Source organism: Ascaphus truei, chromosome 2 (assembly GCF_040206685.1).
Source record: "Ascaphus truei isolate aAscTru1 chromosome 2, aAscTru1.hap1, whole genome shotgun sequence".
Classification (NCBI taxonomy): domain Eukaryota; kingdom Metazoa; phylum Chordata; class Amphibia; order Anura; family Ascaphidae; genus Ascaphus; species Ascaphus truei.
Genome location: NC_134484.1, coordinates 469438891 through 469496868, shown reverse-complemented (window position 1 = coordinate 469496868; position 57978 = coordinate 469438891). Strand labels below are relative to the sequence as shown.

The window sequence follows — 57978 nt, the reverse complement described above, 5'->3', positions numbered from 1 at the left end:
GGAGACCGTCTCAAAAAAATCAAATAATACTGGCTACCAAATTTTTGGTCTCTCCGTCGCGTTCACTATAAGCGCCTACATAAGCGACCATACATTTGTTTTGAGGCGACGTCGCGTCGCCGGCACTATAAGCGCAGCCTTAGTGGTAATAGACAGCTGAATAAACACAACGGTACTTAACATGCAATAACACAAACACAAGTAGAATATAATGGAGCTAGAATAGCTCCCAAGACAATTTAAATATGTTTAAGGAGACTTAGATTTGTCTATTAAAAAATACTAAATAAATCACCAATATTTGGCCTATTAAACATATTAAAGCAATTACACGGCTAGTTCACACTGGTCCCCCATGGGACCACATCTTTTACAGTACAAGTACCCCATTTATTATTAATGCCTACATTTTACAGTTTAAAAAAACCCACAGTTTTTCCATAAAAAAATGTTTTTTTATAGCGCCATGCCCACAAAGATGGGTCCCTTACCTTGCACTTACAGAGCGGGTATTCCTGTGGTGTGACTGGAGCAGGGTTATTGTGAATTTTAATATTGTAAAATAAGGAGACCCGTGCAATCATGCAATATACAGCAGATTAACAAATCATAGTTTGTGGGTGGGAACAACACAGAGGTAATGGTGTGAAGTCTAAGGATCAATAATTAGTTCTATATTTGTTAAGATGTCTTTAAAAAAAAAATGAGATGAATTCAATTGATATCATTTTGCCTTCCTCGGAAGAAAAACCCCAAAGGAAACTGCGTCACTGTGACATCCAGTGCTAGCCCTGTCATTTTATTCAGATAATAGCCTGTATGAGTCAGTGAAAACCTCTCTATCCCAAGCACTGCCGCTCTATTTGTTTTCCAAACCCAATAATTCCCCATGTGAGTTACTTTAGCAAGAAGACATATTTCCTGGGAAGCACAATGCCGCCATTGTACTGTCAATTGTCAGCGATGTGCATCACGTTGAAGGGCGTCCGGGCCTGTGAGACCCCATCACCAGGCGTTCCTAAATCTCATTTCATTGTGTACTGTATGTGTATAAAATATATTATGGCAGCCGTGACCAAACCTCCACCACCGCCCCCACACGTGTCGCTGCCGGAAGAACTCAATGCCTCGCCGCTCACGATGGCGACTACCCATCTTTAAATGTCCCCACTCCGAGGACATGTAACCATGTCAGGTCGCTATCCTCGGAGCAGCGTGTGACATTTAAAGATGGTTTCGTTGAGAACGCGAGTGGCGAAGTGTCCCGGGAGCGAGTTCTCCCGGCGGCGGGGCACCGGCGGAGGTTTGGTCACGGAACATCCCATTCCATTATTCAGTCTAGGACACTTGAGCCACCTGTGCTGAAGCAGGGATATCCTTAAAACCTGACCTGTTTGTGGCCCTTGAGAACTGGAGTTGGCCACCACTGGTTTAGATGCATTTCACACCGGTGCTAAGGCTGGTCCATCCAGCTCAGCATCATGTCTCCAACAGTGGACATCAAGCTTGAGCAATATGAGAGATCAATGTTTAAAGGAAACCAATATTCCTTTCACTGATTTCTGACAATCCTCCTCAGAGTTCATAGTATTTCTGCCCACAATATTTAAAAGATGAATAAGCCGGAGACAGGGCCTTTCCCCGGTTTAAAAAGGCAGCACACACAGAGCCTGTCTGTAGCTGATGAGTCCAGCAGGGAGCTGGTTAATTGTAGTTTATTAGCCAGTCTCCACCTGGCTCATCAAGCAGCTTTAGATGTGTGCTGCACACACTGCAGAGGGCCACTGAGCACAGAGGGGCTGTGCTGCCAGAAGAGATTCCCAGGGTACCAGCCCCTCTATTCTGTGGCGCAGCGGACCCTGGGGCCTGCCAGAGGGTGGGCCCCTAACACCAACAGGGACCCGGAGATGGACATAAAGAGCCCCCTGCTTACAGGTACCTCTGTGGACTTTGGGGGTCCGAGGTTTGCAAGAGGCCCATCCTCCCAGCCCTGCGGCCAGGGACTGGGAAAGTGTGTTAGCCCTTACAGGGGGATAGGCTGTTTGTTTATTTCTGTGCTTCCTTAAAGATGTATTGTATGAAGCCAAGGGCCGAATTAAAGCCATGGTTTATTTCCCCCAAACGTGTCTCTCTGGTTGTACCCCTGCGTTCGTCTCCTACAACGCCCTAGAGGCCTGCAATATACACATCATTTTTGTTTGTATCCTTGTGTTTGGTAGGACGCACGTGTCATAATAGGACCATCCCATTTATAAACTATACAGGTAAATGTAATCACAACAGAATGTGCTTTTTGGGTTTTTGGTCTCCTGCCCAGAACACAACTACAGCAAAGGCTTATTTTATTATACATACAGACTACAGATAGGTGGAACATCTCGACATGCTCTATAAGTACAATGCTTTTATATTACTGCTCATAGATAGATAGTAACAAAAAGCATCTATTGGTGGTTAGTAGCAGTGAAATAAACATCTTGTTACAACTATTCTAACTGTATAATGCAAGTGGCTCCTGCAAACGAGCTGTAAAGTGAATGTCATGTTGGCAAATGTCCTAACACTATACGGTATGGCAAATTCTTCTTCAAAATGCATAAGAGTTGGGGTCATTTCTAATGCTGAGAGCCCTCTCAGCCTGTGCAATGGTGTCATCTGCTCTCTTGCCCAGTTCTTTACACTCTTGCAGCACATCATTGAACTGCTTGTAGGCTTCCTCAATGATTATGCTTGGAGTTGGTTTTAGGTCCCAATATCTCTCTTCCACCCAGGGCTTGATGGCCCCTGACACCTCCACCGTCCCATTGCTGATGAACTTCTTCATCAAAGAGTTATCAATGTCCTTGCACAAGTGGTAGAGGTCACTCCCACAACCTGAGACCCTCTCTCCATCAACCACCTGGAGACTGGGGATGGTGTCCAGAACAGCATGCCTGTAAGTACCATTGCCGCAGAGAGGGTTGCTCAGGTTATAAACAGGATCCCGTAACCGTATGCTCTCCAGCCTACGCAGTCCCTTCAAGCACTGCAAGCTATCGACCCCACACAGGAGGTTGCCAGCCACGTTGAGGGTTTGCAAGCTGTCACAGGACCCCAAAGCTTCCAGAGAAGACACCCTGTTTGAAGATACATTTAGAGCCACCATCAACTTCAGAGAAGACAGGGCTCCCAAGTGGGTGATGTTATTGTTCGACAGATCTAGACGCTCAAGGTTCAAGCACTCTCCTACGCACCCCAGTTCATAAAGTCCCAGGCCCCTGAGCTTCAGGAAAAGGATGGACTCCAGGTCAAACTCTCCAGTCCTTGATTTGAGCATCTCGGATGTGATCACGCCATTCTGCGTGTCCTGTTCTTTGTTGTTCTTGCTCTCCATGTTTCTTCCTAACAAAAAGGGCTTTTGGGAGCAATGGCTTGAAAGAAAAATGCTGAAAAGGGAGCCGAGAGTCTGTGTCACGAGATGAATGTTTGGTAATGTACAGTAAGTTGAAAAGTAATTTAGTACTTGCCCTGTGAGATGTGTTTCCCCATCAATTCTGCAGGACATATAGAACAAAAGAAAACTGTAGTACACAGCAATGGAAATTGTGGGAAAGAAAGAACAGCTGAAGGTCATGCAGCCACAGGATAAAGATTGTCTTGTTAAAGTGTTGTTAATTGGTGTTGCAACATTCTATGGAGATATGGTTTAAGGTGACCACTCAAATACTCAATAGGCTGCCTTTTGTTCCTCCGTCCTCTTCCAAAAACACGTGGCACTTCCAGCTGAGCGATGTTCTTAGCTGCAAAGTCTCACACTGGGTATCCTCCACATGTCTCTATCAAGGTTCATAGAAGGGTCTTGTCCATGCAGACTTGTGTGCGTCAGACACCCGCGAGGAAGGTCATCCGATCCTTTTATAGGATTTCACACCAACGGTCTGTCCTGAAAAAAGAAAACAGGACACATGTAAGTGTCTCCGCAGCCATCTCTGCACATTTCTCTGTCTTTAGTGTGCTGCCATTTTTCCTGCCACTTTGCTGACATTCCATGTCCCGCGTGCAGCGGTAACCTGCCCCATTACTTAGATGGCGGTGGTGATTTCACACAGGCCTGGCCTCTGTGACATTGTTTCTCTCCTGCCTGCATGTTAGAGGAGACCTGCAGTGTGTGCCTGCTGGGGAGCAGCAACATGAAGCACAGACATGCATGCCAGGGGGAAACCTCCTTACTGCCCACTGGTACCACAGAGTATCAGCGCTGCTTACTGCCCATGGCAGGGGCGGCCAACTCTAGTCCTCAAGGGCCACCAACAGGTCACGGTTTCAGGCTATCCCTGCTTCAGCACAGGTGGTGCAGTCATTGACTTAGCCACCTGTGCTGCAGCAGGGATATCCTTAAAACCTGACTTGTTGGTGGACTGGAGTTGTCCACTGCTGGCGTATGACTGTCCCAGGAAAGCAATGCACTGTGAGACACAGGGGACAGAATGAGTGCAGAGAAGGTGCAGCAGCAGATCAACCTCTTCACCAGCAGAGAGTTGCTGCAACCACCAACTCAGCTAATAGATGGGCCGGTGCTGGAGGAGGATGGCAGGTAATAGGAGCAACTTTTTAGGAATATGTGTTATTTACCCCCTTTGCAAGGACCTGCTGTTCCTTTAGAGGTGAAAGGCTGTCCCGGCGCCGCTCCGTGTCCGGTTGCCGGGCCCCAGATTTCCTCCCCCGCTGCAGCAGGCGCCACTCTCCGCTGTTACTGCGGCCTCCCGCGCAGGCGTCACTCTCCGCTGTGACTGCGGCCTCCCGCGCAGGCGCCACTCTCCGCTGTTACTGCGGCCTCCCGCGCAGGCGCCACTCTCCGCTGTTACTGCGGCCTCCCGCGCAGGCGCCACTCTCCGCTGTGATTTCGGCCTCCCGCGCAGGTGCCACTTTCCGCTGTTACTGCGGCCTCCCGCGCAGGCGCCACTTTCCGCTGTTACTGCGGCCTCCCGCGCAGGCGCCACTCTCCGCTGTTACTGCGGCCTCCCGCGCAAGCGCCACTCTCCGCTGTTACTGCGGCCTCCCGCGCAGGCGCCACTCTCCGCTGTTACTGCGGCCTCCCGCGCAGCCGCCACTCTCCGCTGTGATTTCGGCCTCCCGCGCAGGTGCCACTTTCCGCTGTTACTGCGGCCTCCCGCGCAGGCGCCACTTTCCGCTGTTACTGCGGCCTCCCGCGCAGGCGCCACTCTCCGCTGTTACTGCGGCCTCCCGCGCAAGCGCCACTCTCCGCTGTTACTGCGGCCTCCCGCGCAGGCGCCACTCTCCGCTGTTACTGCGGCCTCCCGCGCAGCCGCCACTCTCCGCTGTGATTGCGGCCTCCCGCGCAGCCGCCACTCTCCGCTGTGATTGCGGCCTCCCGCGCAGGCGCCACTCTCCGCTGTTTTTGCAGCCTCCCGCGCAGGCGCCACTCTCCGCTGTTACTGCGGCCTCCCGCGCAGGCGCCACTCTCCGCTGTTACTGCGGCCTCCCGCGCAGGCGTCACTCTCCGCTGTTACTGCGGCCTCCCGCGCAGGCGCCACTCCGCTGTTACTGCGGCCTCCCGCGCAGGCGCCACTCTCCGCTGTTACTACGGCCTCCCGCGCAGGCGTCACTCTCCGCTGTGACTGCGGCCTCCCGCGCAGGCGCCACTCTCCGCTGGGCCGCCGACACGTGGGGGGGGGGGGGGCGGTCTAAACCCTAGTCCTGAGCCCCATGAAACCTGTCAGCAGCCCTGTGTGCATTGTCCCATTGTATATATTAATATTGGGCGCGGGTGCAGTATTCATTTCCAAACCCCGTATCAGCACCCAGGCCGTGTTTTAGTGTCAGAGCATTATCATTGTGAGTTTAGAATTTAACTGAAGAACATACTCTATAATACCCAGGACACGCCAGCGTACCCCCCTACTAGTCAGTAGAGTACATACAATTCTTGCTTTCTTTCATACAGAGGCTGCCCGTGTGCTAAATGGATTCCACCCCAGAGGTGGCTGCATGTTTGCCACTGAAGCTCACTGCGAGATACACCCCCTGTCTTCTAACAATAAAACTGCAGGGTCCTCCAGCTGTGGATGGGTTAGGCAGATACAGAACAAAGGGGCTTATGCAGAGAGGAACGTAAAGTTACATTTCGCCAGGTTAGAGGCAAAACATTCCTCATGTAGGCAGTTAGTGGCGAGAACTTGGCGGGCCAATTCAAATTCGCCAGACGTGTGGCGAGAAGCGTGATTTCGCCAATGCGGAAACACGCACGATTCCAGTAGCTCCGATGCGCATGAACGCGCCAATCGGAGCTACCAAATGGCGCGTTCAGGGGAAATTTTGCCCGCCAACAAAAGTTGGCTGTATTGTGGCCAGATACCGCGCGCCTCAGAATGGCGAGTTTCACGCCAAGTGAAACTCGCCTAATTAGTAATTTCCTGCACACCGCGCTACCAGAGTACCCTGCATAGGACACAATTAAATGTCAAACCTGCGGCGAATTTAAACCTTTCTGCTCCGTACCTCTCTGCATAAGCCCCAAAGTGAGCAGGCCCCACAAGCTCCCTGTGTACCAATGTCAGCACAAAAGGCTCGCACAGGGGTGTGTGTGCCTCACAGCAGGAGATCATACAACATACTGACACAATGTGCCGAGTGTTCAAACCAAAACGGCTGGAATTACCAGGCAGCACATCCATGGAAACCCCAAGCTTTCAGATGCAAAAATATCGTGTTTTAACTATATACACCCTTATTATATACGTATGCGCAGCAAACACAGACACGACGGCAGCTTCCAGCCAGGATTTCTAGGCTGCCTGTATGCATAATATGATTGTACATCACGGCTGTATCACTACGTGTTTGCGTGTGTATGTTATTGGGCATTGTATGTATACATACGTGTCTGAGCCTACATGTATATTACTCTATATTTGGTAATGTGTATTCTCCTGTACATACAGTACAAGCCTCACTATGTATCTGCCGATATTTAAATAGGACCCTGTGCATATGATTGCATGTGTCAATATCTACAGTATTTTATATATATATATATACACACACATTATATATATACACACACACACACACACACACACACACACACGTATGAATTGTAAGGACCTGTATGTGTGATATATGTATCTGTCAGTATGGACCTGTATATGTGACATATATGTGTTTCTGTCAGTATGGACCTGTATGTGTTTGCATGCACCGCCGTGTATGAGCGTGTTATACATACATCCCCTCGTACATACTCACGCCTCCATAGATGCCTCAGCCGTGGGTTGCTGCAGGCAGCAGGGTGCTGTGGCTATTCCTGGCTCTTATTCCCTGGTATTATCCATGCATGTATTGCAGAGATTCCCCTCCCCTGATCTCCATCACAGGCTCAGCTGTCGGAGTGGCTGGCGCTGCTGCAGAAGCTGTTAACCCTTACAATGCTCTAGTGCCAACATCGATTTGCCTCCTCATAGTGTAACTAGGGACGGAGGGGGCGTTTGTGAAATGTGCATCCTGGCGGGGAATCAGCACAGTGTATTAAAGAAGCGATCCCTCCCAGAAGCCTCTCTGGGTTTAAATCATGAGGTTAGTATCTCGTCCCCTAAACGCGTCCTGCTCGTTTGTGTTTTTCTAATGTAAACAATCGTGATTTAGTCTCTAGCTCCTCACGTTACCATGGTTACCGCACTGGGCTCTAGGGAGCGCTCCATTTTAATCTTCCAGGCACTTAATATTTCAAACAAAATAACAAACAAAAAAATAATAAAACCAGCGCTGCAAAAGGCAAGGCGCGATCCCCTAATTCCCAAATCATTATTATTATTATTCAAATCAATTGGCGTTCAGTGTAGATATCTGCTTTAACCTCATCACTGCCAGACGATCACGTACACTGCACCCTCCGGCAGAAAGAGGGCGACACATTCTGACTGGAAGACGCTGCGTCTTGGTAATGTCTTGCAAGACTTTCTGGCAGTCAATGGGTTAAAGAAGCATGAGAAGTCCACCTTTAAAAAAAAAAAAAAAAAAGAGGTTTATAACGAAATAAAATAAAACGCCCCCCCCCCGTTTCTCGCTGCCTCGGTCGCGGCACCAGGAGGATTAACCCCGCGGTGGGCGCCAATCAGAAGCACGGCGCCCCCCCCCGTAGCGCAGTCGCGGCAGACGCTATACCCAGCACCGCAGACTTTTGCTTGGGCGCCGGCGGCCACGGGAACAGGAAGTCTTGTTACACCTGTGCCATGGGGTTGCCAACAGATTAAAGCGTATGAAAAATAGATAGCAACAAAATGGCGCACCGTCACTCACAAGTCTTTCGGTAAAGGGTGTTCCCTCGCTGGTGCTCACCCTCCGTTGATTCCGACGTCTCAATGCTGGATTCAAAGGTATGGTGTTATTTAGGCTTACCATACGTCCGTATTTTGCCGGGCATGACAGGCCTTTTTGTTCGGGATTTTGCCATTATTATTTTTCTCCCAAAGAGTTGAAGGACGGCAGCGGCGGAGAAGGCGGGGCATGGCGGCAGAGGAGGAGGACCATGGCGGTGCTGGCAGCAGAGAGCAGCGAGGGAGCCCGCCCCAGCGGTATATGACCAGAAGTCAATAACAACTTCTGGTGTCTGCTGGGGCGGGGTCCCTCATTACTTTCTAATGCCGCTGCCGCCATGGTCCTCCTCCTCTGCCGCCATGGTGCCCCTAAGCAGCTGTCACCCCTCCCCATTGCACCGCTGCCATCAGTGGTCCTCTCGTCGCTACCGGGCGGACCTTCGTCCCTGAATTGTCTACCACCAAGTAAGTGCTGCGCAGCGAGAGGGGGTCTGTGCGGGGGAAGTCTGAGACTGAGAGGAGGTCTATTTTGACCTGGTTTTGCTGATTGGCCGGCGAATTCTTGGGAACCAAGTAGAACAAAGAAAAACCAGCCAAACAAATATAAAATTAAACCAACAACAAGTGCGCTGTAAATAAAATAAAATGCACTAAAAATGAAGGGTTAGCACAAAATAATCCAGAGTGGGGGATATCGAGCAGCGCACCCCGCCTGACGCCCACTGGGAGCCAAACTCTGAAACCGTCCCAGTGGACTCGGTGTACGTGTACTCGGATACGGGAGCGCACCTGCGCCCGGAACATGGCCACGATGTTTGTTGGGACCTCCCTCTCCAGACACTGCTTCCTGGTCTTATAAATGGCTAGCTTAGCCAATGCCAGGAGCAGGTTGATGAGGAGATCCCTAGGCTTATTGTCCCGGGACACTGGGCACCCAAAAATAAAAAGGTGAGGGGAAAAGTGCAGCCATAACTGCAGGAGAAGGCCCCTCAAGGTGGATAAGAGGGGCTGCAGTCTGGCGCAGCTAAAATAAATATGGTACACGGACTCCCTCTCGCCACAGAAGGGGCAGGTGATGGGGGAGTCTGTGAAGTGGGCCAAGTACTCTACCGTGCTCAGTGCACCGTGGAGGACTCTCCAACTCAAATCCTCAGCAGGACGGGGAAACAACTCTGAATAGAGTTCCCTCCACCGGGGCCTCTCGCCCTCGTTTGCAAGAAGTACCTGTCTCCAGATGGCATCGGGGCAGGCGACAAGGGCGAGGTAGTACACTGTATGGAGCATGAAAGAGTATAGGCCTTTCCTCGGCATGCCGCGGAAACATGCCGGGGACATGTCCTCCAACCTGCTGAGGTTGGGGGCGAGAGGAGCCTGAGGGAGTTGCTGTGGCTTTGGTCCCACACAAAGATCCAGAGAGCTGGGGGTGATAGGTGGGCAGGGCTCTCCGGTCTGCAATACCCCCTCGATGAAGGTGCGAGAGTCGGGGTGGATGGCATCTTTAATCTCCTGGATCAGACGACAAGGAATGCGGGCAGTAGGCAGACCCATATGGTGCATGAGCACTTCTGCCCCTACCCAGTCCCATTGTTCGTAGTCCAGGAGATCCCCGACTCTGGTCACCCGCACCAGGATTAGTTGGTGGCAGATATAGGGTGAATCCAACATCCGAGCCCTCACTGATGGATTAAACAGCAGGGGATCAACGAGGAAACCAACCCCCACCGCCGCCTGTCCTTTCCTGGTCGCGGAAACCTGGCTCCAGGCCCTTAGTAAGTCCCGGTAGTATGCCGGCAGCACCGAGAAGTCTCTACCTAACCCCTCAGGCTTGATGATAAACAGTTGCCAGTCATATAGGCATTTGCGTAGCTGGCGAAAGAAACTGGTCGCCACCTGGCACCACTGCAGAGATGGACCTGCGAATAGGAGGCCGAGAGGAGGAGGCCGGGGCTGAGAGGAATAGGAGGGGTGGTCTGGGTGGAGGAGGGGAGTTGTGAGGAAGGGAGCTGTGAGAAGGAGAGCTGTGAGGTTGAGGGGAGCGGGGCTGAGAGATGGAGGAAAGAGTGGTCCTGGGGGAGGTGGGGGCTGAGAGATGGAGGGAGCTGGGGGAGGAAGGGGGCTGAGTGATGGAGGAAGGAGAGGGCCTGAGAGATGGAGGGAGGAGGGGGCTGGGGGAGGAAGGGGGCTGAGTGATGGAGGAAGGAGAGGGGTTGAGAGATGGAGGGGAGGAGGTGGCTGAGAGATGGAGGGAGGAGAGGGGCTGAGAGATGGAGGGAGGAGGGGCTGAGAGATGGAGGGAGGAGGGGATGAGGGAGGGAGGAGAGGGGATGAGAGATGGAGGGAGGAGGGGGTTGAGAGATGGAGGGAGGAGGGGGCTGATAGAGGGAGGGAGGAGGGGGCTGATAGAGGGAGGAGAGGGGCTGAGAGATGGAGGGAGGAGAGGGGCTGAGAGATGGAGGTAGGAGGGGCTGAGAGATGGAAGGAGGAGAGGGGCAGAGAGACGGAGGGAGGAGAGGGGCTGAGAGATGGAGGGAGGAGAGGGGATGAGAGGTGGAGGGGGTTGAGAGATGGAGGCAGGAGGGGGCTGAGGGATGGAGGGAGGAGAGGGCTGAGGGATGGAGGGAGGAGAGGGGCTGAAAGATGGAGGGAGGAGAGGGGGTGAGTCATGGAGGGAGGAGAGGGGATGAGTGATGGAGGGAGGAGAGGGGATGAGTGATGGAGGGAGGAGAGGGGATGAGAGATGGAGGGAGGAGAGGGGATGAGAGATGGAGGGAGGAGAGGGGATGAGAGATGGAGGGAGGAGAGGGGCTGAGAGATGGAGGAAGGAGAGGGGCTGAGAGATGGAGAGGGGCTGAGAGATGGAGGGAGGAGAGGGGCTGAGATGGAGGAAGGAGAGGGGCTGAGAGATGGAGAGGGGCTGAGAGATGGAGGGAGGAGAGGGGCTGAGAGATGGAGGGAGGAGAGGGGCTGAGAGATGGAGGGAGGAGAGGGGCTGAGAGATGGAGGGGAAGAGGGGGCTGAGAGATGGAGGGAGGAGGGGGCTGACAACATGTAGTGCACAGCATATATAACACATGAATACAATGTGAGTTGGAGATAGTGGTGTTACCATATTTTAATTGTGACAGGGCATTAACCCTTGTCTAAGTAGGGCTCCAAACAGAAAGACTGTATGTGGCTGATGAGTCTAGCAGGGATGGCGGCTGCGAAGGATGACCATGGCGGTAGAAGAGAGCAGTGATGTAGCCCTCCATCCATGGTCCTCCGCAGCTGCCAGCCCCCATCTTTTGCCGCAGCACCGCTGCCATCTTTCAAGTTGAAGTTCTAGTTCAGAGTTGAACTTCAACTCTTCTTTGGGGAAAAACAATCAATATAAAAAATCCCAGACGGTTTTAGATATTTAAAAATGTGCCCCTGAACGGTGATTTAAGAAACAAGCTAGACATGTCTGGGAAAATATGGACATACCATGATAACCCTAGTGTTATTGTGTTGACAAGTCTAAGGCACCTTATGAGGAAAGGTGTATGGTGTCAGACCCAACAAGATCAGAAGTTGAACCCACACAACTTCTGTTATTCAGGCCAACAGTTCTAGCAGTGTGAGCTAAACCAGCTGATTCCACACATTTAGTTGTACTGTAGGTAAAGTTTTGAAAGAAGCACACAGGAATCACTCTTAACGGGTGCTAGGTCTGAGGAAAGCGTTTGGCACCCTGAAACGTCACCATGATTGTACCTCCTCTGAAAATGGATTCAATATAGAGTAAGCTTTTCTTACACATCTGATTTCTGAGTGCTCCCTTCAAAACTATACCTACTATTAAACAGATTAAACAGAAAGTATAAATAAAAAAGCAATTTGTGCAAAATATGCAACTAAAACATCATGTTTACCTAATTATTATATGGGAGGTATATTCACACTTGGGCCCAGATCCACAGAAGGGTGCTAAGCTTCAGCATTAGGGTGACCATCAGGGTTGCCACCACTCCGGGTTTGACTCGGAGACAACCGGTTTACCCGAAAAATCTCTGGGTAGCGACATCTCGTCATCTCCCCCTGCAAATCCCATCAACATGGGTGCGTAAATGCAATGGTGCCGCGTTGCCATGAGAACGGGACGCTACGTGACGCCACGGCACCACGTGGCGTTCCGTTGCTATGACAATGGGTGTCAGGTGATGCTTCAGCACCATACGGCACCCCGTTGTCATGGCAACTTGACGCCACATTTGACGTCGGGATGCCATGCTGACTGGACCTTGCAGGGGGGGGGGGGAGATGCCGCGGGTAAGAGAATTAAATATTTTAAAAAAAATATTGCAAAAAGTCTCCGGGTTAGCCTTCAGTAGAAGGCGGCATCCCTGGTGACCATATTTGTCCCGGGACAAATGTCGAGTGCCGACTGTGCAGATCAACGGGACTAAAGGCGCGCTAAGGCTTCTCACCGTTTGTAGCTCTGGGCCTTCAGGGCTTATTATCCCCTCACTCTTATGTATGAAACGACAGAAGGTTATTATCTTTATACGGCGAGGATAAATAGCCTGTCACAAAGTAAGCACTGAAGGTTATATCAGTATTATTCAGTACTACCCCCGAGCGTCGATCCCTTTAATAATATAGGTTCTATTTGTAAAGTTGATGAATTAAAAGTTTTTAAAAAATGTAATCCGGTGTATTTCCTTATGAGGCGGTCGGTGAGTGCAGAATAACTCGAGTCTTACGCTGCTTTGAGAACGGTGTTGTGTGTTTTTTGGACTTACCCCTTAATTAGGGTGACCAGATTTACAAAAGTAAAACCGGGACACATTAAAAAAAAATTTTTTTATAAAACAAATGATATCACCAACTGCGCCCCTTCTCCTTTATGTCTCTCTACCCCGCTCTGTCCCCCCTTCTCTCACACACACACCCCCCCCTTTCTCTCTCCCTCCCCCCATATCCCTCTATTCTCGTTCTCCCCACCCGAACATTCTCATTCCACCCTTCCCTGTCTCTTTCTCCCTCCCCTCATTCTCTCTCCCCCCATTCTCTCGCGCTCTCCCAATTCTCTCCCTCTCTCCCCTCTCTCTCTCCCTCTCATTCTGTGTCTCTCCTTCATTTTCTGTCTCTCCCCCCCCATTCTCTGTCTCTCTTCCTCATTCTATGTGCCTTTCGCCCCCATTCTCTGTCTCACTCTCTCCCCCATTCTCTGTCTCTCTCCCTCCCCCCATTCTCTGTCTCTCTCCCCATTCTTTGTCTCTCTCTCTCCCCCATTCTTTGTCTCTCTCCCCCCTCCCCCATTCTCTGTGTCTCACCTCCATTTTCTGTTTCCCTCCCCCCATTCCCTGTCTCTGTCCCCTCATTCTCATTCTCTCTCCCCCCCCCCATTCTCTCTCTCGCCCCCCATTCTCTCTCTCCCCCCCACATTCTCTCGCTCTCTCTCCCAATTCTCTCTCCCCCATTCTCTCCCTCTCCCCCATTCTCTCCCTCTCCCCATTCTCTCCCCCTCCCCTCCCTCTCTCCCTGTGTCTCTCTTCCATTTTCTGTCTCTCTCCCCCCCATTCTCTGTGTCTCTCTCTCCCCCCCATTCCCTATCTTTCTCTCTCTCCCCCATTCTCTCCCTCTCCCCATTCTCTCCCTCCCCTTCCTCTCATTCTGTGTCTCTCCTCCATTTTCTTTCTCTCTCCCCCCATTCTCTGTCTCTCCCCCCCCCCCCCCCCATTCTCTGTGCCCTTGTTCCACTCACCACTTCAGTCCTCCCTGATCCTGTTCCCAGCACATTGTCCCCATATCACCAGCTCATGCACACTGACACACTCACAGCTGGGGGGGGCGTGTCCCATGGAGCAGCAACACAGCCACGGTCGCTACGGCAACATAATGCTAGTCACATTTAAAGGGCCAGCTCGCACCATGCCTTTAACCCCCTCACTGCCAGAGCAGCCCCGCAACACATTGCAGGGTTAAAAGTCATTTTTTTTTGTCATCGGACAGGGATTATTTAGCTTGTTTATTGGTGTTATTGTTATGGTTGGGCATCGGGACTTTATTGCATTACTTTTTGTGGGTTCCCCACAGGAGGTGGAGAAGGATGTCCTTCATCCCAGCAGGGCTACAGCAATAACACTTTTATTCACTGTTGATGGCTTAGCTAGCCACAGTGCCACCCAATGTATTTAATGGTTTAGTAGTTATGATGTATTGTAAAAAAAAAAATTAAAAAGTATGTATACTTTTATGCTTTTCAATGGCCAAAATATGGGGGGTTGTGGTGGGAGGGGTTAAACACTTTAATACCTTAGTGGTTAGCCACTAAGGTAAAAAAGATGAGAGGGCCTAGTAATCATCAGCGAAAATCTATGTTTAAAATTCATTTTTTATGGTGTGTGTCTGTGTGTGTATATATATATATATATATATATATATATATATATATATATATAGATATATATATATATATATATATATATATATATACACATATATATATATATACACATATATATATATATATATACACAGACACACACACACATATATATATACCCCCACCCCTAAGTGAGATTGGGGGGGGTATGCTCTCTCCAGCTACCTCTAGGTGTTGGGCTGCGTACCTGTCGGCAACAGGAGGGGTGAGCGCTCCGCGGTGGTGTGGGGAGAAGCAGGACAGGAAAGACAGGTACCTTGATCTCACTTGGTGCAACGCCTCCAGCCAGCAAGGATCCCCTGTAGATGTTCAGGGGATGAGCCCCTACTGACATTCCTCCATTCACAGAGACAGGAACACACAGCATTGTCTTTTCTGATATTTATTGGCAGTCAGCTCCAGGACAGAGAATAGCAGGTTTCACATATTCCTCAGCATCATTTGCTTATTTCTCTCCCTATCTGTCTAAATCAGAGCCCTGCCCTAAGCAGCATAATTCCCTTCCCTCCCAGCCCCTCCTGGGTGGGAGGGAGAGACTGTTCTCTCTCTATTCAATCAGACTTCTTCTTAAACTGTCTTCCAGAACTCAACTGACTAATTTGGGAGGATGTCACACTTTTTATCATCTTTGGGGAGTGTCTCTAACTCTGACTCATAGCAAGCCAGAGCCGGATACAGATTGGCCCACACACAGCAGGGGGTGTTCCAACCAATATCCACCCCTCAGATTGACATCCTCAGAAGTTGCTAGGCCCGCCCTTGAATACTGATACATTATTCAAGGCTGTAATACACATACAGGCCTAAGGAAGTAATTAACCTTTCCACTGCCTGCCTCGATGACATGCGCGGGATCCTATCTATGTGGGATAGCCCCGTGCAGGACCAAATATGAATAATACACACTGATGCAGTAAAACAATAACAATTTACTATAGACATAGAACAATCATAACATAAGCACCAACATCGCAATATTAGGCCTCGCAGGGCCACAACCCCTTACCGTGCCTTTCCCAACACCGTGTCCATAACCCTGCGGGTACTGAGGTGCTCCGGGCACCAGACCGTTTCCTGTGTCCCCAGAATCAACCACCCACGCAAGTGTGTGCGACAGCGCTGCCCCACTAATGTGAAGGTGAGTTGGTGCACTTAGTTGGGTACCTGCCGGGTGTGTCCACACCCGGGCGCGCAGATGCTGTACTTATGATGGGTTCCACGGATCCGTTGCAGTAACCCACGAAGCCTCCGCCTCTACGGTGGGTGGAACCCGCAGGGATTGTACCACCGTTGATATAGTCTCTGCAGTAGATGGATGTCTGGTCCCAGAGCACCTGAGGCCAGAATGCAGCTGTGTCCTTAACTATTATGCTACAGGGCAGTGTCCCTATCTATGGGCCTGTCCCTGCAGCAACCACAAGCTGAGGGGAGTCGGGGACTAGCTTGGGCCTAATGGGGTATCTGGCCTAGTGCAGGTGCCACAGACACCTACACCCCACCCTGATGGCGTCCCAGCTCCAACTGACTCGCAGTCCCAGTGCGCGAAAAGTATCAATCTCCCCTTGCAGGGGAAGCTGCAGCCCTATTGGCTCTCGCACGACATGTGACCTTGTCCCTGAGGCCCATGGAACATGTAGTCCCTGCTGGAGGCCTTATCCTATAGGCCACCACTCTGGCGCATACACTGCGCATGCGCAATTCTGCCCAAGATGGCGGCGCCCTGCTGAGGGAGCCGCCGGTAGTCTCCGGCTATGTGTTTGCCTGCCTGCACTCTGCGCGTTCACCGCAAGCGCGCTCATCCTTCCACCAGCGCCCCCGCTCCCCCCGGAGGTAAGGGGAATGAACTGGGGACCCAGTGAGGCAAAAAGGGGTCCAGGGGGATCCATGCTATATAATATAATCATAAGCGACAGGGCGACACGATTGTTGGTAGCCATAATTATTTGATTTTTCAGGGGCTATCGCCTCATGTGACAGCCCCTGAACCAATCAGGAGCCTGGTCGCCCACGACGCCGCCAGAAAGCGAAATACAACTTTCGCTTGCGGCGACGGCAACATCACGCGTCGCCGGCACTATAGGCGCGGCCTTAGACAGGTCTGCAACCCTGCCTTTCAACCATTATCACCTAGCATACAGTGCTCCCACTTCAGCAAGGGATTCTGGGAAATGACATGCAAATGAGCACACAATGTGTTGCCTTTTGCCTGGAATATCCATTCACAGAGCCCATTTAAGCTGATGCATCGCCGTTCACACAGCTTTTAAGCACAGCATGGGACTTGCAATGCAACCCAAACCACTCACAGACATGTTTCAACCTTGATGGGTATCATCAGTGTGAACTTGGTTTATACTTGCTTTGAAATATTTCTAGGCTGGGTAGGTTTACCATTACATTTTAAGTTATGGTGGGTGAAAAAGGCAACAAAAAACCTCCACCGTTAGCATGTAGCCAATAAAGAATATCACTTGTGAGCACATTCACATGTCTTAGACAGGTCTGCAGCCCTGCCTTTCAACCATTATCACCTAGCATACAGTGCTCCCACTGCAGCAAGGGATTCTGGGAAATAACATGCAAATGAGCACATGTGTCAGCTTTTGCCTCGAAAATCCATTCACATGGAACGGCAATGCATTTGCTTAAATGGGCTCCATGTGAATAGATTTTCCAGGCAAAACATTTCCCAGAATCCCTTGCTGCAGTGGGAGCACTGTATGCTAGGTGATAATGGTTGAAAGGCAGGGTTGCAGATCTGTCTAAGGCCCAGGACATAGTGCACTCAGCGTCGCTGAGCCGCGCTGAACAGATGCACAAAGCCCCTGCATCTGTTATCAGCGCGGCTATAGTTCCTCCTTCCGCATGCGCGGTGATGCGTGCGGAGGAGGAGAAACATCCCCGAGAGCGGCTCGGGGAAGCGGAGGAGCGGTCATGGGGCTGCAGCCGGTCCAGCACAAGACAGAGGCAGCATAGAGGCGCGTGTGTGTGTGTGTAGGGGGGGGGAGCGGGTGATGTGCCCCCTTCTGCCCGATCCCTGTGGCTGTCAGCCTGCGGGAGATGGAAGGGGGCTTGTGCCGCTGGGGGTGGGGGGGAGAGCGGGTGATGTGTCCCCCTTCTGCCCCGATCACCGTGGCTGCCTCCCTGCCCGCGTGGGAGATGCAGGGGTGTTGCGCGGCCGCTGGGGGGGGGGGGGGTTGTGTCCCGGAGCAGTGGTGGCAGCAAGGTGGTGTGTGTGTGTGTGTGTGTGATATATGTATGTGTGTATGTATATATATATGTGTGTGTGTGTGTGTGTGTGTGTGTGTGTGTGTGTGTGTATATATGTGTGTGTGTGTGTTTGTATATGTGTGGTGTGTAATTATATATATGTATATGTGTGGTGTATATATATATATATATATATATATATATATATATATATATATATGTGTGTGGTGTGTATATATATATGTGTGTGGTGTGTATATATATATATATATGTGTGGTGTATGTATATATTTATCAAAGTTGCACAATGTTAATAAATAATTTATTCTCACATGTACACACACATATACATACACACACACACACACACACACACACACACACACACACACACACACACACAGGTTCCCCAGTGACACACAAACACACAGACCACTTCAAAGTGACACACACAGTTACCCAATCACACACACTGACAGCTACCAAGTGACACACACACAGTGATACCCGCCTCCCAAGCGCGCTTGCCGTCTCCTCTGCCAGGACAGCAAAAAGCTCCTGGTAGAGCGAGCGGCAGCAAGCGAGAGCGAGCAGCAGCACCTAAGCGCTTACTATGTCCCAGGCCTAAGACATGTGAATGTGCTCACAAGTTATATTCTTTATTGGCTATATGCCAACGGTGGAGGTTTTTTGTTGCCTTTTTCACCCACCATTACTTAAAGTGTTTGTGTTAATGCCCAAAAAACACTATTAACCACATTCGGCTAATAGTAATCATAGCCATTAGTCGAGAGGTGGCGGGTGAAGGGAGTAGTTACCCCAGGAAGGGTGGTGGGATAGGTTAACCTCCTCTTTACCTTAGTGGTCAGTAAAGCATTGCATGTATTTTATGTTTATATTAACCCTGTTGTAGCAAGCCATGGAAGGCCATTTCTAGGTGACCCGTGGGCTAAGGGGTTAATATGTAATGTAGTTTAATAATTATTTTATCATCTATTTCAGGTTAGTTTAACTGTTATCTATATATGAACTATTTATCCCACGGGTAGTACAAAAGGATTCGGGGGCATCCCTTTAGGTTGGAGGAAAGGAGATTTCACCAGCAACAAAGGAAAGGGATCTTTACAGTAAGGGCAGTTACCCATGGAGGTTGGACATCTTTTTATTAAGGAAAGGTATACAGGGATATACCAAATAAGTATACATGGGAAGGATGTTGATCCAGGGATTAATCCGATTGCCAATTCTTGGAGTCAGGAAGGAATTTATTTTTCCCCTTATGAGATATCATTGGATGATGTGACTCTGGGTTTTCTGTTTGCCTTCCTCTGGATCAATAAGTAAGTACAGATATAGGATAAAGTATCTGTTGTCTGAATTTAGCATAGGTTGAACTTGATGGACGTACGTCTTTTTTCAACCTCATCTACTATGTAACTATATATGTGTGTGTGTTTGTGTATATATATATATATATATATATATATATATATATTTATTAGCTAGCGAAATGGTGCACTCACATATTCAATGAGATTCTGCCACGGGTGCACGGGGACCACAGCAAAGTGACACATAGCATGCAGGAAGAGGCCGTGGCACTCCCGTGGAAAAGGTTTATATATCTCACGTGCCGCTGTCTCGTTTCCTGCATGCTATGTACAGTATACGGTTGGGTTTTTTATAAATCGGATCCGGTACTTGTAAAGGATCCGATAAAAAGTGCGTTATTTTTGGCGGTACAAGGTTGATGTATTGCACGATAAAAATAAGGCACTTTTTTGGGGGCGCTAATACCGCATTTTAACGTTACCGCAACTTGATGTATCCGGGCCTGTGATTGGGAGAGGGGTTTTGGAGAGCGCAGCTCCACTTTGGACATAAAGTGGACTAATAGAGGTCCAATGGGTAACATTTTAATGGTTAATGCATATAGATAAAATACAATTATATACATGCTATCTATTAATGCTGCTGGTATATTGTGAGCATATTTGCATGGAATATAGTTACTGGAGCTAACAGAAGTTTGCATCAACATGTAACACCAAGTTGTTTAAAGCTGCAGTTCAAGCAATATCCTGCATGTGTGGGTTTTTTTAATAAATCAGTTCTGTAGTAAGAAAAAATTCTTTTAGAATTTTCTGTTTTAATAAAAACAACTTTGAAAGACCAATTTTCTTGTATTCTATTTTTAAAAGCATGCTTGTTGCTATAGCAACCATTTACATTCCCCATATTTAAAGATGTCGCCAAACTTTGCCGATCAATAGACGGAGAACGAATTGACCGGCAGCTATGCAGTTCTTTCGGTAATTAGAGATTGCCCACATGAAACTATTGACGTAAAAACAAAAACTAAAAAAAACAAAAACAAAACGGGAGCTTGAACTGCAGCTTTAATGAAATGGATCACATCATATTCTACCGCAGCCACTCGGTAACCAAAATCAACTAATCCACTCGGACGAAGATAGGATCTCTAAATCGTATATATATCTGTGGATCTAATTTTCAAGATGGATCCTCCTTGCCTCCGGTCGAGCTCCACTGGGTTACAAACGTGTTCTGGATGCTTAAAAAAAGGCAAGAAACCAGGTAATGGGGAGATGAGAAATCAAGGAACGCAGAGAGACAGTGAGATATTAGATAACAGATTACTCTCTAATCTGGGTTATTACTTAAAATCAAACTTAAAAAGGGTAAAAAGAACTCAACACCATGGATATGATGGAAAAGTTACAAACATCCCAAGACTTTTGTCACATTGAGGACAACGGTTAAGGGTTTTACCAGGGATCCTCAACTCCAGTCTTCAAGCTCCCCCAACAGGTCAGGTTTTGAGGATATCCCAGCTTCAAAACAGGTGGCTCAATCGATTGAGCCACCTGTGCTGAAGCAGGGACTGATTGAGCCACCTTCGCTGAAGCAGGGATATCCCGAAAACCTGACCAGTTGAGTGGGGGGAGGGGGGGGGAGGATTGGAGTTGAGCACCCGTGGGTTATAGTACTCCTTATAACACTTACGTATAATATAAAACATTCAGAGAAATGTACATAATATTACAAAGTGTCAATATATTCGTAAAGCTTTTTTTGTGTGTCTTACTGTATGACAAAATGATGTTTTCTTTTAAAAAACATTGAAGCAGCAGTTAGGCTTTATGCATGGAAATGACTGTTTCTTTTTGGTTGCTTAAGTGATGGTTAGTGCCAGTCCCTTATGTCTGGGTCTTTCTCTGATTAATACATTTGAACATGCTTTCATAGAACACGTAGAACTTTCTAAAAGCCCTCCTCGCTATCACTGTGCTCGGTCTCATTATCTGAAGAGAATATAAGAGGTGGTGGGGTGTAGTTGGGGAAGTTCTCCAGATTAGCCTTCAGAAAAACAATGTGCTCCATTCCTTCCATTATGTCCGGCAGTTTTTGCTTGTCCACAAATGCATGTGGGAACCTAAAGACGCGCTCTGCAAAAATACTCGAGGGTGGGCATGTCAGGTACATAATGGCAAGCTTTGTTAGGGCTGGCCACAGCCACTTTCTCATCTCCCAGTAGACCAGGGGGTCCTCTTTAGCTCCAATAGTTTTGTTATCATGTAGGTATTTTTCCACCATGACACATGCAGAGTGACTTTCTGTTGACAAGGATGCACCAGTACTCTTGGATGCCAAAAGCCCCACACTCTCCAAATGCTCAATCAAAGATTTCTCCTTCTGAATTAATGGTGGAGCCGCTGCACTTCTTCTCCATGGTGGGGTAGTGTTTAACACACCTTCTTCAAAGTCATACTGTTTGCTACCTAGAAGCTCTGATTCAGAGTCGGAATCTTTAATGAACTGTGCACCTGCAGCTGGCCTCTTTAATGAATGAGAGGGTGAATATAAGGAGGAAGACGTAGACATGACCTCTTTTACTTTCTTAACAAGGGCTTGCTTCCAGTGGTCAATGTCAGAGCCGGGTGGGAGTATTGCCTCAATCCTTCCTTTGAAACGGGGATCCAGCAAGGTGGATAAAACATATTCTTCCCTTTGGAACATTTCATTGACTCCATAGTCTGTGGAGAGTTTGAGCGCAAAACTGTCAGCCAATACGACTCCATTGGCATCCCCTTTACTTTCAAAATGTCCTCGGATTTGCTTAAGGAAGATGTGGAGATAACGTACCTCAGGCAGCACCTGGCTCAGAGAGGAATCGTTGGCATTTACCTCCCGTATAGCCATCTCGAATGGCTGAAGAAGATCCACCAAGGAGGCCATGAGATTCCAGTGACTAGAAGTGACCACAATATCAGCTGTTTCTGCTTTGTTTCTTCCTGTGTACTCTTGGACAGCTTTCTGCTGCTCCAGGAGTCTCTCCAGCATATAATACGTGGAAGTCCAGTGAGGCGTTGTCTCAAGTTTCAGAGGGTGTTTTGGCAAATTATTTTGGTACTGCAGCTCGTTCAGGATTCTCCTCGCCCTGGCAGAGTGAAAAAAATGACAGCAGGCTTTTCTGGCAACACCTAGCAGATTGGTTATGTGGCGATTGTTCTGCAGGAAGTCCATTACTAGTAAGTTCATGGAATGTGCAAAGCATGGTATATGAGCATATTCAGCCCCTTTAATAGCACGTACAAGATTGAAATCACCACTGGATATGAAGAAACCGGGGCTCAAGGCATTGGGAGAAAGCCACAAATTAATTTGCCGAATAAGTTCTTGCTGGAGGCTGCCATCAGTATAGTCTTTTGGAAAGCGTTTGATGCAGAGGACTGCATACTTCCTCTTACTAGACTGAGGGACATCTGAATTTAAAGCTGCCCAGTGTGCAGTTAATGCCAAATAATCCATGGTAAGATCACTACTCCACACATGGGTGGTTATGTGGACATGAGGACATTCAGATCGTTTGAGTTCATACACCACTTGTTCACACACTGCTTCATACAGCTGAGGGACAGCTTTGCCTGAGAAAAAGGACCTTGAAGGCACGTAATACTGTGGATCAGCTCTTGCCATAAACTTCTGAAAAACCTTGGAGTTAATAAATGAATATGGAAGTGCCATTCCACACATCAGTTCGGCTATATTCCTATTCCATGACTGGGCCTTTGGGTGGTTTGGAGCGTATTTCCCATTTGCAAGCAAGTCATTTCTCACTGGTACCATCTGCTTTCCTTTTAACGATGACAATGTAATAGTTGCACAGTCACTATTCTTATCCTTGATCGCTCCCTCGCTTTCGATGTTATCATATTCCTGGGGCACGGCATGAACTGGAGAGGTTACACTGTTGGTCAGCTCAGAATATGGAATGAAACATGATGATCTTAAATGACCAAAAGGAAACGGAGATTGAGGATACAGGTATTCCAGCTGCTCCTCCGGCTCATCCTCTTCCTCCTCCACCTCTACTACATTGATGCTTTTTGGTTTATTTATCTTCCCTCTTCCCCATTCTAAGGGGTGCTTACCCTCAAGGTGGCGCATCAGTGCTGAAGTACCAAAATGCCCCCCTTGCTTTCCTCGGCTTACACTTGTTTGGCACAGAGTACAAATAGCTCTGCAGTTGTTTGCGCTGTCAATATAGAAGAATTGCCAAACAGCAGAGGTAGACTTCCGTCTCTTGGTCCCTGGAGGTACCAGCGCATAATTGGGGAAACTGAAAGCCACTGAATTTGAGTGTTGTGCCGTCACCATGCTCAGGGAAGGGTTGGCAGAGTCTCTGGTATCTGTGTTATAACTGGGACATGGATTAATTGCCTGACTTTGGTCCTGAGCTAGCACTCTCATTTTCTTTCTGCTAATCCCCTTTCCAGACTCCCCAGCAACCGTCTCGCCTCTCTCTTTGTCTTCTTCCTCGCCGCCATCACTAGAATCGCTAATCTCATACGTTTTGGGAGAATCATGAGCTTGTGTGGATTTCATTGTGGTCACTTGAGCATGAGAAGAAAAGCAGGGGGTTCTTTGAGAGCCATATAATGCACCCTGCACTGTGAATACTTTGTCAAAATGTTCCTCCTCATCTTCAAACCCTTCCTCCTCCTCTTCTTCCCCACCATCTGCTCTCTGCTGTCTCATTGACTTCCTTTGTCCCCATTCCAGTGGGTGCTTGCTCTCTAAATGGCGCTTCAGAGCCGTGGTCCCAAAGTTCCCCCCTAGCTTCCCTCGGCTGACACTCATCCTGCAGAGACTACAAATTGCTCTGCAGATGTTGGTGGCATCACGGTAAAAGAACTGCCAGACCTCGGAGGTGGATTTTCTCTTCCTGGTTGGTCTAAGAGATGAAGGACTGAGACTGCGAGTATCAATTCGTCTCCTTGCGCGCTCTTCATCAGGCGGACCTTTTTCCAGATTAGCATCCGGAATTCTCCCTCTTCCCATTAAACTTGCATTGATCCCAGCCCTTTCAGCCCGCAAATTATTTTCAAACTTCTCCTCTTCCTCATCACTGGATTCCAGTTTGATTTCAATCTCGGGAATGTACTCACTCAGTGACATTGATGTCCGGTTAGTGTTGAGATCGGACGCATTGTGCAGGGGCATGGGGTACTGAACACCAATGCAAGCCAAGTCGGCCATGCCAGAAACCGGCCTTGGAAGAGCTGAACGGAGATTTGTATCACATCCCATGACTGTGTCTGCTCTTCTTTTCTGTGACATTATGTGTCCGAGTCTTTGAAGAATAGATCCACCGGGTGCATTCAGTTTTCTGGGGAAGTTTCTGTTGCTCAATTTTTACTAAAAAAAAAAATACTCAAACTCAATAAGAATGGTTGTTACTTCACTTAGGTGCAAGTTGTATTATATAAAATTATACATATTCCATCAATTATTTCACCCTACAATTATGAATTTCGATCAGTTCAATGGAGTAAGATGACTTCAAACTGGATTGGCTTCTTTTTTGAATCAGCTTGCCTCAATATTTGAGTTGTTTATCATATCTGATATCCCAACAGTTGCTAAAACTTGTTCAGTAACAATAGCTAGATGTTGGTTAGTTTGGTGAAGTCCAACATCAACTTCTTATCTGTGGTCCTGTTCTCCAGTATTCCATGCTGGCAGCATATATGATGGTAAAATTAAGGCCAGGTGAGCAATGAACATGTTTTGGAATTGTTGACTAGCACTTCAAAGGGAAGTCACAAGCATATGACATGAGCCGGAAGCATATGTACCGATTATATTTTGCCTTCAAAAATCACTTTCATTCATAGCCGCACGTTTTAGCAGATTCAACTTTAGAACATATTCATACAATGACGTTCTATATTCATGTAGGTATGAAGGGTTATTCCATCTAGATTGCTTTGGTTAGTCCAGTTTTGTTATTGAAGATTAGGTTTCACATGGAAGAAAACATCTGTAAAGAGAAGAGATAAATAATTAAATAATTATCTAAATGGCAAATCGCCTCGTCAAGTCTTAATGGGTAAAATGTGTTGTTTGCAATAAATAGCTCAGTTCTAGTGTTCAACAGATACAAATAAACCTGAAGCAGAAATTAGAAGTTGCATTGGACGTACAGAAAAAAAAAATCTTTAATAGTTTTCATCATTCACTGTTTAAATGAATCGATTTGTAAAAGCTCCTCAAATTCAGGACTTTTGGTTCCTATTAATAAAAACGTAAAAACTGGACATTCTGCTTTAAAGAGGCAGTTCGACTTACTTGCTTTTATAAATTAATTAATTAAAAGAAAAATATATACACATAAGTTTAAAAAAAAACAACAAAAACACTTAACCTGAACTTCTGTGTAGTTGATGATCATCCAGGTAAACAATGCTTCCTCTGGTCCGTCAGGAATACTGAAACCCGACATCTCGCCCCACCTTCCCCCCGCCGAACCTGCAGCCACTCCGACTGCAGCCCGGCCAGGAAGCTGCAATGTGATTGGCTATGAGGTCCCTGGGGGCGGGGGCGTCCCTGACTGGACTTGACGGAACAGACAAAGCATCGTTTCCCAGAACGATCAATAACTATGCAGAAGTTCAGGTGTGTGCTTTTCACCCTTCTGTTTATAGTCTTTTCATTTCTCTTCATCGGATACATTTAAACATACCCAAAAATGTATTTCCAGCGCATAGCAAACTCCTTGATAAAGTGCATATACGCACGAAACGCGTAGGAGTGTCGCACCCTCTGTTTTTTTAATGTTCTAGTAAATTGATTTTTTTTTGCTGTGCGCTGGAAATAGACATTTCGGACATCTCTGGATTCTACAACAGCTGTACGCCTGAGGAAACACTAACTGGGGAAGACACCGTGAGTAATTCATGAATGTGTCTTAAGGGCTATCCTACTGAGGAGGGGACGGGTATAGTCCATATGCCACTCACCACCTTCAGGGAGCGTTTGTCCTTTATTAGAAGCTTCAATTGATTACCAGTGATATCATCAAATTATGCATTCATTTGCCCCATAAGTTTTTGTTCTCCAGTTATCACAAGAATTATTACCTACGTGGGATCGAGTACTTGAGCACCAGGACCACTTATGCACATTTAAAAATACAACTCCTTTAATTAGAACGCTCCCTTACCCCCGTTCGGGTTTGGGTTCGTTTGGGCTCGTGCTCCACCCAAAAGCCCATTGAAGTTACAACTGAAGCTTTAGCCTAAATGCATCTTCTCTTCCACTACAACATCAGTGTTATGTCCTGTGAAGTCATCTCTCAGTGGTTTCCACTGGACCAGCTTGATGGCAAAAGCCACCTCTGTTCCTGGTGCAGCCTCTCTGGGTTTGGCCAAAGTTCTCACTGGAACCACTTAAGATGCCCATCCTCTCGCTCATACAATTTGTTTTAAACAGATTTTTCACCATACATTGATGTATCTGTTGCCACACCTCAAGTTTGTTTTATCCATGCCCACGCATCTTTCTGCATGGTTATAATGTGCCCAAATATCTTTAACATACATGTTAAATCAGTTTAGAAGCTCGGGACAAGCGAGACAACATATTGCCGGCGGCAGCAGGCAGTGGCCACGTCTGTTCTTGGTGGGGTGAAGGAAGTAAGAAAGAAGCCGCAGATTCTGCCATGTGCTCGCTCTTTTTTGCTTTGGGCCAGTTTTAAAAAAATGTACAAGAAAATTCAGAACAGCCAGGAATGGTTTTGTTTTTTTTACTTTGAAGGTATATCAGTGTAGGGTAAAAGTGCACCTTTTTAACCCTTAGTGTGTCCTTAAGGCATTACCTTAGTGTGCCCTTATGCAGTAGTGGGGGTCCCCCCATTTTGTAAATGTTTTATTGGGTGAAGAAGTTAATATGGTTAATATGGGTTTTAACTACCATCTAACAAAATCCTTTATAACTATTTGTGTTTCTGGGTGAACTCATTTTTCCTGCTCTCAGGCTGGAGGCGCTGCACCCGGTATAGTTATTGCGCGGGTACCCTAGGCTCTCCGTGGCAGAGACTTAGGCCGTGTAAGCCTACAGGTGATAAAGCACATAGTAGCGGCCTGCAAGTGATAGGAAGCAGGGCTACACAAGTAATCCCCTTTTACACAGCCTCTAGTCAGTTGCCCTGGCAACCTCCCAATACTCACAGTATGAGATTGGTTTAGTCCTCTCCCCTTGTTTTATCTGCACATTGTTATGCCAAAGTGAGTAGACACTTCTTCCACTGCTCCCTCAGAAAGGAAATCCTTTTTACCTTCCCCTCAGAGAATCACTTCCCCATAGCAGGACACCTTCCTCTCTCAGGTTATTCTCCACATATAGAACTTTTATATTTCTGTTAACTCCTCCCAATAAAATTGAAGAAAATAGAAGGACTTTATGTGCTTTAAAAAGGGGACGAGTTAAGCTACTGTACATGGACTTACTCGCATGCTACATATGAGCCTTGGTCCAGAATAGTAAAAAGGATACCTTGTGCATTAGGATTCAGCACAGAAAGCTTCAGCTTCTACAGCCATACAGCTGGGAAGTAAGCTGCAGTAATACTGCTTTTCTGGAAGATCAGATACTGCATTACAGCTACACAAAGCAAACAGCTTTAAGAGCTACACAGAGCAAATAGCTCTATACAGCTACATAGAAGCTGCATCACAGCCACACAGATCAGTGCATTATACACAGCACTATCACTCTACTATCCTGCCCGAGTCCACCTTCTGCACGGCTACACAGTGAGGAGCAACCATCACACCTACCCCTGTGCCATGTCCCCACGGCTAGGGCTACCAACGGCCACGCCACCGGACAAGCCAGGACACGGGTCAGAGCCACGGACACCTGTAAGTACAGCTATCGCTACAGGACACAACCGGCATCATCTGAGACAATCGTCCATCGCTGACGCAAGTAACAGACCGCACGCCACATGCACTGACTAAAGGCCTACACACACCTGCAACATGGCAGAACTCAGAACCTCACCAGACACCACGCAGGAGAGAGACAACTCAGACGCAGAGACCGCTGCGCAACTGCAACAGACGCAAGAAGGCGCCAGGCCTAAGCGGACAGTTCCATTTACACGAAAGGCCCGCGAGAAATATGAAGCTGACATTGATGCGCACTGCGACAAGTTAGAGAAGGCCTGGAAAAAAACTGGACTTGAAATGCGTAATATTGCAAGCATTGGTAATTATGAAAAGCAGCTCGAGCAGGCAATAGCTCTATTAAGGTCTAACCACTCGTGCTGCCAAGCGCTGTCAGAGACATACATCACCTACTTTACCAGGACTAATACCGGGGAAAGCCTGCAAGAGCGAGACTTACAGAATAACAGCGATCTGACACACGACAGCCATGTGCAGACCGCTATCACGGAAGCTGAGAGTAGTAGAAAGGACCTTGCACGGGAGACGGCATCACAGTGCTCCAGCGCATCGAGTCATTCATCAAAGTCAGCAAAATCAGCGCGGTCTAACGCGTCTAGCGCAAGCACAAGCGCTATCAAGGCGCGAGCTATGGCAGAGGCTGCTCGCGCAAGGGCCGCATATGCTCAGAAAGAGGCAGCCATGAAACTAGGAAGGGCCCGCATGGAAGAGGAGCAGAGAGATGTTATCGCTGCTGCTGCAGCCACTGCCACTGAAGCCAACACAATCGCTGCAGCAGTCGCTGCGCGTAAGAAGACTGATTTAGACGTGAACCTAGAGGCCCTAAATCAAGAGAGGGAAGCCGCTGCCGCCGTAGCCCAAGCCGAAGCCTTAGAAGCAGCCGCACGACAGGGTGGTGGGGAGCGATCGTACAGCTGGATAGCCTCAGAGGATCCAGTCTAATGCACTAACACCTATGTGAGGAGCCTTCCCAGTGTAAACCCCAGCGCATGATCTCTACACAACGAGGAGGACATCACAGTTGCCGAAGACTTGCAAAACCCACGTGGAGAAGATACCGTTTCTTCAAAGGCACACGCAACCTGGGATAGCTACAGCCCCAACAGTGATCCACACGCCAGCAGGCATACGGATGCACTACTACAGGCTCACAATACAGGTACGCCCACACGGGGACACACAGCTCCTCACACTAACCAGCAGTCATCGCACATCCACATCAAGGAAGAGGCGACCGCAAGGCCCCTCCCGGCAACCACCATACCAAGGCACGACCGACCACAGCCCCCGCAAGATCAACACACGATTGGAGAGATGTGGAAGGTCAGAGGTAAGCCGAGGTCGGTAATCCAGAAGTGCGAAGTCCAAGGGTCAAGCCGGGTCGGTACACAGGAGATCAATCTGGAAAGCAAGGCAATGCAACACGGAACAAGGCAAGGCTAGGAACCAGGACGTGGGACAACAATGCTACGAGGAACTATGCTCAGCTGAGCATATATGGGAGAACAGGACCAATGGGAGAGAGGGGAGGAATAGAGGTGCGGCCTCAGCGGAGGCAGGGATAGGTGGAGTGGTGCAGGAGACAGGTGAGCATGATGAGAGAGTTGACGCACAGCTGGGGAGTGGTGCACATGCGTCACGTGTGCGCACCGCCGACGCACGCCATAACCGGGGGGCAGAGCCAGACTCTGCAACGTCCACAAAGCTCTTCCGTGAGCGAGGCAGTAGGCAAGGAGAGAGTGCGCTGTAGAGGACGAGCTCCCCGATTCCTTACAATCTGCACATTGCTATGTCCCTTAGCCTGTTCCTGTCTGACAGGAAAGTGTGCTCCATCTTTTCCAACTAGCAGCCAAAGTGAGTAGACACTTCTTCCACGGCTCCCTCAGGAAAGGAAATCCTTTTTCCTTCCCCATAAAGAAGCACTCCACATAGCAGAACACCTTCCTCTCAGAGAAGCACTCCACATAGCAGAACATCTTCCCCTCAGAGAAGCACTCCACATAGCAGAACACCTTCCTCTCAGAGAAGCACTCCACATAGCAGAACATCTTCCCCTCAGAGAAGCACTCCCCATAGCAGGACACCTTCCCCTCAGAGAAGCACTCCACATAGCAGAACACCTTCTCCTCAGAGAAGCACTCCACATAGCAGAACACCTTCCTCTCAGAGAAGCACTCCACATAGCAGAACATCTTCCCCTCAGAGAAGCACTCCCCATAGCAGAACACCTTCTCCTCAGAGAAGCACTCCACATAGCAGGACATCTTCTCCTCAGAGAAGCACTCCACATAGCAGAACACCTTCCTCTCATAGGTTATTCTCCTGACAAGAGACATTTGCGAGCACAATCCACATACAAGAACTTTTATATTTCTGTTAAGTCCTCAATAAAGTTGAAGAAAATAGAAGGACTTTGTGTGCTTCAAAAAAGGGGACGAGTTAAGCTACATGGACTTACTCACATGCTACATATGAGCCTGGGCCCAGAATAGGCAGATATTTATATTATAGTGACCTGATTAAGGACTTCGCTTCCAATAAGGCCCGAAAAGTTAAATTCAAATAAATATACCATATACAGTTCAGGCGGTCCTCAGTTTTCTGCCGGAATCCATCCCGCAAACCGCCGTCGGATAGCGGACTGCCAGATTGCGGATCCAATGTTAATCCGCGTCGGATAAGCCATTCCGACGTTGGATAACGCGTTCAGCGGGATGCGTTATCCGGCGTCGGATAAGCCGTTCCGACGTTGAATAACGCGTTCAGCGGGATGCATTATCTGGCGTCGGATAAGCCGTTCTGACGTTGGATAACGCGTTCAGCGGGATGCATTATCTGGCGTCGGATAAGCCGTTCTGACGTTGGATAACGCGTTCAGCGGGATGCATTATCTGCGGTTGGATAAGCCGTTCCGACGTCGGGTAACGCGTTCAGCGGGATGCATTATCTGGCGTCGGATAAGCCGTTCTGACGTGGGATAATGCGCTCAGCGGGATGCATTATCTGGCGTCGGATAAGCCGTTCTGACGTTGGATAACGCGTTCAGCGGGATGCATTATCTGGCGTCGGATAAGCTGTTCTGACGTTGGATAATGCGCTCAGCGGGATGCATTATCTGGCGTCGGATAAGCCGTTCCTACGTCGGGTAACGTGTTCAGCGGGATGCATTATCTGGCGTCGGATAAGCCGTTCCGACGTTGGATAATGCGCTCAGCGGGATGCATTATCTGGCGTCGGATAAGCCGTTCTGACGTTGGATAACGCGTTCAGCGGGATGCATTATCTGGAGTCGGATAAGCCGTTCCGACGTCGGGTAACGCGTTCAGCGGGATGCATTATCTGGTGTCGGATAAGCCGTTCCGACGTTGGATAATGCGCTCAGCGGGATGGATTATCTGGCGTCGGATAAGCCGTTTCGAAGGACAATGGACTGCTGGATAGCGAGGACCACCTCTATATCAACTACCTGGCTATTAGCATGTATCCTATTATCCTTTTTGTCTTGGTTTGAGCATTGCATTTGCAGGTACTGTAACAGCATGTTACGTTGTGTTGTTTATGACAAGAGAGTGCAATGTTGATATAATATTACATGTACTGTATTATGTAAATTGTAATATTCTGCATTCCAGCTGTAATAAATATTAATTACACTGAATGGAACAGGCTAAAGTGAAATTAGAAATGCCGACTTGGTAAATTGCTTATAGGTCATCAAATTCAAACCTCTAAGGGGCCCCCAATGAGTCTCTTGCCCGGGGGCCCCCCAGAACCCTAAGCCACCCACAGCATGTGATTTTGCTTGTTTCCTACAGAGAGATTGCGATCACCACATCGGAGGGGTGAATGCGATCGTAACGGAAGTGGAAGGCGTTCCACTTCCATTGGTGTCAGTGGCGCCCGGTAACGACCACATGATCGATACCCAAACTGAACCCGGAAGTCTGGTAATATTCTGGTGGAGCCGGACTTCCAGTATCCAATTGTCACCTGCATGGGTTATCTGGCTCCCTTTTGCACAAGTTACATACATCGGGCTAGGTCTGTCTTTTCCCAGCTGGGCCCTGGTCACATACTTCGGCTACAGAAGAAAGTTAGAATCCCACCTGATCAGCTTCCAACCTTCCAACCTTTCCTCCATCCTCTCTCCTACTTACAGCTGCAGAACCTCAGCTAAACCCAAGGCAGTCAGCCTCATCCTACAAACACCCCACTAGATTCAGATCCGATACTATGTGCCGTGAAGCAACTTCTCCATGTCATTGATGGGAAGTCAGCTCAGAGCTTCCCTGCCACGGAGAAGCACATTCAGAGCATGTTTAACATAGGCCGACCGACAGTTTGTGAATATAAAATCGCTCCCACTGGTGTTCCTCTACTCGTGCAGGACAGGGGCGCTTCAAAGCAATCCCTATGGAAGTCCCATAACCTATGCAGCTTACCCCACATAAAAATCTTTCTGTGTAATAGGTACAGCTGGGCTTACAGAGCACACATGTAAATAGGTACAGCTGGGCTTACAGAGCACACATGTAAATAGGTACAGCTGGGCTTACAGTACACATATGTGTAAATAGGTACAGCTGGGCTTACAGAGCACACATGTAAATAGGTACAGCTGGGCTTACAGAGCACACATGTAAATAGGTACAGCTGGGCTTACAGAGCACACATGTAAATAGGTACAGCTGGGCTTACAGTACACATATGTGTAAATAGGTACAGCTGGGCTTACAGAGCACACATGTAAATAGGTACAGCTGGGCTTACAGAGCACACATGTAAATAGGTACAGCTGGGCTTACAGTACACAGGTGTAAATAGGTACAGCTGGGCTTACAGTACACATATGTGTAAATAGGTACAGCTGGGCTTACAGTACACATATGTGTAAATAGGTACAGCTGGGCTTACAGTACACACGTGTAAATAGGTACAGATAGGCTTACAGTGCACACGTGTAAATAGGTACAGCTGGGCTTACAGTACACACGTGTAAATAGGTACAGCTGGGCTTACAGTACACACGTGTAAATAGGTACAGCTAGGCTTACAGTACACACGTGTAAATAGGTACAGCTGGGCTTACAGTACACGCGTGTAAATAGGTACATCTGGGCTTACAGTACACACGTGTAAATAGGTACATCTGGGCTTACAGTACACACGTGTAAATAGGTACAGCTGGGCGTACGGTACACACGTGTAAATAGGTACAGCTGGGCTTACGGTACACACGTGTAAATAGGTACAGCTGGGCTTACAGTACACACGTGTAAATAGGTACAGCTGGAGAGTATGCTAATAGGAGCCCACAAGTCCCCCTGTTCTTCTCACAGCCCCAGCTCGTACCTTTCAGGATATGCCTACTATGTAACTATATAAGTGAGATATTCGGGTTAGGCCGCTCCTCCTTTCCCAGCGAGCTCCTAAAGGTCAGGAACCGGATCTGCTGGACGCATTACCGTACAGGACTGTCTCAGTCTCCCCACATGCTGTTTGTTATTATTATTATTAATCAATAATAAAAGCTGCCAATCTGGGACACACTGCCCCGGTGCGTAATATGCAAACTCCCACACAGGGCCAGCTGGTTACAATGTATAATAATAATAATAACAATAACAACAACACGGGGCAATCTGCAGCATTATCTGACCCCTGCTCAGGCACACATTGACAGCTGATACAATGTAATGATTAGGCTGCTAGTTACAGCACCTCTCATGCAGAACACAGGGAGGATACAATGTAATGATTAGGCTGCTAGTTACAGTACCTCTCATGCAGAATACAGGGGGGGATACAATGTAATGATTAGGCTGCTAGTTACAGCACCTCTCATGCAGAACACAGGGGGGATACAATGTAATGATTAGGCTGCTAGTTACAGCACCTCTCATGCAGAATACAGGGAGGATACAATGTAATGATTAGGCTGCTAGTTACAGTACCTCTCATGCAGAATACAGGGGGGATACAGTGTAATGATTAGGCTGCTAGTTACAGTACCTCTCATGCAGAACACAGGGGGGATACAATGTAATGATTAGGCTGCTAGTTACAGTACCTCTCATGCAGAACACAGGGGGGGATACAATGTAATGACTCATGCAGAACACAGGGGGGATACAATGTAATGATTAGGCTGCTAGTTACAGTACCTCTCATGCAGAATACAGGGGGGATACAATGTAATGATTAGGCTGCTAGTTACAGTACCTCTCATGCAGAACACAGGGGGGATACAATGTAATGATTAGGCTGCTAGTTACAGTACCTCTCATGCAGAATACAGGGGGGGGGGGGGGATACAATGTAATGAATAGGCTGCTAGTTACAGTACCTCTCATGCAGAATACAGGGGGGATACAATGTAATGATTAGGCTGCTAGTTACAGTACCTCTCATGCAGAACACAGGGGGGATACAATGTAATGATTAGGCTGCTAGTTACAGTACCTCTCATGCAGAACACAGGGGGGATACAATGTAATGATTAGGCTGCTAGTTACAGTACCTCTCATGCAGAACACAGGGGGGATACAATGTAATGATTAGGCTGCTAGTTACAGTACCTCTCATGCAGAACACAGGGGATACAATGTAATGATTAGGCTGCTAGTTACAGTACCTCTCATGCAGAACACAGGGGGGATACAATGTAATGATTAGGCTGCTAGTTACAGTACCTCTCATGCAGAACACAGGGGGGATACAATGTAATGATTAGGCTGCTAGTTACAGTACCTCTCATGCAGAATACAGGGGGGTACAATGTAATGATTAGGCTGCTAGTTACAGTACCTCTCATGCAGAACACAGGGGGGTACAATGTAATGAATAGGCTGCTAGTTACAGTACCTCTCATGCAGAACACAGGGGGGATACAATGTAATGATTAGGCTGCTAGTTACAGCACCTCTCATGCAGAACACAGGGGGATACAATGTAATGATTAGGCTGCTAGTTACAGCACCTCTCATGCAGAATACAGGGGGATACAGTGTAATGAATAGGCTGCTAGTTACAGCACCTCTCATGCAGAACACAGGGGGGATACAATGTAATGAATAGGCTGCTAGTTACAGCACCTCTCATGCAGAACACAGGGGGGATACAATGTAATGATTAGGCTGCTAGTTGCAGCACCTCTCATGCAGAACACAGGGGGGATACAATGTAATGATTAGGCTGCTAGTTACAGCACCTCTCATGCAGAATACAGGGGGGGGGGGGATACAATGTAATGAATAGGCTGCTAGTTACAGCACCTCTCATGCAGAATACAGGGGGGATACAATGTAATGATTAGGCTGCTAGTTACAGTACCTCTCATGCAGAACACAGGGGGGATACAATGTAATGATTAGGCTGCTAGTTACAGTACCTCTCATGCAGAACACAGGGGGGATACAATGTAATGATTAGGCTGCTAGTTACAGTACCTCTCATGCAGAACACAGGGGGGATACAATGTAATGATTGGGCTGCTAGTTACAGTACCTCTCATGCAGAACACAGGGGATACAATGTAATGATTAGGCTGCTAGTTACAGCACCTCTCATGCAGAACACAGGGGGATACAATGTAATGATTAGGCTGCTAGTTACAGCACCTCTCATGCAGAACACAGGGGGGGATACAATGTAATGACTCATGCAGAACACAGGGGGGATACAATGTAATGATTAGGCTGCTAGTTACAGTACCTCTCATGCAGAACACAGGGGGGATACAATGTAATGATTAGGCTGCTAGTTACAGTACCTCTCATGCAGAATACAGGGGGGGGGGATACAATGTAATGAATAGGCTGCTAGTTACAGTACCTCTCATGCAGAATACAGGGGGGATACAATGTAATGATTAGGCTGCTAGTTACAGTACCTCTCATGCAGAACACAGGGGGGATACAATGTAATGATTAGGCTGCTAGTTACAGTACCTCTCATGCAGAACACAGGGGGGATACAATGTAATGATTAGGCTGCTAGTTACAGTACCTCTCATGCAGAACACAGGGGGGATACAATGTAATGATTAGGCTGCTAGTTACAGTACCTCTCATGCAGAACACAGGGGATACAATGTAATGATTAGGCTGCTAGTTACAGTACCTCTCATGCAGAATACAGGGGGGATACAATGTAATGATTAGGCTGCTAGTTACAGTACCTCTCATGCAGAATACAGGGGGGATACAATGTAATGATTAGGCTGCTAGTTACAGTACCTCTCATGCAGAATACAGGGGGGTACAATGTAATGATTAGGCTGCTAGTTACAGTACCTCTCATGCAGAACACAGGGGGGTACAATGTAATGAATAGGCTGCTAGTTACAGTACCTCTCATGCAGAACACAGGGGGGATACAATGTAATGATTAGGCTGCTAGTTACAGCACCTCTCATGCAGAACACAGGGGGATACAATGTAATGATTAGGCTGCTAGTTACAGCACCTCTCATGCAGAATACAGGGGGATACAGTGTAATGAATAGGCTGCTAGTTACAGCACCTCTCATGCAGAACACAGGGGGGATACAATGTAATGAATAGGCTGCTAGTTACAGCACCTCTCATGCAGAACACAGGGGGGATACAATGTAATGATTAGGCTGCTAGTTGCAGCACCTCTCATGCAGAACACAGGGGGGATACAATGTAATGATTAGGCTGCTAGTTACAGTACCTCTCATGCAGAACACAGGGGGGATACAATGTAATGATTAGGCTGCTAGTTACAGTACCTGTCATGCAGAACACAGGGGATACAATGTAATGATTAGGCTGCTAGTTACAGCACCTCTCATGCAGAACACAGGGGGATACAGTGTAATGATTAGGCTGCTAGTTACAGCACCTCTCATGCAGAACACAGGGGGGATACAGTGTAATGATTAGGCTGCTAGTTACAGTACCTCTCATGCAGAACACAGGGGGGATACAGTGTAATGATTAGGCTGCTAGTTACAGCACCTCTCATGCAGAACACAGGGGGGATACAGTGTAATGATTAGGCTGCTAGTTACAGTACCTCTCATGCAGAACACAGGGGGGGATACAGTGTAATGATTAGGCTGCTAGTTACAGTACCTCTCATGCAGAACACAGGGGGGATACAATGTAATGAATAGGCTGCTAGTTACAGTACCTCTCATGCAGAACACAGGGGGGATACAATGTAATGATTAGGCTGCTAGTTACAGTACCTCTCATGCAGAACACAGGGGGGGATACAATGTAATGATTAGGCTGCTAGTTACAGTACCTCTCATGCAGAACACAGGGGGGGATACAATGTAATGATTAGGCTGCTAGTTACAGTACCTCTCATGCAGAACACAGGGGGGGATACAATGTAATGATTAGGCTGCTAGTTACAGTACCTCTCATGCAGAACACAGGGGGGGATACAATGTAATGATTAGGCTGCTAGTTACAGTACCTCTCATGCAGAACACAGGGGGGGATACAATGTAATGATTAGGCTGCTAGTTACAGTACCTCTCATGCAGAACACAGGGGGGGATACAATGTAATGATTAGGCTGCTAGTTACAGTACCTCTCATGCAGAACACAGGGGGGGATACAATGTAATGATTAGGCTGCTAGTTACAGTACCTCTCATGCAGAACACAGGGGGGGATACAATGTAATGATTAGGCTGCTAGTTACAGTACCTCTCATGCAGAACACAGTGAGATCAGATCATTGTCAGCTCAGCAAACCCCTCCCACCTGTGCACACAGGCGGCCTGAGCTATGTGCTCTGAGAGGGGGAGAGGAGGGGGACACACACCCTGCAAACTAACACAATAATATTACCAGGCTGTGAGCTGCTCTACCTCATCACCTCTTATTTTATTCCAGTACAGTCAGCATTCAGATAGAGATACATATGTGAAATAACAGCCTTTTGATCAGTGTCTTCACTCTCCCCCACCCCCCGAGTGGTGAGCACAATGGTACAGCCCTCCTGTAAGATGGGTGATGCGGGTCTGGCTGTAACTCTTTAAAGCTCCATAGACAGCAGAGGCAGGAGGGGTTAGATCAAGACTGTGGCATTATGGGTAGACTCAATGCAACCATCTATGGCAGCGGTGGAGAAATTCCAGTCCTTAAGCCCCACCTAGAGGGCAGGTTTTCAGGATATCCCAGCTTCAGCACAAGTGACTCAGTGAAAGGTTGAGCCTCTGATTGAGCCACTTGTGCTGAAGTAGAGACTGATTGAGTCATATGTGCTGAAGCAGGGACTGTTTGAGTCACCTGTGCTGAAGCAGGGATGGATTGAGCCACCTGTGCTGAAGCAGGGATGGATTGAGCCACCTGTGCTGAAGCAGGGATGGATTGAGCCACCTGTGCTGAAGCAGGGACTGATTGAGTCACCTGTGCTGAAGCAGGGATGGATTGAGCCACCTGTGCTGAAGCAGGGATATTCTGAAAACCTGACCTATTGGGGGGAAGTTGAGGCCCAGAGTTGAGCCCCCCTGATCTAAGGCACCTATACAATATGCTGTGAAGCAGCAGACACCCCTGTGCTGAAGGAGAGACCTTCAGAGTCAGTGAGAGTCTCCACGGCATATTAAATACGAGGTCGACATTGTATTGTATTGTATGTCTTTATTTATATAGCGCCATTAATGTACATAGCGCTTCACAGTAGTAATACATGTGGTAATCGAATAAATAACAGATAATATAAATAACAGATCATGGGAATAAGTGCTTTAGACATAAACATAACATTAAGGAAGAGGAGTCCCTGCCCCGAGGAGCTTACAATCTAATTGGTAGGTAGGGATAACATACAGAGACAGTAGGAGGGAGTTCTGGAAAGTGCGTCTGCAGGGGGCCAAGCTTTATGTATCATGTGTTCAGAATATTCACAGTGCTATTCATATGCTTCTTTAAGCAAGTGTGTCTTAAGGTGGGTCTTAAAGGTGGATAGAGAAGGTGCTAGTCGGGTACTGAGGGGAAGGGCATTCCAGAGGTGTGGGGCAGTCAGTGAAAAAGGTTTAAGGCGGGAGAGGGCTTTAGATACAAAGGGGGTAGAAAGAAGACATCCTTGAGCAGAACGCAAGAGTCGGGATGGTGCATAGCGAGAAATTAGGGCTGAGATGTAAGGAGGGGCAGAAGAGTCTAAAGCTTTAAAAGTGAGGAGAAGAATGGAGTGTGAGATGCGGGATTTGATTGGAAGCCAGGAGAGGGATTTCATGAGGGGAGATGCTGAGACAGATTTAGGAAAGAGTAGAGTGATTCTGGCAGCAGCGTTTAGGATAGATTGTAGGGGAGACAGGTGAGAGGCAGGAAGGCCGGACAACAGGAGGTTACAGTAATCAAGATGGGAGAGAATGAGGGCCTGAGTTAGAGTTTTAGCAGTCGAGCAACAGAGGAAAGGGCGTATCTTTGTTATATTGCGGAGGAAAAAGCGACAAGTTTTAGAAATGTTTTGAATGTGAGGGGTGAATGTGAGAGAGGAGTCGAGTGTGACCCCTAGGCAGCGTGCTTGGGCTACTGGGTGAATGGCGACGGAGGGCCATCCAGGATGATATAGCAGAGAGACATTCAGAAACTTTGGTCTGTATAGCAGGTGTAAGGTCGGGTGTTGAAAAGTATATTTGTGTGTCGTCAGCATAGAGGTGATATTTAAACCCAAAAGATGTTATTAGGTCACCTAGAGAGAGCGTGTACAGAGATAAGAGAAGAGGTCCCAGGACAGAGCCCTGGGGTACCCCCACAGAGAGATCAATAGAGGAGGAGGAGGTGTTAGCAGAAGAGACACTGAAAGTACGATGGGAGAGGTAGGATGAGATCCAGGATAGAGCTTTGTTCCAAATACCAAGAGTATGGAGAATGTGAAGGAGAAGAGTGTGATCCACAGTATCAAATGCTGCAGAGAGGTCGAGTAATATGAGCAGAGTGTAATGACCTCTGTCTTTGGCAGCATGGAGGTCGTCAGTTATTTTAGTGAGGGCTGTTTCCGTGGAGTGAGCAGTGCGGAAGCCAGATTGTAGAGGGTCTAGGAGAGAATAGGTGTTGAGAAAATGGAGCAAGCGAGAAAATACAAGACGTTCAAGGAGTTTAGAGGCAAAAGGCAGGAGGGAGACAGGTCGATAGTTAGAAAGACAGGTAGGGTCAAGCTTGCTGTTTTTGAGTAATGGTATGACTGTTGCATGTTTGAAGGAGGATGGAAAGGTTCCAGAGCAGAGGGAGGAGTTAAAAATGTGTGTGAGTGTAGGGATTATAGTAGGAGCAAGAGGTTTTAGGAGATGGGAGGGAATGGGGTCAAGAGGGCAAGTGGTAGAGGGAGAAGAGGCGATCAACAGCGACACATCCTCCTCTGAGACAGTGGAAAAAGAGTCAAGGAAGGCAGGAGGAGAGTTAGGAAGAGGTGTAGGATGGGAAGAAGAAACAGAGGGGATGTTCTGACGTATGGATTCCACCTTTTCCTAAAAATAGTCAGCAAAGTCCTGAGCGGAGATGGAGGAAGGAGAGGCAGCTGAGGGTGGTTTGAATAGAGTAGCAAAGACAGAGAACAGTCGGCGTGGGTTAGACTTGTGCATGTTGATTAGTGCAGAAAAGTAGGCTTGTTTAGCTTGCGAGAGGGCAGAGTTGAAACAGGATAGCATAAATTTGTAGTGAAGGAAGTCTGCGAGAGTGTGAGACTTCCTCCAGAGGCGTTCAGAGGAACGAGTGGAGGAACGCAGCATGCGCGTGTGGGAATTTAGCCAAGGTCTAGGGTTAGAAGGGCGAGTGCGGCAGAGAGAAAGCGGGGCATGTAGATCAAGAGAGGAGGACAAGGCAGAGTTGTAGTTCCTGACCAGGTTGTCAGGGTCTGTAGCAGAGCTGAGAGAGGAGAGGGAGGAGCGTAAAGTGGACTCAAAGTCAGGTAATTGAATAGAGCGCAGGTTTCTGCAGAACCGGGGTGTAGACGGAGGTGGAGAAGGGGAGAAGCGAGATAGAGAGAATGAGATGAGATGATGGTCAGAGAGAGGAAAAGGGGAAATGGAGAAATCGGAGAGAGAGAAGTTCTTAGTGAAAACCAGGTCTAAGTAGTGGCCATCCTTGTGGGTGCTGGCTGCAGTCCACTGTTGAAGGCCAAAAGAAGAGGTTAGAGAAAGAAAGCGGGAAGCCCAAGGGAGAGAGGGGTCATCAATGTGGCAATTGAAGTCCCCAAGGAGAAGAACAGGGGAGTCTGAGGAGAGAAAGAAAGATAGCCAGGATTCAAAGTGAGTGATAAAGGCAGAAGGGGGATGAGTAGAGGTAGGTGGGCGATAGATGATCGCCACATGAACAGGGAGAGGAGAGAAAATCTGGACAGTGTGAGCCTCAAAGGAGGGAAAAGCAAGAGAGGGAGGAATAGGAAGGGTTCGGTAACGACAGAGAGGAGAGCAGGAGCCCCACGCCTCCACCCCTGCCATCAGAGCACGGAGACATAGCTGCGTTATAATTTTGCGCGGTTAAGAAATGGGTTTGCGCCCACACCGCGGTGTGCACTAGTTATTTAATTTCTTCAGAAATGGCTAGCACACAAAAACCGTACACACGGAAATAAAACATACGAGATCAGCCGTTGATCTGCGCTGGCGATGTAATAGTGGGGAGGAGGGAGATCACACTTTTCTACCACAGGGTTAGGTAACAGGATTTATTATAAAACCCCATGGCAAAACAGTATGTAGCACGGTAAGTCTTTTCTGCCTGTCTTTCCTCTCCCTGTTATGTAAGTCCTGTGAGCTGCAGGCTGTAAGGGGTTAATTCTGTGGGCTTGTAACCCCCCTTCATGCTCCTCTCTGATGGACAGAAGTAATGTGTTGACTCATAGCCTGTGTAAGCCTATCAGGGATAGGTATAGACCATGAGCCCGCCCCTTCTGCTTCCTGATTAGGGGCAGTGCCAATTTTACTCAGTCCTGCTCTAGATGAGGAACAGAGCAGTAGGGCTATGAGCCTCTCCCATGGTGGGATGAACGAGCCCACCTCCAGCCCCTGGGGCTGGGGGAACATCTGATCATACCAACAAAATGCCCTATAATATCTGGTGTAAGCATCATCCAGAAGCCTGGAGCCTCTGAGACCCTGCACCGCTCTACAAAGAAGATCTACAGTGAATGCCTAATAAAGACCCTTCATAATTCTCCTGTTTGAGTGTCAGTGGGCAGGAGGTAAGAAGCATGCAATAGTGGGGGCTGATCTCTGAACACCTGGAGTGGCTCCGACCAGTAGCTTACATCAGCCGCAGTTTGACTCCCAGCGAGCAGAATTATCCGGTACACAAGTTGGAGTTCCTCGCCATCAAATGGGCCATCGTGGACAAACTCCATGACTACTTGTACAGCATAACTTTCGAAGTCAGGACGGATAATAATCCACTCACCTACATACTGACATCCGCCAAACTGGATGCTACCGGCCACCGATGGCTGGCAGCGTTGTCAAACTACCAATTCACGCTGAAATATAAACCAGGTCCTCTGAATATAGGAGTGGATGCCCTATCTCGAAGACCAGGACTGAGCTCCACTCCAAACGATGACTGCTGGGAGGAGATACCGGGACCAGGGATGAGAGCCATGTGCAACATAGAAGATGGAGTGTCATTCTCAGAGTTAAGGGTTGCAGACTCGTTAGGATGTCAATCCAAAGCCATCCCTGCCGCTTACTGTGACCCAGAAGGGGTGAACATCACCCACGGTAAGATCATAGCGTGGAAGGATATGGTCCAATATCAGATCTGTGACCCCATAGCTGGCATCATCCATCAGGCTGTCCAGAAAAACAAGCCTGCAATTCTGAAACGTGCTCCCAGCGACATGGTCGCCATTCTCATGCGAGAAGCAGATAAGTTCGAGATCGACAATGGGCTACTCTATCGGGTGGTGCAATAGCACAACCACCCGGATAGAAGAAAACTGGTTCTCCACAGGAACCTACAACATATGGTCCTAAAAGCCTTGCACAATGAGCATGGACATCTCGGTGTGGAGAAGACCTTTGGACTCATCAGAGATCGTTTGTTCTGGCCAAAAATGCGTGAGTCTATGGAACTACACTGTCGGTGGTGCTCCAGGTGTATTCAACGCAAGACTCTTCCTACCCGAGCGCACCAATGGCTCACCTGAAGAGCTCAGACCCCATGGACTTGGTGTGCATGGATTTCCTGTGCATCGAGCCTGATGTCCGAGGTATCTGTAATGTGCTGGTTATCACGGACCATTACACGCGATATGCACAAGCCTTCCCAACCAAAGACCAGAAGGCCATCACGGTGGCGAAGATATTGTGGGAAAGGTACTTTGTGCATTATGGCCTGCCCAACAGCTTCATTCCGACCAAGCCCGGGATTTTGAAAGCAAACTGATCCGGGAGCTACTCAAAATCCTGGATATCACCAAGTCCTGGACAACTCCGTACCATCTGGAGGGTGAAGCTCTGACGGAGCGATTTAACAGGACGTTGCTGGACATGCTCGGCACGCTGAGAAGCGCTCAGAAGGCAGAGTGGAGCAGACATGTGGAAACTTTGGTACATGCGTACAACTGTACCTGACACAAGTCCACAGGATTCTCCCCATAATTCCTCATGTTTGAGCGAGAAGCCAGGCTGCCGGTGGATGTACGTCTGCAAGTTTCAACAGATAGGATACACAATCCAATGCATTTCCAATATGTGCAAAGGCTTCAGGAAAACCTGCAACAGGCTTACCATCAAGACAAGAAGTCCGCCGCCCAACTCAATGCCAACAATAAGAGGAGATATGATCACAAGTTCAGATACCGGGAAATCCGTCCTGGAGATGCCATGCTTCTCTGCAACCTCAGGATTCCTGGGAATCATAAACTAGCCGACCGTTGGCATGATGGGGTGTTCGAGGTCGAGTCACAGATGCCGGGCCTCCCAGTCTACCGTATAAAAGACACGGATGGCCGGGTAAGGGTCTGGCACCGTAACCACCTTCTTCCTATCCAACAAGTGAGAGACGATGAACCAGAGATACCGGCTACAACACTGGACTGTGAGACGGAACAATCCAAAGCTAGCCAAGAGACTGAACAAGAAACCATCAATGAGACCATAGAGGATCCTATGGAGGGACCCTCTCAAAGGGGACCCCAAAATCCTGGAGCACCTCGCAGAGGAGCCACGGGTAAAAAGCCCTGACAAACAACACCCCCTAGGGTGGCTCCAATAAGTCAACCCCAGAAGCCCATGCTTCATCCCAAGCAGAGACTATGTAGAGACATTTATGCCCTCAGTGGGAGAGGCTGAGCCTCAGGACTGTGTGTACTACTCCCTCGACGGAGTCGCAGAAAAGCTGCTCAGGCGGAGCCAGAGAGCTAGGCATCCACCCAATCGGATGACCTACGACCAAATTGGGGCACCCCATTATGAGGCTGATCAGTGGGCCCGTAGTAAAATAAGATCTGTTATAACCATAACTTGTGGTTGCTATAGGGACTTGTGCCCTTAGACAGAGACACTGTCCCGCTTAGCACTATCAGTGTCAGTGAGACGCCGCATGGTGACTGCGGTCCAGAGCCAGACCATAGTGACAAAGCTACAGTATGACGCGGCTGCGCTGGCCTTAGGTGATCAGATCACCCATCTATACATAGGCTCTCTTCATGGTGGGACAGTCCATGCGGGATCCACCCAAAGTAGAAGAGGAGGCTTTGCGGTTTAGCACTTCAGATCCATGGATCCCATTATAGAGGGAGAGGGGGGTCGGTCCGGTATTAAAGGGGTTGCACCCCATATGGTCACCCCCTGGCCTCACCAAGGAGGCAAGGGGTTAACTGGACTGCGGTTCAGGGATGTGGCTTACACCTTGTCATGTCAGGAAAATGTATGTTCCCCTGTTCCCATGTTTCATTATAATCCTGTATTTTAAAAATGTTTTAAAGTGCATTTTTGTATCTCCGGTTCTGGAGGTCGCAAAGAGTTGAAATTTGGCCAATATGTGGAGTCACTGTAGGCATTAAAACTGGCAAATTTCGACCCACTGGGCCCACCAGAACGGAACTTATTAATCTGTGCAGATATTAAAGTGTATATGGTATTTTGGATCTGCTCTGAAAATGCAGACTCCATCTGCTATGCTAATAGGTCAGGAAGGGCAGCCGGATGATTTAGCATAAGCCCTGTGATCAAAAGTTAACTGCCCTGATTGTTTACACTAGGAACCAAGTCCTGATCAACATACTCTGCCACTCTAATTGTTACCTGCGGGCGGAGAAGCGTCAAACTGGAGTAGTTTGTAAGTGTTGTAGCTACACCTACAAACAATGAAGAGCCTTCCAGATACTTCATTTGGTAGACTGGTCGTCGCCCCTGATTTCATTATGGGGCTACAGAAATAAGACCTTCAGAGTCCCAGTACACATGGGCTAACTAGCTGGGGGGCATGGGTTAAACTGTGTCTCCACGTTAGGGATTGGATACAGATAATTGTTCACCAATAGTCTGTACTCAATGTTAAGAATAGGGTTACACAGGTATATAAACTGTGTCAACCCTACAGTTTTTAGTTCTTCTTCTGATTCCACCTGGAATGTCACCGGATTGCTGGAGAATTGCTAGCTGATACTTCTCCATCCCCCAACCCTAAGTAAGTGTTACCTTCTTGCCTGTTAATTGTACTATATTGCTGTGTTCACCTTTTTTAAGGAATAAATATATTTTATTATATCTACTGCACCGACACACTTTATTCGAGCAAATACCCAGTATGTACCTGGCAGATACCTGGAATGCGCCGCTCCTCACCTCTGACAAGCCCCGTTGCATTTGCCTTCCCAGCCTGGGTTCATGCCTGGCTGACGGGCGGCTGATCTGTTAAATGATAATGATTAGGATTTAATAGGCTGCAATGCTACGCGTGTCTACCAGATGGCATAAATTCATGAATTGTAATGCAGTATATATATATACTGTGCAGTATTGCAGCCAGCGGGAATAAAATGCTTCAATCCCTGCCTGGAAAATAACCCAATGCACTCGGGCAGAAAACAGTCACAAACCTCAATACACCCGGGTATACCCGAATTCGTGGGACTAGCCGAGCTCGAATAAAGTGTGTCGCCAGTGTAATACTCGTTCAGTTCAACCCAGATATTTGGTGTTCATTATATCTTGTCATAAGTTACCGTGACACCCATCTTCATCTGCACACCCGGCAGGTACCCAACTCTCCAGTGCACCAACTCAACACTTTAGTGGGGCAGTGTCACGGGAGACCAATGCTTTTAACACAAAAATACCCGGATCGTTTAACTGAGCAAAGCAGAAGATAAAATAAATTGTAATTTATTCACACAATGAACATACACAGCTTGATTTACAAAATAACACGAAAATACACTTACTGGAAAGGGGTCAAACTAAATAAAATGTTCAAAACACAAAATGTTGCAAAACAAAGTCTCTAGGAGCAATTTCCCAGTAGCGGGAGTTGCTCGCAAAAAGAGCCGGGAAACAGTGCAACTTGCCACTGCTGTGTACTCGGCTGGAGCTGCTTCGTTCGTGATGAAACTTAAAATCTGGAAGCTTAAATGTTTCTTGCAGGAATCCTTAGGTAAATCTGTTACATGATGGAACCCAGATGGAATTGATCCCTGATGGCTGCACAGATTATTATAGGGTTACAACTCCCTATACCTAACATGGCCGTCTGCTAAGATGGAGGTGTTTGCATCTACCCCTCCCCACTTAACACTTTACTTGGCTCACTATTCAACTACAAGCTGTTTCCAGACACAGGGGTTAACACCTCCACATCCCTGCCAACAAATGGTCACCACCTTCATATCCTGGACTGCCTTTGAAGCTGATTCTTTGAAGCTCAGAGGCGGAGTAGCTTCCTATGCAAATGGATTTGTATCCATACTAAATGCCTTCCTCTGAACAGTACTGGAATAAAAATATCAACTTTGGGGATTGTTAAAAACCATTTTCTTTTCCACTTATACAGAAAAACATTGTTACAATAACCCAGTCAGCAACAATCTTCTCAAAGGGTCAGACGTGTGATGAATCCGTCTGATCCTCCAACCGAACTCCTTGCACATGCGGACCGCTAGGGTGGTCCCACTCTGGAATCGTCTCTGTGGACCCCAACGTGGGTCCAACCGCTTCCACAGGAACAGCAGCAGCCGCTGTGTCCCTATCTATCTAAGTGGTGCTAACGTGACAGGAACCCTAACCTAGGGCCTGTCCCTGTAGTACAGCAACCTGTAGTGGCTTGGGGAACTCCTATGGCCGGTAGGGGGTAATGACCTGTTCCACTCCCCTAACTACCCAAGTCCCTTCAGCCTCACTACCTTCTACCTAGTCCCAGCGCCTACAGCAGCAAGCTGTAGCTCACTGGAGGCTGCAGCCAACATGCTGCGCAACAAGGGGCCTGCCTGTCAGACCTCACAGCACTGCCCGCTGTGACTCTGACAAGGCAGCACTCCAAACTAGGGGCCGCGTCCCTCTCTAGGACCTCCCTAAGCAGTTACCCACCCAACTAGTGGGGAGTTGGGGCCTACCTGGAGTGTAGGTACCTATATGGGGCAGAAGCTGCACTCGCTCCCCGCACCCTTCCTTCCCTACAGCTCCCTGACTCCAACTCTCTTAACTGCAGACTTCCTACTTCCAGCTCCCACTAATGTAAGTGGCAGGGTCCCTAACCTGAGGGCTGCTCCTGGCAACACTCACCTTACTGGGGAGCTGAGATATCTCGGACCAAGGGGGTGCTTGCCTAATACAGGGGAGTCCCTCTCTCCTGTACCCTACCTCCTTCCCTTGTCTGCTCCTTCCTCTGACTCACTAGCGTGGTGCAAGCCCGCGAAATGTATCCTTTCCTCCAGCGCAATCCTGCAGCCCTATTGGCTCCTATGAGACACCTGGTGCCTGTCTCGCTATGCCCCATGGGAGTTGTAGTCCCATGGAGCCTAAAAACACATAGGGACCGCGTGCGCGCCTTTCCTGCGCATGCGCGAGTCTTTGGGGGCCGCCTCAACCTTTCCCTACTCTGTTCTGGCCCTCGCGCGACTCTCCCTGACTCTGGGGTTCCTCCCGCACCTGCGCGATCACTGCGCATGCGCGAGTGGCTAGGCAATGGCGGCGCCCTCTTCGCCAGCCGCCGGGACCTTAGAGACGCTACCGCGGCCTTAGCGATGGCCCGATCGCGTCCCCGGCAACCGGCCCGCTCGCGGAGAAGAGGCGCTGCTCCCTCCTCGGCCCCCACCCTCCGGAATGGCCATCGGGTCTGCCGCTGGCCTCCGGCAGTACCCGACACCAGTCCTGGCCACGGAGGCTCCCTGGGAGGTCGCAGGGGGCAACAAGTGACCTGGCTACACCGGTATACACATACACGCCCAGAGAGGTAATACCGGTATACACATACACGCCCAGAGAGGTAATACCGGTATACACATACACACCCAGAGAGGTAATACCGGAATACACATACACGCCCAGAGAGGTAATACCGGAATACACATACACGCCCAGAGAGGTAATACCGGTATACACATACACACCCAGAGAGGTAATACCGGTATACACATACACACCCAGAGAGGTAATACCGGTATACACATACACGCCCAGAAAGGTAATACCGGAATACACATACACGCACAGAGAGGTAATACCGGAATACACATACACGCACAGAGAGGTAATACCGGAATACACATACACGCCCAGAGAGGTAATACCGGTATACACATACACGCCCAGAGAGGTAATACCGGTATACACGCCCACAGAGGTAATACCGGTATACACATACACGCCCAGAGAGGTAATACCAGTATACACATACACGCCCAGAGAGGTAATACCGGTATACACACACACGCCCAGAGAGGTAATACCGGTATACACATACACGCCCAGAGAGGTAATACCGGTATGCACATACACGTCCAGAGAGGTAATACCGGAATACACGTACACGTCCAGAGAGGTAATTAATACCGGTATACACATACACGCCCAGAGAGGTAATACCTGTATACACATACAAACCCAGAGAGGTAATTCCCGAATACACACACGCCCAGAGAGGTAATACCGGTATACACATACACACCCAGAGAGGTAATACCGGTATACACATACACACCCAGAGAGGTAATACCGGTATACACATACACACCCAGAGAGGTAATACCGGTATACACATACACACCCAGAGAGGTAATACCGGTATACACATACACACCCAGAGAGGTAATACCGGAATACACATACACGCCCAGAGAGGTAATACCGGTATACACATACACGCCCAGAGAGGTAATACCGGTATACACATACACACCCAGAGAGGGAATACCGGAATACACATACACGCCCAGAGAGGTAATACCGGTATACACATACACGCCCAGAGAGGTAATACCGGTATACACATACACGCCCAGAGAGGTAAAACCGGTATGCACATACACGTCCAGAGAGGTAATACCAGTATACACATACACGGCCAGAGAGGTAATACTGGAATACACATACACGCCCAGAGAGGTAATACCGGTATACACATACACGCCCAGAGAGGTAATACCGGTATGCACATACACGTCCAGAGAGGTAATACCGGTATACACATACACGCCCAGAGAGGTAATACCGGAATACACATACACGCCCAGAGAGGTAATACCGGTATACACATACACGCCCAGAGAGGTAATACCGGAATACACATACACGCCCAGAGAGGTAATACCGGTTTACACATACATACAGTACACATAAACGCCCAGAGAGGTAATACCGGTATACACATACACGCACAGAGAGGTAATACCGGTATACACATACACGCACAGAGAGGTAATACCGGTATACACATACACGCACACAGAGGTAATACCGGTATACACATACATGCACACAGAGGTAATACCGGTATACACATACATGTCCAGAGAGGTAATACCGGTATACACATACACACACAGAGAGATAATACTGGTATACACATACACGCCCAGAGAGGTAATACTGGTATACACATACACGCCCAGAGAGGTAATACTGGTATACACATACACGCCCAGAGAGGTAATACCGGTATACACATACACGCCCAGAGAGGTAATACCGGTATACACATACATGCCCAGAGAGGTAATACCGGTATACACATACACGCCCAGAGAGGTAATACCGGTATACACATACACGCCCAGAGAGGTAATACCGGTATACACATACACACCCAGAGAGGTAATACCGGTATACACATACACGCCCAGAGAGGTAATACCGGTATACACATACACACCCAGAGAGGTAATACCGGTATACACATACACGCCCAGAGAGGTAATACCGGTATACACATACACGCCCAGAGAGGTAATACCGGTATACACATACACGCCCAGAGAGGTAATACTGGTATACACATACACGTCCAGAGAGGTAATACCGGTATACACATACACGCCCAGAGAGGTAATACCGGTATACACATACACGCCCAGAGAGGTAATACCGGTATACACATACACACCCAGAGAGGTAATACCGGACACATACACACCCAGAGAGGTAATACCGGTATACACATACACGCCCAGAGAGGTAATACCGGTATACACATACACGCCCAGAGAGGTAATACCGGTATACACATACACACCCAGAGAGGTAATACCGGTATACACATACACACGCACAGAGAGGTAATACTGGTATACACATACACGCCCAGAGAGGTAATACCGGTATACACATACACGCCCAGAGAGGTAATACCGGTATACACATACACATACATGTCCAGTATTACCTTGAATTTGTTACTGGACCGAATGTTCAAATACAGGACAATACTGTACACCTGGCGACCCTATTTCACAGCACTATGGAACCCACTGCGGTTTATCGAAATATTACAGGTAATCACGGTCCTCTCCAGTTGGGATTTGAATCACTTTTAACCCATATTGCTTTCCGGGCACGTTCATTTTAAAGTTTATTTAAATAAAAGTGATATAAGAATTCCATGTGCCCAGATCTGGGTGCTACCGGCATCACCTTCTAGCTAGCTAGGGCGCTCTCTCTAGAACATGTATAATAACCAATAAATAAACGGTGATACAGTAATGTTACCGTGATAGTCGGACTCCTACATGAAACCTAATACCAGTGCACTACTGCGGAGCATAAATATAAAGAGCATGTCACTGAAACCCACATTTGTACAGTAATAAGGGAATGGATTACAGGGACCTGTATATTCAAAGATCGGGTGGAGGTTCACAAGGATACTTGTGGACCCAAGGTATATTTTGTATGGGTCAAGGACTTTGAAGGACGGGCAGTTAAGAAACCCAATCCCAAATATTACAAGTAGATATACCCTATACACTTATGTTAAAGAGTTCGTTTTCATCACTGTAGTCAGTGGATGAATCAGGGGTTCTGTGAACTATATGGTTATGTTGTACCATCTACTGTGTATAACCTGTTGTATTTTTGCAGGCTCCAGAATGATGGATGGTGAATCATTGGTCCCCAAGCGAGGACCTTGGTATTTCCACCCAGGGGAGAATGTAGCATGGCTGGCCCTGTTGCTTCTCTGCCTCCTATTACAGAAGACCTGATTGTTATTGCAGGCTGTGACAGGCTGATCCAGGGACATTGATCCCCTTCTGCTATCCTCTGATTGAAAGGAGAGGAGGTGACATGGTGTGTGTAGCCAATTGTGGTACAGACACTATGCCCTCCCCTTCTTGATATCAGGGGGAAGTGCCAAAAGTTAGTGGGGCAGTCCAGTCTGGAGTTTGAGACTGGAGGAAGGGCTGTGAGTCTCTCCCATCGGGGATGAGCGTGCCCACTCCAACCCCTAGGGGGTTGGGGAACATCTGCTACCACAAAGGCTGCAAGGATGACATGTAAGCCTCAATGCAACCGGAGGCCTATGCACCATCCTGATGAATGGAACCCTCTGATTTAATCCCTGCAACGTTGTAATGCCATCTATGCAGTGACTGCACAATAAAGCCCTTATTTTATATATTCCTGCCTGAGCCTAAAGTTAATTGGGCAGGGGTATATAAGACTGCAGTCAGTGGAGCAAGCGCACATGACCATAATGTTAAAGAGCTGTACAAAGGACTACAACTCCCAGCAGCCTCTGGGGACTGCCCTTTCACCCAGATCACATGCAGCCAGACAGCAAATAGTGTTGCACCTTCTCCTGCTGGAGAAGGATACATTGTTGCGCACAGACCATGCCAGTCAGTTGGATCCAGGAAGAGATTGGGGGGGGGGGGGGGGGTAGTGTACAGAGAGCAGTGCTCTGCTGTACTAGGCCTGAGAAAACCCCAGGTAGGCCCCACTCCCCACTAGGTTTAGTGGGTAAGTTCATAGGGACGGCCCCTTAGGTAGGGACCCTGCCCCATTATATGTGTAGTAGTCAGGGACACAGCTGCAGTGCTGTGTGCTCTGACAAGAAGGGTCAGTGTTGCAGTCAATCATTCTCTGCAGAGCAGAGACAGGGACTGTCTGAGCGGTGAGCTTGCTCAGAAGGAGACCCTCATTGCTGAGGCTTTGGCGCTGGACACAGACGTGTCCTCTTTCACAGTTCTGCGGTACCCGGTTGCAGGAGAGCCAGGCAGGTATTATCCAAGTCACCAAGTGCACCACCTATAGTATACACTTCATCTTAGTGGGCAGCGCTGTCCCACACGTGGGTGGGTTGTGGGAATCTTGGTACATTTGGGTACAAGGACTTTGGAAATACAGTGTGGGGTTAAGGCCCTGCGAGGCGGTGGATAGTTGTGCTTAGTAGTGTTACAGGGTGACACTGATGTTATGCAATGTTGATGTCTTATGGTTGATGCATGTGTATTGTGTGATGTTATTATCTAAACGGTTATACTTATACTCCTGTGTATGCAGGTCCTGTGTACGGAACATTCTACACTCCTAGAATCCTACACAGGTGGAGGCGCTGTAAGTAAGATTGTTCCAGAGGATTCACCCCAGGCTCTCACTGGCAGAGGCTCAGGCCTCCTGTGAGCCTGACAAGTATATTGCACCACACCTGGTAACATATAGGGTCCCCCTCACATGCACTCTATATGCGATTGGGTGGGGGAAAACCCGTTACAGTTATATAATAATTTCTATAGAGGAAGTTCCAGCGTGCATCATTTGGGTTCTTCTTGTATATAGCGGCTCAGTTGTCACCCTCTGATCACCCCCCTCTATCCCCGCCACTGTCCTAGATCTAAATGGTGGAGCCAGATATCTCTCTCCTCTTCCTATCTACAATTCTACTGTTCAACAAGAAGGCCACAGAGCCCTGTCTGCTGGTACAATTAAGGCCTTTACCTCTCCGAAGCGGACCCCACAGTTCTCCGTCAGCTAACACACCGCGACCCTCTTCTTTGTCTTGGGAAAGGCGTCTTTTTCTTCTTTTTATCACCCTTGGGATCGTTGAAGATCCTTTCCCCTGTGAAAGAGAGACCTCGTTAATCTTTAGAACACTCTTATGACCAGCGCTGGAAATTGATTTTTTGACCTGGGTGTACAGTATGGCTAAATCCATAGATGATATTGAGAAAGTCATCCTCCCACATCCCCCCGCATCCTCTCACATCCCACCTGCATCCTCTCACATCCCCCCGCATCCTCTCACATCCCCCTGCATCCTCTCACATCCCCCCGCATCCTCTCACATCCCCCTGCATCCTCTCACATCCCCCCGCATCCTCTCACATCCCCCTGCATCCTCCCACATCCCCCCGCATCCTCTCACATCCCACCTGCATCCTCTCACATCCCCCCGCATCCTCTCACATCCCCCTGCATCCTCTCACATCCCCCCGCATCCTCTCACATCCCCCTGCATCCTCTCACATCCCCCCGCATCCTCTCACATCCCCCTGCATCCTCTCACATCCCCCCGCATCCTCTCACATCCCCCTGCATCCTCTCACATCCCCCCGCATCCTCTCACATCCCCCTGCATCCTCTCACATCCCCCCGCATCCTCTCACATCCCCCTGCATCCTCTCACATCCCCCCGCATCCTCTCACATCCCCCTGCATCCCCCTCGCATCCTCTCACATCCCCCCGCATCCTCTCACATCCCCCCGCATCCTCTCACATCCCCCCGCATCCTCACACATCACCCCGCATCCTCACATTCCCCCGCATCCTCTCACATCCCCCTGCATCCTCTCACATCCCCCCGCATCCTCTCACATCCCCCCCGCATCCTCTCACATCCCCCCGCATCCTCACATCCCCCCGCATCCTCTCACATCCCCCTGCATCCTCTCACATCCCCCCGCATCCTCTCACATCCCCCCGCATCCTCTCACATCCCCCCGCATCCTCACATCCCCCCGCATCCTCACATCCCCCCGCATCCTCACACATCACCCCGCATCCTCACATCCCCCCGCATCCTCTCACATCCCCCCGCATCCTCACATCCCCCCGCATCCTCTCACATCCCCCCGCATCCTCACATCCCCCCGCATCCTCACACATCACCCCGCATCCTCACATCCCCCCGCATCCTCTCACATCCCCCCGCATCCTCTCACATCCCCCCGCATCCTCTCACATCCCCCCACATCCTCTCACATCCCCCCGCATCCTCACATCCCCCCGCATCCTCACACATCCCCCCGCATCCTCTCACATCCCCCCGCACCCTCACATCCCCCCGCATCCTCTCACATCCCCCCGCATCCTCACATCCCCCGCATCCTCCCACATCCCCCCGCATCCTCACATTCCACCGCATCCTCACATCCCCCCGCATCCTCACATCCCCCCGCATCCTCACATCCTCTCACATCCCCCCGCATCCTCACATCCCCCCGCATCCTCACATCCCCCCGCATCCTCTCACATCCCCCCGCATCCTCTCACATCCCCCCGCATCCTCACATCCCCCTGCATCCTCTCACATCCCCCCGCATCCTCTCACATCCCCCCGCATCCTCTCACATCCCCCCGCATCCTCACATCCCCCCGCATCCTCTCACATCCCCCTGCATCCCCCTCGCATCCTCTCACATCCCCCTGCATCCCCCTCGCATCCTCTCACATCCCCTCGCATCCCCCTCGCATCCTCACATCCCCCGCATCCTCACATCCTCTCACATCCCCCTGCATCCCCCTCGCATCCTCTCACATCCCCTCGCATCCCCCTCGCATCCTCTCACATCCCCTCGCATCCCCCTCGCATCCTCACATCCACCCGCATCCTCACATCCCCCCGCATCCTCTCACATCCTCTCACATCCCCCCCGCATCCTCACATCCACCCGCATCCTCACATCCCCCCGCATCCTCTCACATCCTCTCACATCCCCCCCGCATCCTCACATCCACCCGCATCCTCACATCCCCCCGCATCCTCTCACATCCCCCCACATCCTCACATCCCCCGCATCCTCTCACATCCCCCCGCATCCTCACATCCCCCCGCATCCTCACATCCCCCCGCATCCTCTCACATCCCCCCCCATCCTCTCACATCCCCCCGCATCCTCTCACATCCCCCCACATCCTCTCACATCCCCCCACATCCTCACATCCCCCGCATCCTCTCACATCCCCCCGCATCCTCACACATCCCCCCGCATCCTCTCACATCCCCCCACATCCTCACATCCCCCACATCCTCTCACATCCCCCCGCATCCTCACATCCCCCCGCATCCTCACACATCCCCCCGCATCCTCTCACATCCCCCCGCACCCTCACATCCCCCCGCATCCTCTCACATCCCCCCGCATCCTCACATCCCCCGCATCCTCCCACATCCCCCCGCATCCTCACATTCCACCGCATCCTCACATCCCCCCGCATCCTCTCACATCCTCTCACATCCCCCCGCATCCTCTCACATCCCCCCGCATCCTCTCACATCCCCCTGCATCCTCACATCCTCTCACATCCTCTCACATCCCCCCGCATCCTCCCACATCCCCCTGCATCCTCACATCCTCTCACATCCTCTCACATCCCCCCGCATCCTCACATCCACCCGCATCCTCACATCCCCCGCATCCTCACACCCCCCCGCATCCTCTCACATCCCCCCGCATCCTCTCACATGCCCCCGCATCCTCTCACATCCCCCCGCATCCTCACATCCACCCGCATCCTCACATCCCCCGCATCCTCACATCCACCCGCATCCTCTCACATCCCCCCACATCCTCACATCCCCCGCATCCTCTCACATCCCCCCGCATCCTCACATCCCCCCGCATCCTCACATCCCCCCGCATCCTCTCACATCCCCCCGCATCCTCTCACATCCCCCCGCATCCTCTCACATCCCCCCACATCCTCTCACATCCCCCCACATCCTCACATCCCCCGCATCCTCTCACATCCCCCCGCATCCTCACATCCCCCCGCATCCTCACACATCCCCCCGCATCCTCTCACATCCCCCCACATCCTCACATCCCCCACATCCTCTCACATCCCCCCGCATCCTCACATCCCCCCGCATCCTCACACATCCCCCCGCATCCTCTCACATCCCCCCGCACCCTCACATCCCCCCGCATCCTCTCACATCCCCCCGCATCCTCACATCCCCCGCATCCTCCCACATCCCCCCGCATCCTCACATTCCACCGCATCCTCACATCCCCCCGCATCCTCTCACATCCTCTCACATCCCCCCGCATCCTCTCACATCCCCCCGCATCCTCTCACATCCCCCTGCATCCTCACATCCTCTCACATCCTCTCACATCCCCCCGCATCCTCCCACATCCCCTCGCATCCTCTCACATCCCCCCGCATCCTCTCACATCCCCCTGCATCCTCACATCCTCTCACATCCTCTCACATCCCCCCGCATCCTCACATCCACCCGCATCCTCACATCCCCCGCATCCTCACACCCCCCCGCATCCTCTCACATCCCCCCGCATCCTCTCACATGCCCCCGCATCCTCTCACATCCCCCCGCATCCTCACATCCACCCGCATCCTCACATCCCCCGCATCCTCTCACATCCCCCCGCATCCTCACACATCCCCCCGCATCCTCTCACATCTCCCCGCATCCTCTCACATCCACCCGCATCCTCACATCCCCCGCATCCTCTCACATCCCCCCGCATCCTCACACATCCCCCCGCATCCTCTCACATCCCCCCGCACCCTCACATCCCCCCGCATCCTCTCACATCCCCCCGCATCCTCACATCCCCCGCATCCTCTCACATCCCCCCGCATCCTCTCACATCCCCCCGCATCCTCTCACATCCCCCCGCATCCTCCCACATCCCCCCGCATCCTCACATTCCACCGCATCCTCACATCCCCCCGCATCCTCTCACATCCTCTCACATCCCCCCGCATCCTCTCACATCCCCCCCGCATCCTCACATCCCCCCGCATCCTCTCACATCCCCCCGCATCCTCTCACATCCCCCTCGCATCCTCTCACATCCCCCCGCATCCTCTCACATCCCCCCGCATCCTCTCACATCCCCCTCGCATCCTCTCACATCCCCCCGCATCCCCCTCGCATCCTCTCACATCCCCCCGCATCCTCTCACATCCCCCGCATCCTCTCACATCCCCCCGCATCCCCCTCGCATCCTCTCACATCCCCCCGCATCCTCTCACATCCCCCTGCATCCTCTCACATCCCCCCGCATCCTCTCACATCCCCCCGCATCCTCTCACATCCCCCCGCATCCTCTCACATCCCCCTGCATCCTCTCACATCCCCCCGCATCCTCTCACATCCCCCC

General features: G+C 49.4%; 2 protein-coding genes across 6 annotated transcripts; both read right to left on the bottom strand.

The window, feature by feature from the left end:
- Positions 1-2325: 2325 nt before the first annotated feature.
- LRRC61 (leucine rich repeat containing 61) lies at positions 2326-17177 on the bottom strand. Of its 5 annotated transcripts, XM_075588238.1 has the most exons (3): positions 14041-14085; positions 7246-7465; positions 2326-3922 (listed from the first exon to the last, which is right to left on the bottom strand). In XM_075588238.1, exon 3 carries the CDS (start codon positions 3611-3613, stop codon positions 2588-2590), a length of 1026 nt encoding a protein of 341 aa, XP_075444353.1. In that variant the 5' UTR covers positions 3614-3922; positions 7246-7465; positions 14041-14085; the 3' UTR covers positions 2326-2587. The 5 variants fall into 5 exon arrangements, with proteins under 5 accessions (XP_075444353.1, XP_075444357.1, XP_075444355.1 ...); XM_075588242.1 differs by lacking the exons at positions 7246-7465; positions 14041-14085 and adding an exon at positions 14978-17177; XM_075588240.1 differs by lacking the exon at positions 7246-7465 and having other exon boundaries at positions 14041-14131.
- Positions 17178-19833: 2656 nt separating this feature from the next.
- On the bottom strand, positions 19834-37969 carry LOC142487985 (zinc finger BED domain-containing protein 6-like). The gene is made up of 2 exons (XM_075588237.1): positions 37898-37969; positions 19834-25279 (listed from the first exon to the last, which is right to left on the bottom strand). Exon 2 carries the CDS (start codon positions 24574-24576, stop codon positions 21217-21219), a length of 3360 nt encoding a protein of 1119 aa, XP_075444352.1. The 5' UTR covers positions 24577-25279; positions 37898-37969; the 3' UTR covers positions 19834-21216.
- Positions 37970-57978: the final 20009 nt, after the last annotated feature.

Coding starts and splice junctions, on each gene's coding strand:
- LRRC61 (XM_075588242.1), bottom strand. CDS start 3,613: ATGACCTTCAGCTGTTCTTTCTTTCCCACAATTTCCATTGCTGTGTAC.
- LOC142487985 (XM_075588237.1), bottom strand. CDS start 24,576: ATGTCACAGAAAAGAAGAGCAGACACAGTCATGGGATGTGATACAAAT.